Below are 63,841 nucleotides of genomic sequence, written 5' to 3' on the forward strand. Positions count from 1 at the left end.
GATGCGGAGAGTCCCTGTAATCCTAGATTCAGATCATTCAGACGATAAAAAACATCACCCAGATAGTAAAGAAAACTTTAAGCTCGTCTCTCAATTCTTCTGTATGTTGTAAAAGCGTTACATGGTCTCTGTTCATATCATTGCATAATACAGAAAATACACGAAAGTTCAGGGGCCTTTCTTTAACAAAGTTAACCATTTTCACTGTAGTGTCAAAATCATATTTCAAGCTGTCAGGCATTCCCTTGGCAGCAAGAGCCTCTCGGTGGATGCTGCAGTGTACCCAAGTGGCGTCGGGAGCAACTGCTTGCACGCGCGTTACCACTCCACTATGTCTCCCTGTCATGGCTTTTGCACCATCTGTACAGATACCAACACATCTTGACCACCAAAGTCCATTTGATGTCACAAAGCTGTCCAGTACTTTTAAAAATATCCTCTCCTGTTGTCCTGGTTTCCAGTGGTTTGCAGAAGAGGATGTCTTCCTTAATTGACCCCCCATAAACGTAACGGACATATACCAGCAGCTGTGCCAGGCCCGCCACATCTGCTGACTCATCCAGCTGTAATGCATATAATTCACTGGCTTGTATGCGAAGTTGTAATTGTTTCAAAACATCTGTCATCTCACTGATGCGTCGTGAAACAGTGTTGTTTGATGAAGTCATTGTCTGTATATTTTTGGGGGGCCTTTTCCCCCAGCATTTTCCCAGCCATATCCGCGGCAGCAGGAAGAATTAAGTCCTCCAGAATAGTATGGGGCTTTCCTGTCCTAGCCACTCGGTAGCTCACCATATACGACGCTTCTAGCCCCTTCTTATTAATGGTGTCTGTAGCGTTTATATATGTCTTACTACTCGAAAGTTGTCTTTATTCTCATTCAAAAAACTCCCGTGGCTTATTTTTAAAATTGTCATGTTGCATTTCCAAATGTCTGCGCAAGAGTGAAGGTTTCCCTCAAGAGAGTAACGGTTAATGTGATTGGATGTTAATTATTTGACTAGGCTATGTCACGCCCTGACCTAAGAGAGCCGTTGTTCTCTGTTTAGTTAGGTCAGGGTGTGATATGGGGTGGGCATTCTATGTGTTGTGTTCCTATGTTTTGGCCGGGTATGGTTTCCAATCAGAGGCAGCTGTCTATCATTGTCTCTGATTGGGAGCCATACTTAGGCAGCCTTTTCCCACCTGATTTGTGTGGGTAGTTGTTTTCTGTTTCGTGTATGTAACCTGACAGAACTGTTGGCTGTCGTTTTGTTTCTTTGTCAAAGTGTTTCATTTTCATTAAATATAATTATGAGCACTCAACACGCTGCGCCTTGGTCCCCTCTATACGACGCCCGTTACAGGCTACCTGTATTTGACATTATGCTATCATTTCGCTGAACACTAGATGGTTAAATTTAATTTTTGCCAGTGAAACGAGGCTACTCAGGCGAGAGAAAAACCTCACCCAAATGTATAGCCTCGTTGGAAAATATAAATGTACTGTTTGAAAATGTGAAGAAAATGATTATTATAAAAAAAAAATTATGTGAATCACATTTTTATTTGGCATACCCCTGATGGCAGTACCCCAGTTTGGGAATACCTGATCTACACTGATTGAAGTGGATTTAACAAGTGACATCAATAAGGGATCATAGCTTTCACCTGGTCAGACTATGTCATGGAAAGAGCAGGTGTTCCTAATGTTTTGTACACTCAGTGTGAACATGGGTGCCATGTTCTCAGAACATAATATATAAATTAATGGGAACATTTATGTGTCCAAAGAGAAATTAATTACACTTGTTCCTGAGTCAATCAAGGCCCTGATTGGTGAATCATTTATCCATTCATTGCTCTTTGTCTGTTGGCAATGTGCTTTTAACTTACATATTTGACATATATGATTACATTTCTACAGTAATTATTATTCAACATGTCCTCAACTTGGATTTGAACTCACAACCTCTTGGTTCATGCTACTCTGATCTTCCTCCCACCATGCCCGTGTCAGGTATAAGTTAATCTGACTATTCTCATCATTCATTTGATTTACTTACTTTAGCAATTGAAGGGCTTTCTGTATAGTTGTCTAATGTTAGTGGGGCATATTAACCTGTTTTAATGATACTCCTGAATCACTATGATCAATCAAATATTTTAGTGTACTTTTAACAGAGAATCCCTGTGGAATGCTTGACACCTTGTAAAACCATGCCCTGATGAATTGAGGCTGTTCTGAGGGCAAAAGGGGATGCAACTCAATATTAGGAAGGTGTTCCTAATGTTTTGTACACTCAGTGTATATTGCTAAGAATGTGAGTATGGTGACTCCCCTAGTGGATCTCTAACCCAGGCCACCAATACCAATGACCAACACCCTAACCACTGTGCCAATAAGGGATATCTCTAGGGCATGTGCTTATTGGCCCAGGATAGTTAGGCCCTGTCCAGCAGAAACCTTAATCCTCCTCCATCAGCACTTGTGTTGATCTGAAACAACTTGATAGGTGTAAGCAATAGGGTGCATGCACTTTGAAGTAAATCTCAGCTCTGTTAAAAGTACACTCAAAATGTATTTTTATTGACCATTGTGAATCAGAAGAATCATTAAAACAGGTTAACATGCCCCACCGACTATACAGAAAGCCCTTACATTTTTTAAAATAAGTAAATTATTAAATAAATGATGAGAGAATAGTAAAATTAGGCCAAACATGTACATTGAAAACACTATGTTAAAAGCACTTTGTGTGTGAGCACAAAGTTTCTTTGGGACCATCAGGCGACGCCCTGAAAACTGATACACAGAAATGTTCTTGGAACGTTCCCATGAAACATTAATATCGACCATTAATATCATCTAGAACATTAATATCTTACATTCTGAGAACATGGCAACCATGTTTTGTGTGTGTTTGATGCATCGTTGAATATTCTCCTAACCCACAGAAAACTGAACACAGGAAGGTTCTTGCAACTTTCTAATGAAATGTGTTTCGAACATTTATGTTGTATATTTTGAGAACATTGTAACCACGTTCTAGATAAGTTCAGCTTGACATTAAGCAAATGTTTTCCTGTCTTTAAACACCAAAACATGCTTAAAAGGCTCTCAGAAGATTTTTGCTAACATAGATAGAATGTTCCACTAATGGAACACTGAACACGCAAACATTAGGGGAACATTACGGGTAAGACTACAAAAACGTTCTCTCTCCCTAGAATTGTTAGCTGGGTTGGGAGAACGGAGAGAATCTCCTTAGTCACTGTCAGTGTGTTCAAACACTACTTTCACTCCGAGAGCTGGGAGGAGAAAGCAGGATAGGGAAAACATCAAACTCCTCAACATGACAGAGCAGGAGAGGAAACCATTGATTTTTCCTCCATTTGGCCATGAATCTGCTGGAGAAGAGGTGGCTGTGGGTGCTCAGACAGCTGATGATGTGATTTGTAACACTGGACCACTGGTGAGCAGCAAAGAGAATTGCTCGACTCTCAACACATGGCAAAGTGGCTGCTGCGACTCCTTCACCATCCAGACAAGATTAACTAACAGCAGGGGACCTACAGTATCGATAAGCTCCACAACAATCCTATAGAGTTTTTCCTCTGTCACAGCAATCTAGTAGCCACTGTTCAATTAACAGTGACTAGAGCGATGGGCAGACTGGGGGGGTTTACAAATAGTTAGTGTTTCCTGTTGTGACAAACATGTCAGAGATCAATAATAAGGACAGAAAAGTGTCCAAATATGTTTTTCAGAACCAAGTGAGTCATTTTGCTTCAGGTGAAAATGAATTCCCAGAGACATCATCCCAGATCCCAAACATTAAAATGCATGTATTGAACACACTCAGTTACATCCTTTGGGATAAATTCCTTTGAAAGGCATGGACATTGAGTATTGAAGACACACAGTGATAAAAATACACATGGGTATATGATTAATGATTCATGTACTAATTTGTTTAACTTTCCTAATGTTAATTTAACATTAATGAATCATGGTATGGAAAGTTGGGCATAAATACTGTATACTATATTAGGTTTATCTAGCAACTACATAAATACTGTAATGTATTTCTGACATCAACAGAACGACAAACACACAGTGCAGGCTTTCTAAGGACAGAATAAAAATAATCCTCCTTAGATCATTTGCAAAGCAATTACGCAAATATAAACATAACAGCTTACAAGATAAGATGCTATTAGTGCTATTTGTCATATGGGATAGCTGCCTACGACAATAGTTTAAAATCCTTGTAATAAAACTACAAATATAATCAAGACAGTTTCGTCATTCTGTCTATCACGGTATATCTAGCACTTAGCATAGAAGTCATGAAGATGCCACAATAAATGCATATCTATATCTATGGATGGACCTTTCCTATTTTATAGCATACAATATGAGTGCAATGTAATGAACACTATGTTTATGTTTAAGGTTTCACAGAGTATATCAACATTCTGACAATCCATGCAAAAAATATCAGTCTATTCAAGCAGCCAAGAAATACAGGACGGATAATGTACAATTGTATTGACCCTTGATAGTGCAGTACCATCATCACTAACTCAGGAGATCCTGTGAACAGAGTGGTTGGAACTTATGGATAAGAGTGCCCAGACATACAGAAACAAAATATACAGTTGTTTTCTCATCTTTAACAGATCACCTCTGAATAGAACACTTCCTATTGACTGACTGGATCACTGATGTCATTGACAGAGGTTATTTCACCAGAGCAACCATTGTGACCCACAACATCTACATTTGTCAGCAGGGACTGAACTGAGGTAACCAGATACCACAGATGTGTTAGCAATCAACACATGCTGTATCTGTGTTTCTGCCATCAACCATCTACAAATACAATTCATAACAAAAAAAGTATTAAAATAAAAAAGCGGCCTAAACAGCGAGTTCACAAATGACCTCTGACCTACAGGGATGGAGGAATGAGCCTTCCCTGCTTGTTCAGAGAGTAGGTTCATGCAGAGTTTATGACTACATTATCTCTCCTCATCCCCCCATCCCGTCCCATCCCCTGTTCAGTGGACACGGCCTGGAAGCCTCCAACTGGAGGAGACGGACTGGGCATCACTCATTCACTCGCCTCCTAGGTGCCTTTGTCAGGTGATTGCTGCCGGAAAAAGGAAAACAGATCAATACATCTCCCGTGGGCCTGACAGGTAATCTTTACCCAGGATGAAATATGAGTGGTACCAGCCCGCTGGATTCCTTAACTGTAACAGGGCAATTGACTGGGTGCACGTAACGCTCTCTCTCCCCACTTCCTGTCTGCATGGCCATTGGAAATTCATTTTGGAGGGGGGCTGGCTGAGACATCACATCATGGTGAACACGAATTACTATGGAGGAAGCCAGGTAAGGCATTCCCCCTGCAACTGACGAAACTTGATCTGAACATTCCTTCCTATCTGTCAATTCCTTTGGCACCAAAACACAGACTGACGGATAAGGCATTAGGGAAAGGGACCTCTCCAGGAAAGACCAAGCACTTGTTAAAACAGAGCCGATCTAGCAAAAGCTCTGACTCACAATATCCTTTAACATTAGCATGTTTTTGTATGACATGTAATATTCTTATCCAACAGTGCTGTGGTTCCTTGAGAAGCTGAGTAGCCTCTCTCGTGTTCAGGTACCCACTGATGTGTTCTCTTCAAGATGGAGCTGGCGGTCTGAGGGTGGAGGTTATTCCTGTCTGTCTGCAGACTGACAGATTCCTGTAGCAGGATGTCTTGGGAGAGGCATCCATTTAGATGAGTATACACACACAGCATTTATAAAACTTCACCTAGCGCCGACATGATCACATAAAGCCTTCTCAAAAGGATCACTGCAGATCTATATATCACACTAATTTATAAAACTGTGACTATTCCACAGAAGTGTTATCTGCACCTAATATTTATTAAATATTTGTTTCTAAAGCTTTGAAAAATAGCTATGTATTTACTGTGCACAATGACCAATGAAAATGATCCAAGATTATAATCATACTGCATTAGTGACATAGTTATCTAGCCGAATATAGTTAATAAAGAGCGGGTCCTATGTGACGAAACACCCCTCGGTTTCCTAAATCATACCACTGATAAATCAATGTATCACTTGATTCCTTTGCATAAAAATAAATTGTTCCACATAACTAACTACCTTGTCTCATCTCTAAAGAGCTTGCACAATGTTGGTTAGAGTAAGTGTGACTGGGCTCATGTGACTGGGCCGTGTGATATAAAACCACTGAGGGAGCGGAGTGTCAGTAGGGAAAGCTGTCCTCTCATTCTCTTACAGTTATTAATTATCACTGATCTCGCTGGCATCCAAGAGTAAACCCTCTGCTCTCTAATGCAGGGACTCCTGAGCCCTGTACTGGATGGTGAGTGTATGCTGTCATGATGCTACCGCACTGATCTCTCTGTGCCCCTGGCACTGCCCATTTATCTGCTGCGGGCGGGCGGCCAGGGAATGCCAGGTAATGTCAGGGCAGACGGTCACAGCCCAGCCTCACAGCTAGCTAGAGACTCCAGGGTTCCTCTTTGTGTGCCACTTAAAACACGGTGGAGATTACTGTTATCTACCCTCCTCTCCTATCCCTCTCCACCTGACTTTCAACACACTCTCAACACTAGCCCAGTCAGTCACAAAACAACCGCTTTCCACAAAAAAAGCGGGGTTTTGAAAACGGATTGTGCGACTTGCCTTGAACTTGAAAGTGTTATGAAATTTGAATAAAGAAGGTGAGCTGAAGAGAACAAAGAGGCCCCTCCGAGGAGCGCAGCCCCAGCCCCTCTCTGTTGTGCTAATGAGAGACGTTGTAGCCAGTGTTGCTTTTCAAATCCATGCTAATAGGAGACCTGTTCTTTGTGCCGCTCTCGCTTGGTGGTCACCTCTCTGAACCTTGTACCAGCATGAGGTAGCAGAACATTCTGATGCTCTCCTATCTGTCAGCTGCTACATACGCTGCAGAGCAGACCTGTTGGTCCCACTTCTCCCAGGCTTTCAGCAGAGCAGACCCCCAACCACTCAACCCTCCCTGACCATCATTTCAGTGTCCCTGCTGACAAATGCCAGGCATCTCAAAGAAGACATAATTGTTGGGCCTGAGTAATGGGCAGGTGGCCTGGAGACTGTGTATTGTAGAGACAGGAGGAGGTGCCTGGCTGGTGCTGCAGTCTGGAGTAGCAAGACGAGGAGGCTCTTCAAGGAAATGGCAGGCTACGGAGTGATTAACTGGGCTTGATTGCATTAACATTATTCACCCTTTAAATGCTAGATGGAAAGACTTGATCCAGCAGCACAATGCTGATTCAGAGAGCAATTCTCTCTCGCTCTCTCTCTCTCTCCCTCCCCCTCAGTCCTGCTCCTGCTCCCTCTGGGGGCTAGGTCTGAATAAAGTCCCAGGCTTGATGAAGTCCTGCTTGTCAGACGTGGAGGGCCCAGGGCCTGCAGACTCCATGCTCAGAGAGGTGGAGGAGGTGGAGGTGTCCTCTCCCAGGTCATCTTTATGGAAGGGGATGCATGCTGCAGAGTAGAAGGACACACAAATAAATCTTAACTTGTCTTTTGATTTTAGAACTCAAGGACGGTTCATCATTTTATCTACATGAATGCATTATCACTATAAATCTACAGTTATCATATGGCCTAATAGTTAATTATGTATTGTTCAAGCGATCTCAAACCTATTTGGCCTCATATGCCTAGTGGCCACGGTTGTTAGAAGGGCAATCTGATTCTCCTATGGCTAAAACTCTCCCTTTGAACATGATCTACTTCAGTGAGACATTGTGTAGCTGTTATGTAGTACCATTTTACTGAAAATCTTGACTCAAAACAACTTCATTCACACCATCTTCATCCTCCTCACTTTTTTAGCCATTCTGTCTCAATACGCTCAAAGAGTTGGAGGGAGGGGAAATATCTGAAACACTTCTCGGGGCAATTTACACTGAAGTAAAAAGAACTCTAAAACAATTGCACTTTCTAATATCTGCTCTCCTTTCCTACTTCCCGTTAATAAATCAATCTGTGTTGGTCTCTCCAGAAGTTAGTGGCAGTCACACAGACTTTTTGTGAGGCAGAGTAGGAGCAGAGGACACAGGAACTAGAAGTGACATTGTGGCTCTGAGTTGTCTCAAAGGATTAGGCATTACAGCATTCACTGGCATGTGCTTTTGCTCTTTCCCATTATATCTGCTTGTGCCTCTTTCCAGATGACTTCTTCCCCAAACTGATCCGGCGGGCTAGATAATTGATTAATATTTCTGGAGGGAATGATGACTAACTGTTGCTGTGGTTGAGCCCAAACACTTGGACATCTCAGGTTAAACACGGTCAAAGTTATGAATACAAATTATTTTTTTTTCTTTCTTACCTGATAATGCCTTGGGAGCAGATGACAGTGTATCCACTGAAAGATTGATAATGCGGAATAGAATAGTATTTAATTGTAACTTTTATCAGTAGTGATATTTCATCAATATTTTTTTTTCAGTATTGTTTCATTAATAAAAACAAATCAGTGACTTTCCATGAATAAATGTCTCAGTCCCCCTGAAATATACACTGTGAAATATGTTACCTAGATAACAACATCTAATATGACACATTCAACTGAGATACTGTGGTGGTCAATAAAAATGATACAAAGCAAAGATTTTGAGTCAATGTGAGAATTACATGCATTTGTTTTGTGCAATAATGGGTGGAGTGAATGGAACCATCTTGGCATCTTAACAACCTCTCATGTGAGGCTGTTCAAAAATAATCATTACAGCACTTCCTGGAGCCATTCCCTCCTCTCCCCTCCCCTGTTTATTAATCAGCTAATTACACATTGACAGTAATGGGTCTGCTGATTCCCACAGTTAAATGAACAGCACTGAATGGGCCTTTAATCATTAGCCTTTGTGTGTTTCTCCCATACACTCCAGGCTCCATCCATTTCACTGGACCACAGGAGGACATTCAAATCAAATCCCTCAGAAGAGGGCTGGAACACTTAAACACTACGAGCACCTGACTGATCAAACCAGCTACTCTGTAATAGTGCAGGGTGGTCCTGTAATGCAGAACTCAACATAGAAGAACCAGTAAAGGACGGCAGCTCAATGAAGAAAACAATCATCCATATGATCACATTTTGTTTTCTGTGATACATGTGAAGCAACAGGAAAATCAAGTCCCCCACCAAAACACTTTTAACCAAACTGTGAGGACTCATGCATATTCACCCCCACACAGCAGCCAGCGACTCCACCCTGAAACTTTGGTGGAGCGGTGCTAGTGGCAGCGGCAGGTGGGTTTTTGAAGGACACGACAGGGTAACTGAGGGGAGCAGAGTGGAGCGGTAGAGGGCGAAATAGTGCGCTGGGCTGCATTTCTGTCAGCAGAAGTGATGGCTGAGTGGTGGCGTTATTTGTCTTGTGCTGCCATACGGCCGTCGCACCAACCTGGGCATTAATGAGAGGGGGCCGGACCGGCGGGCAGGAACATGCAGGGTCTCAGACGCAGGTGATCTGTCACACAACAGCCCTGCTCCGGCTCCACCAAGGAGACACACAGAGATGGAGAGGCAGGGAGGTGGGCGCCACACAGGGAGGTTGGACCCACCATGGGCATCCACTTGGGTCCCATGATAGAATGTAAAGTTGCTAAGTTACATGCCAAGCAGCTGCCAAGGTTGAAGGAGGGTGATATACACAAATGTTGGTTGCCGGCAAATTATGTAATAAATGGTTTGAGTAAACCAATCATTTACACAGATGTAAAATGGATAGAAAACAATAAAACTTCAAATCAAACTGCGACGTACACAGTCAGGATACATGTACTAGCTTCTTTAAAAAAGTGCACTGTATGAGTGTGTGAGTTAGTGCTTATTATCAGCCCTCGTCCCTCATTTCAAATGAAGGGCACTGTGCAATCCAGTGGGGGAGGGGGAAATTTTAAAAATTAATTAGTCGGCATGTGAAACAAGCAGAGGGTATTAAAATCCATCAGGACCTTTATACTTACTGATTTATCCCTGCCAATGCATACAATGAATTCTCTTTTACTCTGAATGTAGATTAACCAAATGAAACGTGCCCAACATAGGTATATTTCTTGGAACAGTGTACATCGAAACCTTTTCTAAAATGTTATTTTTCAAAATGTATGTAGTAAAACGTCAATAAATCTCCCCCGCAATGATCTGCTTTCTTAAATCTAGAATTGAGGTTGAGATCTGAACATAGTATGCAGCTTAAAGGGACAGTGTCTACATAATGTGAAAATGACACTTTTTTACGTTCTGTAGAACGGATCCTAAGCAAATTACTCCCTGTGATGTCATCGGTCACACATTGAAACCAGGTATTTGCATTTTCCGTTCAGGTTTTGTTGGCGGGATGTGGTCTTCTATTGTTGGATTGATGGTAGTGAGAAGTGTACTGAAAGGCCAATTTGAGCCTGACAAGTGGAGTGGTCGTCCCAGACAAACAGATACCTGGGTTGATAAGTTCTTTCACAGACAGCTTCAACACTTGAGCTGGTAAATGCTAAACGTGTAAAGATGGAGGACACAGCAACAGCTGGGTACCATCGCAGCAATACCCCCAGGAACCCTGGGAGACACCTACAGCTACAGGCCATGTTCACTACTTATTACAGAGTTTAAAATCAACCTCAATACAAGAAACTCACTTCCCAAACTCTTCTACACTGGGGGAAAAAAGACCGACAAACTACACGTGTGTCTAAAGGAATTCTTGCAAATTCAAGGAAAAAAAACGCATTTGAATGATAAACTATGAAAGAAAATAAATGTGTATGAAGAATAGTTCATTCCAGCTATAATGAGAATACCTATTACTATTTCTACAAATAAACTGCAAATGCATGCTGGAGCCGATGTGTATCTCCTGGCTTCTGTGATATGACCAAGTAGAGGCATGGAATACTGTAGCAGGGCGCCAAAGTAAAGATTTATACAGAGCAGTAGGAGCCGCAGAAACTGCCATTGGATGACCATTCCCTGCATGATAAATCACTCTGGTAAGGGGGCATCAGACTCCAGGACCAGGAAAAACAACTTGGTACAGGGACATGGGGAGAGGAGGAAAATACTGTACATTTAAGGATTAAACTTCAAAAAGGTTGTGAATATGTTAATAACTTTCATTAGGCCTATTAAGAGTTTTATAAAATCTGCCTCTTAATAATAGTTCATATTTATTGAGAACGAGCAATCCGTTTTTTCATTCCGGATCGAGTTGCCTGTTTGCACCTAGTCTACTTCTTTATATTGAGTGGGAAATGTATGGTGGTTTTATTTGGCTTTTATGTTTACAATATTTTCTTCTGTTGAACATAAACCCCATGTTTCAGTTCCAGCAGCTGGATGTGATGTTAACTGAATATCTCTCCTGGGGGGATGTTGAGGGATCCCCATGCCTGCCTCTACATGGTGAATAACATGGAGAATATGAGGGGTCTTTAAGGGCCAGGGGTGAATCTTTTTGAATCTTTTTTTAGTTTTATGGGAAGTGGCTGAGCGCTGGAGAGGTGAAGGACGGAGTCGCTGGCCATTCCATCACTCAGTGCAATAAATGGATGCAATCTGTATCCCAGTAAAGCATTGGCTGGTTTTAAATTCCACCTCTTTTATCCAAATGAATGATGGACCCCGGTACAGTGCACTGTGCGGCAATATCAATATACATCAAAGGCCAGCGCCCCTCACTAAATCAGGAAACCACCGGCATTTGTTATTTAAATGACAAACAGCGGCTGCAGGAGCGGAGCAGGAAGAGGGGACTTTGGAGAAGAGGTGGACAAACCAATTCAAATTTCAATCCGGTAAAGACGCCAGGCCCGGAGCCATCAGTCTAATGAAAAAAGGCAGCTCTACGAGCCCAAACGGACGAGGGGGCTGCTGCAGGGTGCCACCTCCAATACGGTCTGCTTCCCATCACGCTTCCCTCAGACTCAGTCAGACCACTTCCACATGGGAGGACAGACAGGAGGCCCACAGAGCCCTGTTCTACCAACAAAACAGCACACACTAGTCAAGACTGAACTCTTCCCTCAGCTAATAAACAGTAAATATGTTGCTATCTCACAAATACTGGAGACACTATTTGTAAGAAACTCAAGAATTCACATGTATCCTATATTCCTATATTAATGGATGTGATTCACATGCATCCTATATTCCTATATTAATGGATGTGATTCACATGCATCCTATATTCCTATATTAATGGATGTGATTCACATGCATCCTATATTCCTATATTAATGGAAGTGATTCACATGCATCCTATATTCCTATATTAATGGATGTGATTCACATGCATCCTATATTCCTATATTAATGGAAGTGATTCACATGCATCCTATATTCCTATATTAATGGATGTGATTCACATGCATCCTATATTCCTATATTAATGGAAGTGATTCACATGCATCCTATATTCCTATATTAATGGATGTGATTCACATGCATCCTATATTCCTATATTAATGGATGTGATTCACGTATCCTATATTCCTATATTAATGGATGTGATTCACATGCACCCTATATTCCTATATTAACGGATGTGAAATCACATGCATCCTATATTCCTATATTAACGGATGTGATTCACATGCATCCTATATTCCTATATTAATGGATGTGATTCATATGCATCCTATATTACTATATTAATGGATGTGATTCACATGCATCCTATATTCCTATATTAACGGATGTGATTCACATGTATTCTATATTCCTATATTAATGGATGTGATTCACATGTATCCTATATTCCTATATTAATGGATGTGATTCACATGCATCCTATATTCCTATATTAACGGATGTGATTCACATGCATCCTATATTGGTGGTTATAAAGGATAATCTAAAGTAAAAGTTCAAAAATACATATTCTAAACATGTATATGAATATAAATGTGACAAGCATTGTACATTTTTGTTGGGTAGTACAAGTAGCACAATGTTTTGGTCTGTTGTTGTAAAAAGGACATATACTCTGTTAACTTGAAAGTGGTCTTGGGGATTAGTTATTGTATTGTCAGCAGGATGTGTAAATAAAGTAAGCGCCCCGATGAGAGGTTAGGTGAATGTTAAACAGGTCAAAGGTGCAGTAGTCATGGCGACAGGTACCTGATGTTGTGGTGACAGAGACAGCAGTGGTCTTCCTCCTCCTCTTGATGTCCCCTGTGCACAGCAGTCCCAGATGGACGTTAGTCTGCCTAGGTCAGAGACACAGAGCTGTAACATTAATCTCAGACAAAATTATTCAAACACCATCCTTTTCCAATTTCTATGGATCTGTATCCTGAAATGTGAGGACAAAATAAAATTAAAATACTTCGGTTGTTTCAAATCATTATTCATTTATCTTTTCTGTTTGAGTCTAAAAGAAAAATACGAGTGTTGAACCTTTCTGCTATGGCTTTTCCATGAGCAGTTAGAAGTTTCTAGAACACTGCTGCAAGGGAATATCCAACCCTGGACCCAAAAGGAGTTAAAAATACTACAAACTGTTTTTCTTTACTGGAGGGAATCACCAGAATTTTGTTCCATTTTGTTCAGAGTTTTGTTGAAACGTTAACAAAAAATATCAGCGGAGGAAGGAGGTGGTGATGGGGTTGTGCGTCTGTCGCTGCCGGGTCCAGTTAAACAAATTACCCCTGCTGTGGACCTCCTGTGTCATATGTCAGTAGCCTCCAAACGGGGAGGGCCCCCCACAGCCCCTCCTAGCCCTGATTACTGGGATGTAAAGTTAAGGTCAAGGTCCCCGCCATGGCTGGGGGGGAGGGACTGACGTTACCAAGAGCAGGCAATGTGATGAGTTGACTCAGTGTGTGTGTGTGTGTGTGTGTGTGTGTGTGTGTGTGTGTGTGTGTGTGTGTGTGCTCATATAGTGCCAGTGCATGATATCGCCCACGAAATGGTGTATCATCTCACACGTTTCACAACACTATATCCACTTTGACAACAGTGTTTATTGGTTGAAAGCACCTGTAAAGACGCATCTGTAAAAAGAAGAAATCTCTGCAGTGCAAAACAACAAAGGAAGACCTTAATACAGCAGACCCCTGTTAACCGTGGTGTCTCATCCTGAGCAGTCAGCTACATAAACCTCCCTGGTCAAACATGTGCTGAGATAGGATAGGGTCCTGTCATGGCAGCCTTTTAACAGCCTGCATGTTCCATCCATGACCTCAACACCCATTAATCACATGGCGGCAGTGCAGGAGAGGGTGCAGAAAGCTGTGTGTGGAACGCTTTGAGCCAAGTCTCTATGTTGTATAATCAATAGGTATAAAAATAAATGGCTTGACTGTTATTCCCTCCCTGCTACCCCACTCTAATAAAATCCCAGTAATGCATATTTCATTTACTTTTATACTTATTGATTACCTGTACTCCAGTTAGTAAATCACGCGCCTATCGATCCCTCAATCGTACCTCTGTCGGACAGCACATAACCAGCCATTTGTGCCCCTGATAAAGAGCTCAGACATTGAACTCCCCACAGTAAATCTTTGCAAACTAACTTTTTAATTCCAAAATCGATCCGTGCTTAAACGTCGCATTATTTCACGAGGCACGCCCGCGGTATTAAAAGTAATACCCTGATGCATTTGGTCTTTATGCATGGAAGTCCATCCTTCCATCGCTCCCCTCATTACACAGAGTCCTGATCGGGCAGGTGCTCTGGGGCCCAGGCTGCAGCCTGGCGGGAGAGATCCTGTGGAGGGAAGGCTGTCTGGCCCCTCCCCTCCAAGGCCCAGACTACAGGCTGAGGAGCAGGGACCACTCAGGGGCCACATGGAGCCCACAGAGACACTCAGCCACATGCTAATAAAATATTAGAATACCATTAGCTGGCTCATTAGGGAAGGCTAAACGGGACAACTCGTTTAAAAAATGGAACCAAAAGGCCTCTGGTAACAGGCTTGTTATGCATCGTTTGTAACTGTTTGAGTAGCTCGCTGCGGGATAACACAGCTACAATTTTACTCAAAGGTGTAATAAAAAGCTATTTTGGAAATTGGTTTGCAATAGAGTGGGTTTAAGATGTGTTAAAGAGAAGCAGTTTGACAGATTAAACACACAATACATGTGAGTGATCTTCCTGCGAGATTTATATGGCAACATTACAAACTGAGCAGCTAAAAAGTCAGGTGAAAAGTTATGTTTCCTTGCACATGGGAACGTTTAACATTTCAATGTAATGTAACGGTAAACTAGAAGAGTCCCATGGAAAGAAGGGAAAGTCATTGAATTAGGGATCACCAACTAAGAATAGCAGAGCTGTATCGAGCCATGGAAAAATAACCCAATATCCAACAAAGAAGACGAACAAGAACTAAATTCTCGCAAAGACACATCGAGGACATTCAAGAAAATGTCTGAGCGATACATTTTACATGTCACATGGGTCATACAACGAAAAAGACAAGCAGCGTGGTCCCTTAGGTAAAGAATAAAACAAAAGTGACACAAGGTCAATTGTAATTCAGGGAACCACAACCAAAAGCAGATGTATCAATTAAAAAGAACACCTCAAAAGAAGAGGAGCAGCGGTAACAAGTGTGTGAACAGGATCTCAAGATGAATAGAGGTATTCAAATGAATCAGAAAGGATTAAAGTCTCCTGGGAAGCCGATCAATAGCGCCAAATCAATAATCAATAGGCCACTCACACCAATATACTTACAGCTGACACCGAGATCTCACAATTAAAATGAAAACTGGGAGAGAAGTGGCGTAAGACTATGATTTATCTTGCGCCGTAAATGTCATTTAGAAATTTAAAAAAGTCAATAGATATAACCGAAGTGCGGCCGGCTCAGGTGGGAGGCAGTTATGCATTTTAACATGGCCACCATCCCAGAAGGTTAGAGCCAGATCCTACTGTTCACTGTGCCCGTTCACACGGCCACCATCCCAGAAGGTTAGAGCCAGATCCTACTGTTCACTGTGCCCGTTCACACGGCCACCATCCCAGAAGGTTAGAGCCAGATCCTACTGTTCACTGTGCCCGTTCACACGGCCACCATCCCAGAACGTTAGAGCCAGATCCTACTGTTCACTGTGCCCGTTCACACGGCCACCATCCCAGAACGTTAGAGCCAGATCCTACTGTTCACTGTGCCCGTTCACACGGCCACCATCCCAGAACGTTAGAGCCAGATCCTACTGTTCACTGTGCCCGTTCACACGGCCACCATCCCAGAACGTTAGAGCCAGATCCTACTGTTCACTGTGCCCGTTCACACGGCCACCATCCCAGAACGTTAGAGCCAGATCCTACTGTTCACTGTGCCCGTTCACACGGCCACCATCCCAGAACGTTAGAGCCAGATCCTACTGTTCACTGTGCCCGTTCACACGGCCACCATCCCAGAAGGTTAGAGCCAGATCCTACTGTTCACTGTGCCCGTTCACACGGCCACCATCCCAGAACGTTAGAGCCAGATCCTACTGTTCACTGTGCCCGTTCACACGGCCACCATCCCAGAACGTTAGAGCCAGATCCTACTGTTCACTGTGCCCGTTCACACGGCCACCATCCCAGAAGGTTAGAGCCAGATCCTACTGTTCACTGTGCCCGTTCACACGGCCACCATCCCAGAAGGTTAGAGCCAGATCCTACTGTTCACTGTGCCCGTTCACACGGCCACCATCCCAGAACGTTAGAGCCAGATCCTACTGTTCACTGTGCCCGTTCACACGGCCACCATCCCAGAACGTTAGAGCCAGATCCTACTGTTCACTGTGCCCGTTCACACGGCCACCATCCCAGAACGTTAGAGCCAGATCCTACTGTTCACTGTGCCCGTTCACACGGCCACCATCCCAGAAGGTTAGAGCCAGATCCTACTGTTCACTGTGCCCGTTCACACGGCCACCATCCCAGAACGTTAGAGCCAGATCCTACTGTTCACTGTGCCCGTTCACACGGCCACCATCCCAGAACGTTAGAGCCAGATCCTACTGTTCACTGTGCCCGTTCACACGGCCACCATCCCAGAAGGTTAGAGCCAGATCCTACTGTTCACTGTGCCCGTTCACACGGCCACCATCCCAGAAGGTTAGAGCCAGATCCTACTGTTCACTGTGCCCGTTCACACGGCCACCATCCCAGAACGTTAGAGCCAGATCCTACTGTTCACTGTGCCCGTTCACACGGCCACCATCCCAGAACGTTAGAGCCAGATCATACTGTTCAATGTGCCCGTTCACATGGCCATACTAGGACAAATAACACGGAGTCCTATACAGCCTTTAGCACTTCCTATCAAATCCCTGATGGTTGCCATCAACTCTACCAAAACAGGAGATGACAGGTTTTATTAACACAGTATTATTTCAACCTCTGCAAGATACAAGATGAATGTTTATACTTTCCTTACAGACCAAAACAAGGGTATTTTGAAATAAATAAAAGGCATAGATACATGAGAGCTCAGTGATAAGAATTGATCATTTGAATAAGTTCCTCAAAAATAAATGAAAATATAGTGAAGCCAATTATGCGAAGTGTAAACTTTGCGATGAGCAAGGTGTTATTTAATACAGTTTCTGAATCTGAGTATCGATGCTGTGTGTTAGAGAGACACAGCACTATTATCCCCACCCTGTCAGTACCATGCTGATGCCCTATATAAGAATATTGATGAAATGTATGTAAGTGAGTGCATGTGTGAGTGCGTGCGTTAGCACATACACTAGTAAGCGTGTGTCATGTACAGTGCCTTCAGAAAGTATTTACACCCCTTTACTTTTTCCACATTGTGTTGTTTTACAACCTGAATTGAAAATGGATTACATTTAGATTGTGTCAATGATCTACACACAATGCCCCATAATGTCAAAGTGGAATGTTGTTTGATGATATTTAAATAAATGTATTTAAAACATTTTAAAGCTTAAATGTTTTCAGTCAATAAGCATTCAAACACTTCGTTATGGCACGCCTAAATAAGTTCAGGAGTAAAAATATGCTTAACAAATCACATAATAAGATGCATGGACTCATTCTGAGTTCAATAATAGTGGTTACCATGATTTTTGAATAACTACCTCATCTCTGTACCCCACACATTGTGACGGCCCTGAATTTGTCTGAACCGTCTCTGCTTCTCCTTCCAATAGGACACTTCCCCTGTAATTCCCAATTAAATAGCTAGCATCAGCTGTGCAAAAGGGGGTTGGGATGGTGGTGTGAATGAGGATGTGTTCAACCCTCAGTTCCGAAGCTTCTTTACTCCGTTTGTTTTGTTGTATTTAAAAGTGTGCTTTGTAGCTCTGTCTCAAGTTTAACCAGGATCGGATCCACTCATTTCTTCCTTTGGACCACACATCTCATTTGGTCTCCGCTGTTTCGTGGTGGCCTTTCTCCGATGGAGATCTGTTGGCGGATTAGTTTGTCTGACAACTTTTTTTGCATAAGGTATTTCACTTGTTTGAGTGTGATTTATGGTCAGTTGTAGTTGAAGACTACTGAGATTTGATACTGTTTATGGATGCGTGGCAAAAAAAGTTTGATATTTTGATTGTATGATTGAGACTGGGTTTACGCTACACTTTTATGAACGGACAAACATTGCGTGACTAAAGTCACTTCAGTTCACTGAACTCCTTTACCGGGCTGGACTCTTTGAGGCCCGAGGTACGGGACTTTTCTTGAGGAACCAGAGCTCATTGTTTGTTATATTATTATGTGTGTGATCATTTATGTTGGTTATACAACCCATGCAAAATACGTTTTTTTTTTGTTATTTCCAATGTTTTAAGGGTTTATGAAAAGTGTATGTCCATACTGACTTTTACATGAGTCCTTTGTATTGGTGTAGACTTGACGGACCAGACAGGACTCATTCCCTCCCAAACAAAAAGGAGAAATCAATATTTTCTCTGGTAGGCACAACCTACCTGGCACCCCTACAAACAATAACTGCAAGTCAAAACCGTTACAACATACAGATAATTGTGAGGTCCCTCAATTGAGAAGTGAATTTCAAGCAAAGATTCAACCGAAAAGATGAGGGATGTTTTTCAATGCCTTGGAAAGAAGGGCACCGATTTGGAAAAAAGCAGACATTGAATATCCCTTTGAGCATGATGAAGTTATTAATTAGGCTTTGGATGGTGTATCAATACACCCAGTCACTACAAAAATACAGGTGTCCTTCCTAACTCAGTTGCCAGAGAGAAAGGAAACCACTCAGGGATTTCACCATGAGGCGAATAGTGATTTTAAAACGGTTAGTTTAATGATTGTGATATGAGAACTGAGGATGAATCAACAACATTGTAGTTACTCCATAATATAAAAAAATTGTCTGAGAAACTTTTTTTTCCTGAATACAAAGTGTTATGTTTGGGGCAAATCCAACACAATACATGACTGGGTACCACTCATATTTTCAAGCATGGTCGTGCAGCATCATGTTATGGGTATGCTTCTCATCGGCAAGGACTAGGGAGAATATTTAATTTTTTAATAAAATGAAACAGAATACAGCTAAGCACGTGCAAAATCCAAGAGGAAAACCGGGTTCAGTCTTCTTTCCAACAGACAGTGGGCAACGAATTCACCTTTCAGCAGGACAATGACCTAAAACACAAGGCCAAATATACACTGGAGTTGCTTGCCAAGACGACGGTGAATGTTCCTGAGTGGCCTAGTTAAGTTACCGTTTTGACATAAAAATCAGCTTGAACACCTATGGCAAGACTTGAAAATAGATTTCTAGCAATGATCAACAATGAGCTTTCAAGAATTTTCAAAGAATAATGGGCAAATATTGTACAACCCAGGTGTGCAAATCTCTTAGATTTACCCCAAAAGACTCACAGCTGTAATCGCTGCCAAAGGTGATTCTTATTATATTTTGTCTCAGAGGTGAACACTTATCTTATCATTTGTAATAAATGTTTAAAAAAAAATCCACTTAAACAGAGTATTTTGTGTTGCTCGTTGACCAAATATGGAAAAAGTAAAGGGGTGTGAATACTTTCTGAAGCTGACTGGAGTGTTTACGAACATATTCAATCTTTCCCTATCCCAGTCGGCTGTCCCCACTTGCTTCAAGATGTCCACAATTATTCCTGTACCCACGAAAGCAAAGGTAACTGAACTAAATGACAAATGCCCCATGGCACTCACTTCTGTCATGAAGTGCTTTGAGAGGCTAGTTAAGGATCATATCACCTCTACCTTACCTGACACCCTAGAGCCACTTCAATTTGCTTACTGCCCCAATAGATCCACAGATGATGCAATCGCCATTGCAACATCTGGACAAGAGGAATGCCTACGTCAAAATCCTGTTCATTGACTATAGCTCAGCCTTCAACACCATTGTACCCTCCAAGCTCATCATTAAGCTCGGGCCCCTGGGTCTGAACCCCACTCTGTGCAACTGGGTCCTGGACTTCCTGACGGGCCAACCCAAGGTAGTGGTAGGAAACAACACCTCCACTTCGCTGATCCTCAACACAGGGGCCCCAAAAGGGTGCGTGCTCAGCCCCCTCCTGTACTCCCTGTTCACCCATGACTGTGTGGCCACGCACGCCTCCAACTCAATCATCAAGTTTGCAGACGACAACAATAGTAGGCCTGATTGGCAACAATGACGAGACAGTCTACAGGGAGGAGGTGAGGGCCCTGGCGGAGAGGGGCCAGGGAAATAACCTCTCTCTCTACGTCAACAAAACGAAGGAGCTGATTGTGGACTTCGGGAAACAGCAGAGGGAGCACGCCCCTATCCACATAGATGGGACCACCGTGGAGAAGGTGGAAAGCTTCAAGTTCCTCAGCATACACATCACTGACAATCTGAAATGGTCAACCCACACAGACAATATGGTGAAGAAGGTGCAACAGTGCCTCTACAACCTCAGGAGGCTGAAGAAATTTGTCTTGGCCCCTAAGACCCTCTGAAACTTTTACAGATGCACAATTGAGAGCATCCTGTCAGGCTGTATCACCGACTGGTACGGCAACTGCACCGCCCACCACCGCAGGTCTCTCCAGAGGGTGGTGCGGTCTGCCCAACGCATTACTGGGGGTAGACTGCCTGTCCTCCAGGACACCTACACCACCCGATGTCACAGGAAGGCCAAAAAGATCATCAAGGACATCAACCGCCAGGGCCTGTTCACCCCGCTATCATCCAGAAGGCGAGGTCAGTACAGGTGCATCAAAACTGGGGCTGAGAGACTGAAAAACAAGGCCATCAGACTGTTAAATAGCCATCACTAGCCGGGTACAACCCGGCTACTCAACCCTGCACCTTAGAGGCTGCTGCCCTATAGACATGGAATCACTGGCCACTTTAAATAAATGGAACACTAGTCACTTTAATAATGTTTACATACTGCTTTACTCATCTCATACAGTTGAAGTCGGAAATTAACATACACCTTAACCAAATACATTTAAACTCAGTTTTTCACAATTCCTGACATTTAATCCTAGTAAAAATTCCCTGTTTTAGGATCACCACTTTCTATTTTAAGAATGTGAAATGTCAGAATAATAGTAGAGAGAATGATTTATTTCAGCTTTTATTTCTTTCATCACATTCTCAGTGGGTCAGAAGTTTACATAGACTCAATTAGTATTTGGTAGCATTGCCTTTAAATTGTTTAACCTGAGTCAAACGTTTTGGGTAGCCTTCCACAAGTTCCCACAATAAGTTGGGTGAATTTTGGCCCATTCCTCCTGGCAGAGCTGGTGTAACTGAGTCAGGTGTGAAGGCCTCTTTGCTCGCACACGCTTTTTCAGTTCTGCCCACAAATTTTCTATAGGATTGAGGTCAGGGCTTTGTGATGGCCACTCCAATACCTTGACTTTGTTGTCCTTAAGCCATTTTGCCACAACTTTGGAAGTATGCTTGGAGTCATTGTCCATTTGGAAGACCCATTTGCGACCAAGCTTTAACTTCCTGACTGATGTCTTAACCTGTTGGGTCTAGGGGGCAGCATTTGCACGTCTGGATAAAAAAAATGTACCCGATTTAATCTGGTTACTAATCCTACCCAGTAACTAGAATATGCATATACTTATTATATATGGATAGAAAACACTCTAAAGTTTCTAAAACTGTTTGAATGGTGTCTGTGAGTATAACAGAACTCATTTGGCAGGCAAAACCCTGAGACATTTTCTGACAGGAAGTGGATACCTGATGTGTTGTATTGACTTTAAACCTATCCCATTGAAAAACACAGGGGCTTAGGAATATTTTGGCACTTCCTATTGCTTCCACTAGATGTCACCAGCCTTTACAAAGTGTTTTGAGTCTTCTGGAGGGAGATCTGACCGAACAAGAGCCATGGAACGATGATGTCCCATTAGACACCTGGCGCGCGAGTTCATGTTGGGTACCCTCGTTCCAATACGTTATAAAAGAGTATGCATTCGTCCACCTTGAATATTATTCATGTTCTGGTTAAAAAAGGCCCTAATGATTTATGCTATACAACGTTTGACATGTTTGAATGAACGGAAATATATTTTTTCCCCTCGTTCATGACGAGAAGTCCGGCTGGCTTACATCATGTGCTAACGAGACGGAGATTTTTGGACATAAATGATGAGCTTTTTTGAACAAAACTACATTCGTTATGGAGCTGTGATACCTGGAAGTGACATCTGATGAAGAGAATCAAAGGTAATGGATTATTTACATAGTATTTTCGATTTTAGATCTCCCCAACATGACGTCTAGTCTGTATCGCAACGCGTATTTTTCTGGGCGCAGTGCTCAGATTATTGCAAAGTGTGATTTCCCAGTAAGGTTATTTTTAAATCTGGCAAGTTGATTGCGTTCAAGAGATGTAAATCTATAATTCTTTAAATGACAATATAATATTTTACCAATGTTTTCTAATTTTAATTATTTAATTTGTGACGCTGACTTGACTGCCGGTTATTGGAGGGAAACGATTTCCTCAACATCAATGCCATAGTAAAACGCTGTTTTTGGATATAAATATGAACTTGATAGAACTAAAAATGCATGCATTGTCTAACATAATGTCCTAGGAGTGTCATCTGATGGAGATTGTAAAAGGTTAGTGCATCATTTTAGCTGGTTTTATGGTTTTGGTGACCCTGTCTTTGACTTGACAAAACATTACACAAAAAAAGCACCCCCACAACATGATGCTGCCACCCCCGTGCTTCACGGTTGGGATGGTGTTCTTCGGCTTGCAAACCTCCCCCTTTTTCCTCCAAACATAACGATGGTCATTATGGCCAAACGGTTCTATTTTTGTTTCACCAGACCAGAGGACATTTCTTCAAAAAGTACGATCTTTGTCCCCATGTGCAGTTGCAAACCGCAGTCTGGCTTTTTTATGGCGGTTTTGGAGCAGTGGCTTCTTCCTTGCTGAGCGGCCTTTCAGGTTATGTCAATATAGGACTCATTTCACTGTGGATATAGATACTTTTGTACCGGTTTCCTCCAGCATCTTCACAAGGTCCTTTGCTACTGTTCTGGGATTGATTTGCACTTTTCGCACCAAAGTACGTTCATCTCTAGGAGACAGAACGCGTCTCCTTCCTGAGCGGTGTGACGGCTGCCTGGTCCCATGGTGTTTATACTTGCGTTCTATTGTTTGTACAGATGAACGTGGTACCTTCAGGCGTTTGGAAATTGTTCCCAAGGATGAACCGGACTTGTGGAGGTCTACAATTAGTTTTTCTGAGGTCTTGGCTGATTTCTTTTGATTTTCCCATCATGTCAAGCAAAGAAGCACTGAGTTTGAAGGTCGGCCTTGAAATACATCCACAGGTACACCTCCAAGACTCAAATTATGTCAATTAGCCTATCAGAAGCTTCTAAAGCCATGACATCATTTTCTGGAATTTTCCAAGCTGTTTAAAGGCACAGTCAACTTAGTGTATGTAAACTTCTGACCCACTGGAATTGTGATACAGTGAAATAATCTGTCTGTAAACAATTGTTGGAAAATTACTTGTGTCATGCACAAAGTAGATGTCCTAACCGACTTGCCAAAACTATAGTTTGTTAACAAGAAATTTGTGGAATGGTTGAAAAATGAGTTGTAATGACTCCAACCTAAGTGTATGTAAACTTCCGACTTCAACTGTGTGTGTGTGTGTGTGTGTGTGTATATATATACTGTATTTAGTCAATGCCACCCGACATTGCTCATCCTAATATTTATATATTTCTTAATTCCATTGTTTTACTTTTAGATTTGTGTATTGTTAGATACTACTGCACTGTTGGAGCTGGGAACCCAAGCATTTCAATACCCTTGCAATAACATTAAACTAAATATGTGGATGTGACCAATAAAATTTGATTTGAAGGCACTGTATGTGTTGGGTGACTTGTTTAGGGGTGTGACTGTGGAGGGGGGTGACCTCCAGTGACTGTCCAGGGTAAGTCTGGACAGTCACTAGAGGATGGATTTGAGCTGCTTGGGGAGATGGATTCAGGCTTGTGCCGTCCGACGGGACACATCTGAAGCACCACTCGTCAATCTCCCTCGTTCATTTGGGAGTATGATTTATACTTTTTGAAGTGAAGGGTCTTGAATCCCTCTATAAAGGAATTAAGAGGCTTCCCCTGAGACGGCATTCAAATGAGAGCATGGTAGGGATATGAGGGCTTTTTAATAGATAGAAATTAGTATTCACAATGCCTCAAACTGGAATCTGAAGGAACCTTTCAGGTGGAGAAGAAAGAGCCAGTTAAGAAAATAAATCTTAGAAGTTTAGCCTTTTCATTGCATTCGTGTTTTTGCCCATCAAGAAATGGTGGAGGGCTTTCTGAACTAGCCCAGGAGAGAGGGCTTGAAACAGAATAAAAAATGCTCTGTAAATAGGCACTCTGCAACTGGAAACAATGCAAGGAAGAGTCTCAGACTGAGGGCTGTTCAGCTCAACAATCCCCATGCCATGCAGATCCAGCAGTATAGGGGCTGACTTGGAGCTTGAGGCTTTGAGCAAAACTCTTTAAACTTCTGCAATTATTTATATTTTTTTTGCGTTTTCAGAAACACTGGAAACCAAAGATTCTACATGAATATATTCTATGTTCGAGAAAGACAACCTTGGAAAAATACATCAGTTATTATTCAGCGGAGTCTTATATCCCAGTGAGGAGTTGTCTGTTATATAGACCAGGGGTCAAGCGTGCCCCATAATACAGTACCTGACTGTGCTAGCTAATCTCACAGGAGGCTGTGATGGGGACGTGGCTAATATCACACAAGTCTTTCTACAGCCTTACCCATGTCCTCATCCTAACATGACCTTCTATGACACCACTCCTCTCATTCATTCTAAAGACCATGAAAGCCCACGCCAATAGCACCGAAGAACAACTTTAACATGTTAGCCCAGCTGCTTGATGTGATGTCATCTGTATGCCCACCCGAGTCTGGAGGTCACGATGTCACACTTTGACCAACTCCTCAGAGACAGGAGCTCAATGTTCTCACCCTCGCACATATTGAACATGTGTCTCTGAGGTACAAACTTTGATGTAGCATGCATTGGTTAAATCACGACTTGTGTTTAGTGACTGGTTCATTTAAGAGTTAACCATGGCTGTCAATATATTGAGCTTCAGAATGGAATGGGCTGCATGACTCCAATAGGCCCAGGAGAGGCGGAGTTTAACCATGGCAACAATAATGAGTGCTGTGTGCATCCCCTACCTGGTTTTGCAGATGGAAGAGGAGCATCTCCGATGGGAGCTGTCTGGCACCATGTCAATGGGATAAACAGGTAACGGACACAAAGGGTTGAACTGGAACACATTTCGAAGATGTTACGAGTTCACCCAGACGCATCAAAAATAGGGCTAGAAAGCTGAAATGTCTTATTCAATAATTCAACACATATACCTGGCTCCGGTCTCTTTTTCCAATGGAAGGCAGCCATTGATAGGGGTCCTGAGAGAAATGCTTCATTCTCTCCATAGACACTGACATATTGTTGTCCTGCAACACATCAAATGTGGTATTTTAGAACATATCACATAACTTATTAAATACATGCATTAAAAGCCTGGTATCCATTAATGTTTGTCAAGGAATGCGTTTCTAGTGTGCCACTCTGCCCTCACCTTGCTGGGAAGCCTCCTCCGGCCTTTCCTGATGCAGCGGGCAGCCACGCCAGGCAACCGGTTCAGACGGGCATGGTAACCTGCAACACGAAACCACACTGTTACCCAATCAGAACTGGAGTGACATTTCTGTTGTTTTCTGTTATTTCACAATGTAAATGGGCTCCCGAGTGGCATAGCGGTCTAAGGCACTGCATCTCAGTGCAAGAAACGTCACTACAGTCCCACAGGGTGGCGCACAATTGGCCCAGCGTCGTCCGGGTTTGGCTGGGGTAGGCCATCATTGTAATTAAAAATTTGTTCTTAACTGACTTGCCTAGATAAAAAAGGTTGTTAAATATTTATTTTTATGTATAGTATTTTGATCACCTCTCTGAGTGGGCCGTGCAGGCTGTAGGAAGGTGGGTGGAGCTGGGTCTGGTACTTCGAGGACAGGAGGAGTATCTGGGTCCCAGCTGGGCAGCAGGCTGGGAATGCCCATCCCCCCTGCTCCACACTCCCCCTCAAAGAACCAATCACTCTGCTCATCATCACCTACAGCACAGGCAGGAAGTCCAACACTGTTAGTCACAATGTATACATTGGGCAATTCCATAACTGCTCAATATGATTCTGCATGACATTTAAACAATGATACAAAAGTATTTTCACGGATGGGCTGCACCAATTTATAATTTAGTGCTGTACAATTAACCATGGAATGAAGTACTGACTGCATGAGGGCATCTTTCCTACTTGGCCTGCATCAATCCTCTCTCTATTTGTTGACAGCCTCTCCACCACCACAGCAGACCACCCTGGTCCCCAGACACTGCTCTCTCCACAGACCTGTCAGTCAGCGGGGCGCATGCCTCTCACAGTCAAGGTGTAGTGACAACTGTTAAATCAGGGGCCGCCTCGCCCCACCACGGCTAATGAGATTAGCAGAGGCTTCAGCGCTCATTAACACGACATGACAACGCCTTATTAGAGCCGCCTGGGTGCCCGGCAACCAGCCTATTGTATCAGAACCTCTTTCTGTCTAGTCTTAGCATTCTGTTACACTTACAAAGAGCACAGGCATAGCTCCATCCTTTGAACATTCAGGTAATGCTAGAATTAAAAGGCTTATTACATGCTTTTTGTTTTCATTTTGCACCATTATTATCTTTGCCATCTTATTTAATTTGCATATACATATGTAAATGACACAAACCACATTTTCATCCAGTTTGTATGCGAGGACAGTCATACCGTATACAACAAAATCACGATAGCTGTGATGGAAACAGGAAGTTTTGGTGTAATATTATAAATGCTGACAGAATTTGTTCCTTTGACATGGTGGGATATTTTTGTGTCTGTAAAATGTATTATGCGGGAAATGGCGGTGGAAACACATTTGTGCGCAAATACTCTGAACAAAAATATAAACGCAACATGCAACAATTTCGAAGATTTTACTGAGTTAAATAAGGAAAACAGACAATTGAAATAAATTCATTAGGCCCTAATCTATTGATTTCACATGACTGGGAATACAGATACCTTTTAAAAAGAACCAGTCAGTATCTAGTGTGTGTACCATTTGCCTCATGCAGTGCGACACATCTCCTTCTCATAGAGTTGATCAGGCTGTTAATTGTGGCCTGTGGAATGTTTTCCCACTCCTCTTCAATGGCTGTGCGAAGTTGCTGGATATTGGCGGGAACTGGAACAAGCTGTCGTACATGTCAATCCAGAGTATCCCAAAAATGCTCAATGGTTGACATGTCTGGTGAGTATGCAGGCCATGGAAGAACTGGGAAATTTTCAGCTTCCAGGAATAGTGTACAGATCCTTGCTGAAACATGAGGTGATGGCAGGTGATGAATGGCACGACAATGGGCCTCAGGATCTTGTCACGGTATCTCTGTGCATCCAAATTGACATAGATAAAACACAATTGTGTTCGTTGGCCGTAGCTTATGCCTGCCCATACAATAATCCCACCACCACTACGGGCACTCTGTTCACAATGTTGACATCAGCAAAATGCTCACCCACACGACACATCTGCCCGGTACAGTTGAAACCGGGATTCATCCGCAGAGAGCACACTTCTCCACCATGCCAGTGGCCATCGAAGGTGAGTATTTGCCCACTGGTCGGTTACGACGCCAAACTGCAGTCAGGTCAAGACCCCGGTGAGGAGGACAAACACGCAGATGAGCTTCCCTGAGATGGTTTCTGACAGTTTGTGCAGAAATTCTCCAGTTGTGCAAACCCACAGTTTCATCAGCTGTCCAGGTGGCTGGTCTCAGACAATCCTGCAGGTGAAGAAGCCGGATGTGGAGGTCCTGGGCTGGAGTGGTTACACTTAGTCTGCGGTTGTGAGGACGGTTGGACATACTGCCAAAAATATTTAAAACGACGAAGGCTTACGGTAGATAAATTAATATTAAATTCTCTGGCAACAGCTCTGCTGGACATTCCTGCAGTCAGCATGCCTATTGTGCTCTCCCTCAAAGCGAGACATCTGTGGCATTGTGTTGTGACAAAACTGCACATTTTAGAGTGGCCTTTATTGTCCCCAGCAGAAGGTGCACCTGTGTAATGATAATGCAGTTTAATCAGCTTCTTGATATGCCACACCTGTCAAGTGGATGGATTATCTTGGCAAAGGACACATGCTCACTAACAAGGATGTAAACAAATTTGTGCACAAAATTGGAGAGAAATAAGCTTTTTGTGCATTAAGGAACATTTCTGGGATTTTTTTTATTTCAGCTCATGAAACCAACACTTTTACATGTTGCGTTTATATTTTTGTTCAGTATAATAATCAACATATGGAACTAAACTTGGAGTCACACAATGATATGGCGTGGTTCTCCCACTACGATTCGGAAAACCATATAGTTTATTAGGCTACAGATTAAATAACTTATGATGAACTTCACAGGGGGATCTTGATGCTCCTTTCCAATAAATATTGACAGTCTTATTCTGATGACATGAGGATCGATGCTTGACTGCCATTTGACAAATAAAAATATTCTAGCTCTTATCCATAATAATCTCATCATGTAGACTAGCCTACCTCCACCACATCTGCGAGATGTTGGCTAGAGACCAGAGTAGGCACATTTGCTATTTAAGGCAACAGTTTGTGATAAAACTATCGGTAGAGTTTAAAATGCGATGGAAACATATTGAACTTTACATTTTTATTCAGTACATGAAAAGTAGATTGTGTGTGCACTACGTCATTACACACTCATTTTTATCTGCAATAAGTCAATTCATTGGAAACACACCACTGGTGAGAGAATGCACACATTTTATTTATGCAAATTCTACAATATCTGCATAAAAATCTGTTGCCAACTGGATGCAAACCTAGCTAGTGAGAAATAAATATTATGCTGAACATTAATACCTTGTCTTCCCTCATCGTTAGTGAAGAGGCCAGGATCACTGCTACATACGCTGCTAGTTTCACTGCAAACAGAGGAAGAATAATATAATTGTCAGTATGCATTTCATGTTGAACTTAGAAAGCAGTCTTTTTGTAGTGATAATACGGATGTGTAACAAGAAAAATAAATACATTGTGATGGATCATTTTAAAATGGGTGCATTCTAGGGTCAAAGAAGGTTGTGCATTTGAAAATAGAACAATGTGAAGCAAAAACGTGCAAGCCCACTCCAAAAATGTTAACATGCGACATTCAATAACAAAATAATGAATCAGTCCCGAGCTAGAGGTCAACATAAATATAAAATGACACAAAAAGAGGGGCGCTCTCCCCACTGGTCCCCATCCCCAACACAAAGGCATGGGGAAGGACTCTGGTCGAAGCCACTGAGTGACATGCACAATCTAATTGAATATCCTCCGCTGTCAGCTCCAATCTAATCTGTGCTGCGTTCTGGAGGATGACAGGAGTGCGGCAGATTCCCCTGCCTTCTCAGTCTGTGAGCAGGACCCGCGGACGTGCCTCCACACAACAACTGGCCAGCATCTGCTCTGAAGGCTGGTCCAGGCCAGGCTGCTCCATGGCTGGCCCTCTCCATGCCCCCAGGCGTCCCCGTGTCACCCCCCTCTGCCCCGGCCCATACCCCACCCTGGGCCTCTCTGCCTCTGTCACACCTCTGCCACCTTGGGCTGGGAGCTAAATAGACCCGCCAAGGTCACACAGGAGTCAGGACTATGGCCTCCATCGACTATTTGTTTAACACAAAAAAATATTTAAAAAAATATTGGTTTAATGAAGTGGACATTAATGGAGTACATTTTAGAACTGTGTTCTGTGAATTTTAAGAATGAATATGTCTGTACATATTTTGTTTTTTGTTGTATCACTTTTTTAGATTATTACATTCAAACTGCCATGGATGGTCACTGATTTTGTCTTAAATTCTCTCACAGCATGCCAAGTAGCAACTGTAACACAAACGTCCGAGCTCAGTCCTTTGAGGCCATTTGTCCATTGGGTCAGAGGAAGTCTGAGGGTCTTGTTTGCGTTGCATTTTGCTTTGTGGTGATCAGCATTGACCTTGGTGACGAGGGAGAGAGACTGGCGGGGTCAGATACACGCTGATATGGTTCTTTGCCATATTGCACAGGAGTGGCGGTGACGGCAGTCTCAGACTAGGCTGCTGCCAGATGGTCCAGCACCATCTCCCTTCACACACCCAAGAAGCAGATGTGAGAGGGACCAGGCCTCTCCAGGGAATGTGGAAGACGTCTGGCCTAGCCAAGAACTCCAGGATCATCCCTCCCTCCCCACCCCCTTCCCCAGACCCTGGTTCCCCAGGCCTCTACTCAGCTGTCCTCCACCTCTGGACACACGGCTGAGCATCTGGAGCAGGGCTCTCTGTTCGACAGCAGTAGAGGGCATATCTCCTCACCATGCATCCTCCTGGCTATAGGCAGCAGCCCCTATAATAAACACTAATAGCCCTTTCAGGACGATTGTTACTCATCCTATAGCCCTTCCAGTTATCTGTCTCGCTATTATATACAGTGCATTCGGAAAATATTCAGACCCCTTCCCTTTTTCCACATTTTGTTAAGTTACAGCCTTATTCTAAAATGTTTAAAAAAAAAGTTATTCCCCTCAATCTACACACAATACCACATAATGACAAAGCGAAAAGAGGCTAATTTATTACAAATAAAAAACAGATACCTTATTTACATAAGTATTCGGTTCCTTTGCTATGAGACTCAAAATTGAGCACAGAATTGTTTCCATTGATCATCCTTGAGATGTTTTTACAACCATGGACAGTGCATGTCAGAGCAAAAACCAAGCCATGAGATCAAAGGAATTGTCCATAGAGCTCCGAGACAGGATTGTGTCGAGGCACAGATCTGAGGAAGGGTACCAAAAGGTTTATGCAGCATTAAAGGTCCCCAAGAACACAGTGACCTCCATCATTCTTAAATGGAAGAAGTTTGGAACCACCAAGACTCTTCCTAGGGCTGGCCACCCGACCAAACTGAGCAATCGGGGAAGAGGGGCCATGATCAGGACGGTGAACAAGAACCCGATGGTAACTCTGACACAGCTCCAGAGTTCCTCTGTGGAGATTGGAAAACCTTCCAGAAGGACAACCATCTCTGCAGCCCTCCACCAATCAGGCCTTTATGGTAGAGTGGCCACTCCTCAGTAAAAGGCACATGACAGCCCGCTTGGAGTTTAGCAAAAGGCACCTAAAGACTCTCAAACCATGAGAAACAACATTCTCTGGTCTGAAACCAAATCACATTTTATTAGTCACATGCACCGAATACAACAGGTAGACCTTACAGTGAAATGCTTACTTACAAGCCCCTAACCAACAGTGCAGTTTCCAAAAAATATGGATAAGAATAAGAGAAGTATTAAAGAGCAGCAGTAATATATATACACACACACACAGTGGGGAGAACAAGTATTTGATAACCTGCAAAATCGGCAGTGTTTCCTACTTACGAAGCATAGAGGTCTGTAATTTTTATCATAGGTACACTTCAACTGTGAGAGACGGAATCTAAAACAAAAATCCAGAAAATCACGTATGATTTTTAAGTAATTCATTTGCATTTTATTGCATGACATAAGTATTTGATATATCAGAAAAGCAGAACTTAATATTTGGTACAGAAACCTTTGTTTGCAATTACAGAGATCATACGTTTCCTGTAGTTCTTGACCAGGTTTGCACACACTGCAGCAGGGATTTTGTCCCACTCCTCCATACAGACCTTCTCCAGATCCTTCAGGTTTCGCTGGGCAATACGGACTTTCAGCTCCCTCCAAAGATTTTCTATTGGGTTCAGGTCTGGAGACTGGCTAGGCCACTCCAGGACCTTGAGATGCTTCTTACGGAGCCACTCCTTAGTTGCCCTGGCTGTGTGTTTCGGGTCGTTGTCATGCTGGAAGACCCAGCCACGACCCATCTTCAATGCTCTTACTGAGGGAAGGAGGTTGTTGGCCAAGATCTCGCGATACATGGCCCCATCCATCCTCCCCTCAATACAGTGCAGTCGTCCTGTCCCCTTTGCAGAAAAGCATCCCCAAAGAATGATGTTTCCACCTCCATGCTTCACGGTTGGGATGGTGTTCTTGGGGTTGTACTCATCCTTCTTCTTCCTCCAAACACGGCGAGTGGAGTTTAGACCAAAAAGCTATATTTCTGTCTCATTAGACCACATGACCTTCTCCCATTCCTCCTCTGGATCATCCAGATGGTCATTGGCAAACTTCAGACGGGCCTGGGCATGCGCTGGCTTGAGCAGGGGGACCTTGCGTGAGCTGCAGGATTTTAATCCATGACGGTGTAGTGTGTTACTAATGGTTTTCTTTGAGACTGTGGTCCCAGCTCTCTTCAGGTCATTGACCAGGTCCTGCCATGTAGTTCCGGGCTGATCCCTCACCTTCCTCATGATCATTGATGCCCCACGAGATGAGATCTTGCATGGAGTCCCAGACCAAGGGTGATTGACCGTCACTTGAACTTCTTCCATTTTCTAATAATTGCGCCAACAGTTGTTGCCTTCTCACCAAGCTGCTTGCATATTGTCCTGTAGCCCATCCCAGCCTTGTGCAGGTCTACAATTTTATCCCTGATGTCCTTACACAGCTCTCTGGTCTTGGCCATTGTGGAGAGGTTGGAGTCTGTTTGATTGAGTGTGTGGACAGGTGTCTTTTATACAGGTAACGAGTTCAAACAGGTGCAGTTAATACAGGTAATGAGTGGAGAACAGGAGGGCTTCTTAAAGAAAAACTAACAGGTCTGTGAGAGCCAGAATTCTTACTGGTTGGTAGGTGATCAAATACGTATGTCATGCAATAAAATGCAAATGAATTACTTAAAAATCAAACAATGTGATTTTCTGGATTTTTGTTTTAGATTGCGTCTCTCACAGTTGAAGTGTACCTATGATAAAAATTACAGACCTCTACATGCTTTGTAAGTAGGAAAACCTGCAAAATCGGCAGTGTATCAAATACTTGTTCTCCCCACTGAGATATATATATATATATATATATATATACAGTGGGGTACCGGTACAGAGTCGATGTGTGCAGGCACCGGTTAGTTGAGGTAGTATGTACATGTAGGAGTTGCGGTCGGAGGCCGAGCAGTTACCATACCATGCAACCGGTCAGGATGCTCTCGATGGTGCAGCTGTAGAACCTTTTGAGGATCTGAGGACCCATGCCAAATCTTTTCAGTCTCCTGAAGGGGAATAGGTTTTGTCGTGCCTGCTTCACGACTGTCTTGGTGGGCTTGGCTCATGTTAGTTTGTTGGTGATGTTTGTTGTCCTGGCACCACACAAGCGTCACGTCCTTTGGCACTATCCCTACGATGAATCATGGTGGTGGCAGCATCATGCTGTGGGGATGTTTTTCAGTGGCAGGGACTAGGAGACTAGTCAGGATTGAGGGAAAGATGAATGGAGCGAAGTACAGAGAGATACTTGATGAAAACCTGCTCCAGAGCGCTCAGGACCTCAGACAAGGGCAAAGGTTCACCTGCCAACAGGACAACGACCCTAAGCACACAACCAAGACAACGCAGGAGTGGCTTCGGGACAAGTCTCTGAATATCCTTGAGTTGACTAGCCAGACCCTGGACTTGACCCTGATCGAACATCTCTGGAGAGACCTGAATATAGCTATGCAGCGATATGACAGAACTTGAGAGGAACTGCAGAGAAGAATAGAAGAAACCCCAAATACAGGTGTGCCAAGCTTGTGGTGTCATACCCAAGAAGACTTGAGGTTGTAATCGCTGCCAAAGTGCTGAGTAAAGGGTCTGAATACTTATGTACAGTGGGGGGAAAAAGTATTTGATCCCCTGCTGATTTTGTACGTTTGCCCACTGACAAAGAAAGGATCAGTCTATAATGTTAATGGTAGGTTAATTTGAACAGTGAGCGACAGAATAACAACAAAAATATCCATAAAAACGCATGTCAAAAATGTTAAAAATCGATTTGCATTTTAATCAGGGAAATAAGTATTTGACCCCCTCTCAATCAGAAAGATTTCTGGCTCCCAGGTGTCTTTTATATAGGTAACGAGCTGAGATTAGGAGCACACTCTTAAAGGGAGTGCTCTTATCCGCAGCTTGTTACCTGTAAAAAAGACACCTGTCCACAGAAGCAATCAATCAATCAGATTCCAAACTCTCCACCATGGCCAAGACCAAAGAGCTCTCCAAGGATGTCAGGGACAAGATTGTAGACCTACACAAGGCTGGAATGGGCTACAAGACCATCGCCAAGCAGCTTGGTGAGAAGGTGACAAAATGTGGTGCGATTATTCGCAAATGGAAGAAACACAAAAGAACTGTCAATATCCCTCGGCCTGGGGCTCCATGCAAGATCTCACCTCGTGGAGTTGCAATGATCATGAGAACGGTGAGGAATCAGCCCAGAACTACATGGGAGGATCTTGTCAATGATCTCAAGGCAGCTGGGACCATAGTCACCAAGAAAACAATTGGTAACACACTACGCCGTGAAGGACTGAAATCCTGCAGTGCCCGCAAGGTCCCCCTGCTCAAGAATACATATACATGCCCGTCTGAAGTTTGCCAATGAACATCTGAATGACTCAGAGGACAACTGGTGAAAGTGTTGTGGTCAGATGAGATCAATATGGAGCTCTTTGACATCAACTCAACTCGCCGTGTTTGGAGGAGGAGGAATGCTCCCTATGACCCCAAGAACACCATCTCCACCGTCAAACATGGAGGTGGAAACATTATGCTTTGGGGGTGTTTTTCTGCTAAGGGGACAGGACAATTTCACTGCATCAAAGGGACGATGGACGGGGCCATGTACCGTCAAATCTTGGGTGAAAACCTCCTTCCCTCAGCCAGGGCATTGAAAATGGGTCGTGGATGGGTATTCCAGCATGACAATGACCCAAAACACATGGCCAAGGCAACAAAGGAGTGGCTCAAGAAGAAGCACATTAAGGTCCTGGAGTGGCCTAGCCAGTCTCCAGACCTTAATCCCATAGAAAATCTGTGGAGGGAGCTGAAGGTTCGAGTTGCCAAACGTCAGCCTCGAAACCTTAATGACTTGGAGAAGATCTGCAAAGAGGAGTGGGACAAAATCCCTCCTGAGATGTGTGCAAACCTGGTGGCCAACTACAAGAAACATCTGACCTCTGTGATTGCCAACAAGGGTTTTGCCACCAAGTACTAAGTCATGTTTTGCAGAGGGGTCAAATACTTATTTCCCTCATTAAAATGCTAATCATTTTATGACATTTTTGACATGCGTTTTTCTGGATTTTTTGTTGTTGTTATTCTGTCTCTATTAAAATTATAGACAAATAATTTCTTTGTAAGTGGGCAAATGTACAAAATCAGCAGGGGATCAAATACTTTTTTCCCCCACTGTAAATGTGATATTTCAGTTTTTATATTTTATATAAATTTGCAAAAATGACAACTTTTTTTTCTTTGAGGGGGAAAAAACGATTTAATCAATTTTAGAATAAGGCTGTACCGAAACAAAATGTGGAAAAAGTCAAGGGGTCTGAATACTCCCCAAATGGTCTTAAGGAGAATATTTTGAGTACAGGTTACACATGTACAATAATTATCTTTCTCTATAATAGAGGAACATTTAGAAATATGCACCCTTATCAAAAATAAGTTATGGCTCACAGACGGCAGCGGTACAACAGTTTCTTCCATTTCTGAGTTAAAAAATGTGTTTGCTTCCTATAGGGGGATTTGGAGCAAAGTTTGAAAAAGATCACAGGTATAAACAATTAATTAGAGCCACACATTAACTATTTATCCGTATTAAAGGTGTAATGTGATGTCGCTGGGAGCAGCCCTGAGCCAATGTGAAACCGTTTCCATTAAGTACTGCCTAATTAATTCCATGAATAATTGAGGCTGCCATTTTTCTTGGGACCAGTAGAAACACCTTTCTTTCATCTCCTCCCATGACCTTTGTCAAGAAAAGTTGACAGACCTTTTAGTCAAACTTAGCTGTTTCAAATGCACTTGCGAGAACAAGGATCATTCCTGTGTTAGTATCAATTACAGGTAAAGCTCATCAAAACACTTGCCTGACGACTCAAACTTCATTTCTTCCACTGCTCAGTCTGAGATTGCCATCATTGAAGTTGTTTGTGGTGACGTCAAAATAAAGGGTGTTGTACAAAACAAAGTCATCAGCGATTGGATCATCTCTAACCAATCAGAGGATCAAAGCCAATTTCTAAATGCAGCTTTACCCACGTGTGTTCTGGCTCTGGCCCAACCCATCAGTTTATGGGACCAATCAGAATGGTTAGAATGTGTTTGCGTTCTAGAAATCGTTGGATAGGTACTCAAATCTAGACTCATTGCGGAGGAGAAACTAACGTCTGTGGGTGTGGTATAGCGTTTGCTTAGATCAAGGAGTTTGGGTATCCAAGCAATCAAAACACAGGCCTCCCATTTCTTCTTCCCAGAGAAATACTATCACGTACTTTGCATCAGGCACCATATCACTAAATAAGTCTTCACACTGACGTTCCCTTCAAACATGGTGGCACTCAATTAAGACAAGGACAGTTACGTGTTCTAAGACACGACAACTGCATTCCAGTGTGGAATAAAAGCTCCCTTCTGACAAACCTCTGTCAATTCTGGTTGAACTAATCAGTTCCCCACACGGCCCCATTGTCTGCAGACAAGCCATTGAGGTGAAGCAAAAACACAGTATCCAGATTAGGACTAATCATTAGGATATAATCCCTGGCTCCTGGGAGAGGCAAACCAGTTTGCGCAGAGATTACGGGTCGGCCGCCATTTATTGAGCCTGGGCTAATTCAGCAGAGGGGGGACAGAGACAGAGGGGGGCAAAGCGCAGATAACAATGGCTCTGTTGGCTCTTCAAACAAGCCGCCCCAGCCCAAATCCATGCCCTCTTCCATGGGCGTCTTGAATATAAGGTTATCCCACCCTCCCTGAGCTCCTGTAATTGGATTAGTCTCAGAGATTTATGAAAATGAACTTCAGCAAATGGAATACAGCTCTAAACCAAAACTCTTCATAGAGTTTTCAAAAAATCCAAATTAGAAAGTGAATGTGTGGAGTGTGACAAATGCACACACAATGGTTTGTGCTTTCCGGTGGAAAGGTTGTCCATGTTGAACACCACCAACACCACAGCTGTAGACAGAGGCTGTGTCCCTGTTTGCCTCCACCCACAGGTGAGGCCTGCTCTCTGGGCCAGACTGGGCACCAGGTGGCCATCCTGCCAGCAGGCCAACGCTGCTCTAATCAAGGATGTGGAGCCCAGCTGGAGTTGCCAACATCTGCTCCCAATGCACTTGGGCGGCTAAAGGCAGGCTCTGGTCTGTGCATATACTGCATGAGCTGTGACCTTAAGGCAAAGGACGTTTAAGAGATCAAACACAGAATATGAAGAGGTTAATGGAACGAACAGAGAGAGACTACTGAAACCTAAAAGGGTTCAAATACATTTTAAGAAGTAACTGAAGTCTAAAACATCAGATGGATGGAGCGTAGCTTTTCCTGGTGTCTAAATATGGCTGTTGTACCACTGTCAACCCCCCATCACTTGCTACCATTTTCCCATTTCCTTGGCCTCCAGCAGGACTTAACCCAGAGATTGTTTAGTCCTCAGTACAGAGCGGCAGTCTACTGAGCAGCAATCAGTAGCCTTCTGTTGTGTAAGTGAGAAATGATTGACAGTGTGCCACGGTGTTCCCATTTATTTCTTCTCCCGAGCTGTTTTCTGTCAGAACGGCTATTGATTTTTCCATAAAGTAAGAAAACAAGTACCGTTGAGGGGCCAGGGAGGTCAGGACAAATTAAACCAGAAGATGTAAAGCCCTCTGTCTCCCTATTATTGGTTACCACAGACTTCTTCTCCATGTTTTTTATATGGGCCAACAGATAATGAGATCATCAAGGGGAATACCCAGTGGAGGCAGGTGTCTAGCAGTGGGAGGGACATTGGGGAGAAGAGACCAACCAGCTTTACACACAGGCAGCACTATGCACTTCTTTGCGACGTCTATGGAACTAGCCTATTCCTCCATGGTCCAAGTTTCTATTTTTTTTTACTAGTGTAGTATACAGACACTAATGATTTCCACTCCGTTGAGGATAGCAGAGGTTAGGTTAGATTATTCACTGTGAATTTTTATGTCAAACTGGCTCAGCCCTAAAGTGTCCAGGCAGGACTGAATAGGCCTATTTAGTAAACCCATTATTGTAATTAATATGACAGCATGGTAATTGATTGGTTCCAATGTCACTTATAGGCAGTCACAGTAGTATATCTAATTTAGATGTTTTTTTTTAATGCACACAGTTGAACTCAGGACAGACATAGCTTCAAATATTAAGAATAAGATAGACATTTATTTTGAAACGAATCAATAGCTCACCAAGCGACTTATTTACTTGTGACAATTTCTCCCAGCAAAGTAATGAGCTGAGTGATGCCTTGCGGCCACAGTATCAGAGATCCCTCCCCACTTATCACCTCAGAGAGAGAGAGCAGATGAAGGGAATATCATTCATTTATGTCAATTCAATACTTGAAGGTGCAGAAGCATCTACGTGATGCACTTTTTGTTTTAGACGGGGCCACATTGAATATTGACAACTAGATGAAGACAGGCAGTATAGATCATTTTAAATGTCGCTGTGTTTAATTGCCTCTGTCAGATAGTAGTTATGCCCATGACTTTTATATTACGGGCCAAACTGCCTCAGTAACTTCACCGCCCAAAGGGTAAATGGAACGTGATATTTAGGGGTGATTTGTAGTTTGACTAGGTCTGTGTCAACAAAGGCCAGCAATAACATATTTTACAATTGTAGGCTATATTGTAAATATTGCAAAGGTTGCAAATATTATGTAATATTTAGGAAATGCCAAATGAAAACACAACGTAAAAAAAAATCATTATCCTAAAATATTATATCCTTTTAGATGTTATATTATTGTCCTGCCCAACTTGATATTTTCTCACACAACAAATAAAATTGATGTTTAGAACATTACCCTTCAGACATATTCTCATCAGAAGCCTCTCGTTGCTCCTTGGCCTCCAGGACCAATGGGATCTTATCCTTCCAGCACTCCTCTGCCCTGAGGCCCACTCCATCAGCCTCCCTGTCCACTCCCACCCAGCCTCCAGCGCCCTTCTTCAGCCTGGACAGACGCTGCTTTTTGGACGACCTGTGGTTTCCGCCCCGCTCGCCATCCACCCCTGACACCGTCAACTTCTGCTGCAGGCTGACCGTCACGTCAGAGGTCATGCGTTTGACCTTCCGCCTCCTCCTGAGTGGCCGTCCCGGGGTGTTCTCTGTGAAGGAGTCTGACTCAGGCCAGGAGTGCTGCTTGGTCTTGATGGCGTAGCTGTTGCTGGAGCAGGAGGGCCAGCGCTTGGCCATTACCATGTCGTCTGAGTCGCTGTAGTTGGCGGCGGAGGGGGCCGGAGCAGCATTCTCCCGGCAGTCCTTGGCTGCTTCGTCCAGGCTGGACTCGGAGGCCTCACTGAGGCAACGGCTGTGCTCCAAGGGGTGGAGGGAGGAGTCACAGCGGCGCTTACGTCCCCGGCGCCGTCGGATCTGCCTGCGCTGTTGCAGAGGACTCAGAACCATCTCCTCCCAGAGCTCCTCTAGCTTGGTCTGCTCTGAGGTCTGCTCCAGGGCTGACACCAGGTCGTGCACCAGCTCATCCATCATGCTGCTGGGGTACAGGGGGAGAGGAATACTGGTAAGCTGGAGCAGTACAGCTCCAGTATACAGTAGATGTGATTGGCACATGAATAGAATGAGTATGGTGTAAGTTGACACTAGCTTATGGTGCGTCTAGGATAAGAGGACTGCTGCTGCTGGTGTCAACTACAACACTCAGAATCCTCTGAGAAGCTACTGTTAAAGCATAATGCACATGACTATGAAGATGTTTTGTTCAACTAATTGAACAATGATTTGGACCCATTTTCAATTAACAACAATTGTGTTGGTCTTAATACAGCCTTCATAAACCCTTCATAGGGCCAAGGTAGATGCTTCACAACTTATTTATAGCATACTGTATAAAACAAACTTGCAGGTCTGGCATCTGGCACTTTGCCACAAGTATCACAAAGACATTTGCTTAGGTTTTCTATAAAATGCTTACTGATCGTTTAAAGTGGAACCTATGATTTTTTTCAGTTGAAGAAAAAAAAAAGTAATAACTATCCTTTTCTCTTCTAGTGCAGTTTGTTTTCTGTCAGGCAACCAACCGCCTCCCTCGATCCACTACCCAGGCATAGTAACAGCAGTGACTACATAACCTACAGAATGAATCTACTCACAACTCATTCCTTATTACAGCACAGCTAATTCTGAAACACTTTTGAATAGAACATGAAGACGAGTGAAAGAGAATTTGACCATTTGGCTATAATCAGGACTGAATATGACCAATTGGACAGGGAAAGAAGACTATTATGTAATATATATTGTGTGTAGCCTTCAGCACTTCGGCAGACTCCAAATAACTAGAAAGTTCATATCGTTCTTCAATATTATTGTTTCTTCTATCGTTCTAAAACTGACCATGATAATTAGATAACAATAGGCCTAGCCTGGGGAGCGAAATGTGCTAAGAAAACCACAAAGCAAAACATTATCGTTGCGAAACCTTGATATCTCTTACAACGGTATCGTGACACAATTGTTGTTACTGCACTTAAAATGAGAACGCTGTCTGAGATTACACGCTCCGTTTCTCAATGAAATTATATCCTTATGTTATGTAACGATGCTGTTGTTTCCACTCACCAGTCGCAGTTCCTGCTTGTTTTGTTTTTCACAGCTGTAAACATGAGACGTACTTCCGCCCCGCTGCCAAACGAATGAAGTAATTTCCGCCCTGCTGTCTTTTTTCGGTCTGTGCGCTCTATATCAAGGCGGTTGACTATTGATAACTGGTCGCGCTGTACAACTGCGGTGCTGCCCCGGGGTGATGAAATGAATACTTTTAAAAAACACTTATCGAAAACAGCCACCGATGTTTTCCTCATTTGTGTTGCTCAACTCGCTTCTGTCAATTGAATCTCAGAGGCCAGTATGTCTCCAGTTGAGCAACACAAATGAGGAAAACATCGGTGGCTGTATTCCTTAAAAGTATGAACTTAAGCAATTCGCGGGAGGACCGCAATTGTACAGGGCAGTTATGCATTTTTTTTATTTACATTTTACAAGTATCGACTCATGTTGCTAGCAAATCGCGCGACTAGTTATCAATACTAAACTCTGCCTCGATATAACGGAGTTGAGTGTACCACGGCTAGCGCTATCTGGGATCCTTGGGACGTCTCTATCCCATTTGAAGTTTAGATTTTAAACGATAAGGTCCCAAGGATCCCACAACCCAGATAGGATATTTATCCCATCCATAAAAAAAGCTACCTTAGTTGAGCTCTCTGCACTATGCTTAAAGGGGCAGTGCAGTTAACGTGATCTTTCACATTAAGAGGTCTAAATAACACTGAAACTGAAAATGATGATAATGCCCTTTTTGTGTTTGGAAAAAAACGCCTGGAATTTCAGCCTGTTCAGGTGGGATGGAACTTTTAGCCACATCATGGTGTCACAATGTGATCTGATTATAATAGACCAATGACTGTTCATCTGGGTAAGGGGGTGGGCTCTTGACCATCCTATCAGCCATTCAGAAGATATGTAAATATCTTCAAATTCGCTGCCTAACACCCACACAATCAGACTGAGCATTTCAAGGGCCAATGGAGGCTCAGGGAAATAAATTATAACAAATATATTTTGGAGTTAGTTTCTTTAAATACACACACAGAGAGATTTATTAGACATACCGTGATGATTGTATGGGGGCTTCAAGCACATAGGCTACCAGAATCTAGTTATAGACATCATACAACAAGGGAATAGAATTAATATCTTTATTTTGTGTGTGTTTTTTTTTAAGGAAACTTCCCAGAGGGCAATATCATGTCAGGTCAACTGTTTTCTTGACCAGGCAAGCAATATATGTGCCCATAATACAGCTAGTATGAAAAAAGTATTCCAAGTGGTTTGCAGAATAGTTCCCTCAAAGTGACAATGTTCCTTGTGTGTTGAGAAAGACCAATTCTAAATGTATTAGATAAGTTCATACTTTTTTTAAAACAATAGAAATAAGTGTTTTTAGACAATGTCTGACAAGTGCCAATAATGGAAGTTTTCCTCAAAGCGAATGTGTGGCTGAATGAAAAGTCATTTACCACTCCTTTCAACTCTCAAATGAAGCCAGGCTAAGTAAAATAAAACATTTAATTCTCTGAGAAAATTAGCACAAAAGCCATTTAATCTCTCTCATCTTACTCTTAATAACTGCACATTTCCCCTTGGGCCCATGGGAAAGGGCCTCTGTGCCGCTGCCACCTTATCGGTCCTCTCCATATGCCAGCATGCTGAGCGGCTCCCTCAGTACCCAGCCCCCGGCCTCCTCTCACCGGGCCTGTGGGAGAGCTGGGCTCCAGGGCCCGCCATTGTTCTGGCCTGGGAGGCAGTCCGGGGAGAGGCCTGAAAGCCGGAGAGGGGGAATAAAAAAAACTCAGCCACTGCTTCATTAAATGCCAGCCTTTCACAAGCAAACATATCAGAAACAGCCCCCTTTCAGAGGCGGTAATTAGCAATTTGGAAACCTTGCCCCCTCAGGATATACAGTTTCAATTTAGTCGGGTAGGACAGCTTTAGATTCTAAGGCACTTAATATTCATTGTTTCTCCCATCTTCCCAATTTCTCAACGTACATTGTCTAGCCTTTCACTGGTGATATTTTTTTATTTTTTTTTATCTGTCATGTAATTCTTCTTTTCAATGAGCCTTCTGCAAGAGAAGTACATTTTTCTAGATAATTTTCAAAGGGATTTGTCAAGAATGTGTGGGATATGATAGCAAAGTGCTTTTCAAGAAGCGCCAAGCTGGAAATCCTGCAGAGTTGTGCATGCTTGATTAAGTTGAGAAGTAAATAGTCTGTAAGAAAACTTGGGGCAACTCTGCCACAGAGGAGACTCTCAGCCTCCACAGGAAAGGGCATATGGGTCTTTGAATGTCAGGCCAACAAAAGCCTGAACAGACATGCAAGAAACTTGCATCACATGTTAAATATGACTGTGATGATCGATGGAGATTGTAAAAAAGGCCATCTTCAGACAGCTATTCTAGCACGGCCTAGGCATCCTTATGCTGTAGCACTTGCTGTTGCATCCGGCATGCACAACTCTACAGGATTTCCGGCTTGGCGCTTCTCGAAAAGCACTTTGCTATCATATCCCACACATTCTTTACAAATCCCTTAGAAAATTATTTATAAACAGTATAGCTGAAATGATTACCATTACTTTTTTGACCATCGTTTGGTGGTGCTATAATACTTATTTTGCTGCCTGGATGAGAGGGAAAATGTTTGCAAAGTGTTTAATAACCCAAGCCACACGCTTTACCTCAGGGGGCAAGAATAACACTTATCAGGGCCTCTCCGGATCCTTTGTTTCTTAATGCAACCCATTCCATTCATTTGCATTCTGCTTTGTCTAATAAAAATAATTGATTTTTGCCTCTTTCACATAAATGAAAAAGGAATGTGATTAAGAATTTTGTCCCCCCCCCCAAAAAAAAAATCTAAATTCCAAGATCCTCATCAAAAATGGAAAAATACATAACTCATTAAAGCCAAAAAGAAATAGCTTGAATTGTAAAAAGAGGGACAGGGAATGAAATAATGAATGGAGTCCGAGTGAGCTATCTTTCCCAGGCAGAGCGTCACTAGGGAAGCAAACTCCCAGCCAGCAGAAATGAGCTACCTATCTGTGAAAAGAGTGACTGCTCCATCCTATTTGATTTGGCTTCCCTATCATCTCTTAAGAAGATGTCAGCCTTGCTTCGTCTATTGCTCTGAGCCTTTATCAACCCATAGACGCTCCGCTGCAAAAAGGGGAGCCTCATTTCAATGCCTTTCAAGGAGCAACACTAAAGAATAAGTGTTATGTGATAAAAAGAGGGTTGTTAAATAGATCTGTCTATTTGTATGGTAATAATGATCGCTTAAGGACCTGGGGCTCCGTGACTTGTAGAACAAGGAAACAAATCTGTATTCAGGTGTTGGGTTAACATGGCTCTCAAAACGACCTTGTGAAACTTTTACACAGTAACAAATGAGTTGCATGCTACATTTTTTCATTATTTTCTCTGCACTAGTCAGACTGAAAGCAGCTTGGTATTGGAGCATCCTGTGGCCGCTCAACACAACTCACTGATTTGATATAAAATGGGGCCCTTGATACCAATGTTTCCCACAATCATATCATTGTTTGTTTTGGTCACATTCAGGGCTTGAAGGTTCCTGATTTCATTGACAAGGTCAGAACCATTTTCATCAAAGAAATACATCCTGATGTTTCCCATTCCTTCAAAATAAAGGAAACATTGTTGACCGTTATTGTTGATCAAGTCACTGCTAGCTCCAACCACCACTGTAAGACAAGAAACACCAACATAAACAACATGACAAAAGCCAATACACATCTCTCATTAGGATTCAAAGGATTCTGGTTTTCTGGCCCCAGATGGCCACATTATTAACAACACAGACCTCAGGAGCATTGTTTTTGTTGTCAAGGAAATGAAACAGTGGTGAGTGTGTTTGTTGTGTCTCTGTACCTGGAGACCTTATTGTAGCACATTGTTCCAGTTGTGTTGTTTCCTACAGTTAGTGATGTCAGCTTGTCCCAATGAAGGCAGGGTTGACATGTCAATTTGGCAGTGGGGCGGGCCAGGGTTCACCGCAGTCATTTGATCCCTTATCTCCCATTTTGATATCTCAGTCTTGTGTCAGTACAAACAACAACAGTCTGCCAGAGAGAGGCTGATGAACATGACTGATTATTCAGGCAGACCAGGGGATGAGTAGGGCTTCTCCACAGATACAACAATGACATGAGCACTTGATGGAAAAGCTCCCCTCTATCTTCAGAGTAGCTGGAGTGAGTCAATGTGTACTCTTTGTTGCCATCCTCCAATAGAAATGACATAATAAATAGAAATACACAAAGTTCAAGTCCATTTATTCAAAAATCAATACACCTTGTGACATTCTTCACTGAAAAGCAATGGGTTCTCTATATATTCTGTGTGGCCCTTACATTTCTCCAAAGAGTGAATTGGTAATGGAAGGGCTGGGGGTAAAATAACTAATTTCTCCATTAGCAGCCCCTGGTTGACCTGTGAGTATTCACAGCAGGCAGTCATGTTGGCCAACTCAGCTCTGCACCCCATGCCTGGCTCCATTATGGCCTTCCCCAGCCTGGTCACCCGCTTCCATTTATCTGGTGGGATAACTATAGAAATCTGTCAGGAGGCAGGGGGAGGTTTTTTCGCTCTGCTCCAGCCGAGCTGGCAGATTGAGAGCCTCCCGTAATGCACAAGTCTGTTTTTATTATTCTTGCTGGGGGAACACTATTTCATCAAGCGCATGATTCCACAGAAGAGAGGAGATAGCCCCAGCCGGCTATATTTCTTCCAATCAAACATTCCAAGGGGAAAAAATGAGTGGGTGCCATCAAATCACAGAATAATGCTGCCAGATTTTATGTAAAAAAGAAGGACTGATGGACAAATACAGGAAGGCAAGACAAGTTAAATGATGTGTGTTCAGGAGCTGAGATTGGAAAACTGACAGAGAAAAGCAGCCTCTTTGCTGGAATATAAATTGTTGTTCGCTGTAAAAAGGCTTTTATCTGGAGTGAATATGGGACGTAATACAAAGGTCAGGGTTAAGTCATTTTCTACGGCAAGTTAAGCGAATAATGAAGGCGAGCCCGCCTGGAGAAGGAGCAGTGCTACTGCCAGTTTGTCTTCATTTATTATGCCAAATCTCATGATTTTGGCGTTGCCACGGTGGGTGCTCTGGCGCGCACCAGTGGACGACATATCGCTTAATTTACACAAGGTAATGAAAGCAGGGAATGGGAGGACAAAACAATTTACCTGCTGACACAGGAAGAAGTGATTTGCGAACATGGGGGTGAACGGAAGAGCAGGCAGAGGGCCAAGGCAGAGGGGTGGAAGAGAAAGGGAGAGAGGGAGGGGGTGAGGAGGAGAGAGGCGTAGCGGGATGAAAGAGGGAGGGGGGGACAAAGAAAAAACAATAGAACGGGGTTGGGAGGATAAAGGAGATAGTTGGGTGTTAATAGTTGGAAAGAGAGAGGGGGTGTTGGTGGGGGGCTGGGCTCTTTTGATCACACCACTATTCTGATCAGTTCTGATCACAGGCATAATGATGATGGCTCTGGTAACTCCAGTTTAAACAAACACACACACACACACACACACACACACACACACACACACACACACACACACACACACACACACACACACACACACACACACACACACACACACACACACACACACACACACACACACACACACACACACACAAGCTGTAATTGACTTCAAACCTGATAGAGAGTCTGTTCTGAAAAGGCCCTTGTTTTACTCCTTCCCAATTTGAATCATTTAAACTACGCCACTTCAGTGGAGGGGGTGGGGAGGGTAACTATTATCATCATCACACTGGCAATACACAAGGTATTTCTACCCACAGACATCAGAAGTTTGTAAGACTGCCATCTCAAACTACTCTGTTTGACAACCACATCACGGTAGTTTAACACAATCACGTTATGTAAAGTTTGCCACACACATTTTGAATCTTGTGTGAATGTTGGCACAGTATTACAGATTGACATGTGTTCCCTATAAAATTAGCTGTTCACTTACAGAGGTGCTGAAACCTTCAGACTTGCCCTGATGTTTCGTAACATTCTCCTACAGAGTTTACAGACATACACCAAGCGTCCTAGAATTGCCAGATGGATGGCGACAAAGATCGAAATTGAATGAATTGTGACCATTCAGCTGATGTTCGTTCACTTGAGCAGACAAAAGTCTGACTTGTGACAATGCTTGAGGAGAAGCCCTGTAATTTTCCAATCACTACCTTTCAGGCCAGGCCACTCTTTAGGGCCATAAGATCAGATGAGATCCAGCATTTTCTTTTGGAAGAAGCCACAGTCTATTTGCCTGCACACTGTAACAAAAACAATCAGACAGAGAATCAGGCTTTTTCAGTCTCTCTGGAGAGGGACCATAGGGAGGGGAGGAGAAGAGGAGAAGAAGGGGTGAGAGATAGAGAGAGAGGCGTCTGAGTCTCGTCCCACTGGCCGCCCACAGTGGGTGGTTGTGGTGATGATAAACGGAGTGGCGGCACAGCACTGGGGCTCTGCTGGCACGGCGCGCTGCAGGACCAGACACTGAGAGGAAGTGTCACTCTCCGCAGGCCTGCTGGGTCAACCTGGAGTCTGCTGTGTCCTGTTGTTTGAGTCTTCACAACAAATCAAACACCATAACACCGCCTCCCTGAACACAGCTGGGGGCCCTCCGCTGTCTGGAAGAATGTGCTAACAAACTCTGGTGCTCATCCAGAATGAATTGAGCAGCACAGCACTGCTCACTGAATATCTGAATGAAACAACCATTCAACTGCTTACAGCTGGGAGCCCTTTTCTCCCTGGGAGGGTAACTGATCTTTGGGCCCTGGACCTGAGGGTGCTCCTCCCACAGGCTCCCCTCTCCTCCACCCTCCGTAGGCTCTCTTCTTTCCTCCACCCTCCCCTGCCCTGGCCCCCTCCGTAGGCTCTCCTCTCTTCCACCCTACCCTGGCCCCCTCCGTAGGCTGTCCTCCACCCTCCCCTGCCCTGGCCCCCTCCGTAGGCTCTCCTCCACCCTCCCCTCCGTAGGCTCACCTCCACCCTCCCCTCCGTAGGCTCACCTCCACCCTCCCCTCCGTAGGCTCACCTCCACCCTCCCCTCCGTAGGCTCTCCTCCACCCTCCCCTCCGTAGGCTCACCTCCACCCTCCCCTCCGTAGGCTCTCCTCCACCCTCCCCTCCGTAGGCTCTCCTCCACCCTCCCCTCCGTAGGCTCTCCTCCACCCTCCCCTCCGTAGGCTCTCCTCCACCCTCCCCTGCCCTGGCCCCCTCCGTAGGCTCTCCTCCACCCTCCCCTCCGTAGGCTCACCTCCACCCTCCCCTCCGTAGGCTCTCCTCCACCCTCCCCTCCGTAGGCTCACCTCCACCCTCCCCTCCGTAGGCTCTCCTCCACCCTCCCCTGCCCTGGCCCCCTCCGTAGGCTCACCTCCACCCTCCCCTCCGTAGGCTCACCTCCACCCTCCCCTGCCCTGGCCCCCTCCGTAGGCTCTCCTCCACCCTCCCCTCCGAGGCTCACCTCCACCCTCCCCTCCGTAGGCTCACCTCCACCCTCCCCTCCGTAGGCTCTCCTCCACCCTCCCCTCCGTAGGCTCACCTCCACCCTCCCCTGCCCTGGCCCCCTCCGTAGGCTCTCCTCCACCCTCCCCTCCGTAGGCTCACCTCCACCCTCCCCTCCGTAGGCTCACCTCCACCCTCCCCTCCGTAGGCTCACCTCCACCCTCCCCTGCCCTGGCCCCCTCCGTAGGCTCTCCTCCACCCTCCCCTCCGTAGGCTCTCCTCCACCCTCCCCTCCGTAGGCTCTCCTCCACCCTCCCCTCCGTAGGCTCACCTCCACCCTCCCCTCCGTAGGCTCACCTCCACCCTCCCCTCCGTAGGCTCACCTCCACCCTCCCCTCCGTAGGCTCACCTCCACCCTCCCCTCCGTAGGCTCTCCTCCACCCTCCCCTCCGTAGGCTCTCCTCCACCCTCCCCTGCCCTGGCCCCCTCCGTAGGCTCTCCTCCACCCTCCCCTCCGTAGGCTCACCTCCACCCTCCCCTCCGTAGGCTCACCTCCACCCTCCCCTGCCCTGGCCCCCTCCGTAGGCTCTCCTCCACCCTCCCCTCCGTAGGCTCTCCTCCACCCTCCCCTCCGTAGGCTCTCCTCCACCCTCCCCTCCGTAGGCTCACCTCCACCCTCCCCTCCGTAGGCTCACCTCCACCCTCCCCTCCGTAGGCTCACCTCCACCCTCCCCTCCGTAGGCTCACCTCCACCCTCCCCCTCCGTAGGCTCACCTCCACCCTCCCCTCCGTAGGCTCACCTCCACCCTCCCCTCCGTAGGCTCTCCTCCACCCTCCCCTGCCCTGGCCCCCTCCGTAGGCTCACCTCCACCCTCCCCTCCGTAGGCTCTCCTCCACCCTCCCCTGCCCTGGCCCCCTCCGTAGGCTCTCCTCCACCCTCCCCTGCCCTGGCCCCCTCCGAAGGCTCTCCTCAACTCTCCCCTCCCCTGGGCCCCCTCTGTAGGCTTTCCTCCACCCTCCCCTCCCCTGGGCCCCCTCCGTAGGCTCTCCTCTCCTCAACCTTCCCCTGGCCACGGCTCTCCTCCACTGGCTTATTTCCTCTCACAATGAGAGGTGACAGTGAACAGCGGAACTCGTCAGTGTGAATAACACACAGTCACGCTCTGCGAGACCCTATCTGGCGGCGTGCACACACACATGTGAGTGTCACAGGGGGCTGGAGGGCCTGGTGCAGAGCAGCACAGCGGCAGGCAGGCTGTCAGCCCCACTCCAACCCCTCCATTACAGCTTAACCAGGGACAAATTGAGCGATTTGACGTGTTACTGTATATCGTTTGACTCACTTTGTTGTCTTACAATGCTGTAGTGCAATTATAGACTAGTGTAAAAAATGAAATAACTTCTACTGGATGGAAGGGTGTCATCAATACAAAAGTGCAGTGTCTCAGCTCTATACCAAGGGCATGCCAGTCATCTTTGGTTTAAACTTTACAGAAATAGCTAAGCTCACATTACTGTAAATTCCCATAGTTGCATGCTCTCAGTCTCTTCAGTCTTCCTCTGTCCTTCTGTGACAGACAGCCAGGAGCTGCTATAAGACGACCACTGGTCTGGCTTAATTTAACCACTTTCCCTGTCCACTGCCACATCAGTATACAGTATTACATAACTGCTAATGGGCTAATAGCGCGCGCGAGAGAGAGAGAGAGAGAGTGAGAAAGAAAGAAAGAAAGATAGTTAGGGAAATGGAGCTCAGGTTCATCCAAACATTTAATAATTTATGCAATCTGGAGCGTTCACCTCTTACTGGGCTAATTATATAATTTAACTGGCCTGGATGAGTGGCCAATGCAGCCACTCTCTCTTACACTGTCACCACATGATTATGACTTACGCCAGCACAACCTAGCAACCTGGATGAAGTCAGCTTGCAATACATTTTAATGATCACTTAGATGATACGGACATTCACGCGGCTTCCAGCACATTAACAGGAAAATATGGATGCCATCAAAGTCAGACCAGAGACAGGAGGAGAGATGAGAGGAGATGTGGGGAGTAGGAGACAAACAGGGGAGATGTGACAGAAGCCCTGTTTATACCTGCCGTTAACATGAATCCTTTGTCCTGATGTTGTCCTGATCTTGACCTGATCTTATCTGTTTCACAATCAGAGCACATTTAATCTTTTAATCGTCCACACTTGTCTAAAAAGGTGAGCACAATCACAATGTGGACAAGATTAGGACAAAGGCTGCATGTGAGAACCAGGTATAAACAGGACTATAGGGACAGCTAGGCCAGCTGATACGAGGCAGATACATTTTCTTGCGTCTGTGGGATAGGTTTCTGTCTGTGGTCACTGCTCGGCCTGGTTGGGGAGTGACAGGGCTGGTGTGGCGTCAGTTCAGGCCTGTCAGAGAGGTAGACACTGGTTCAGGAACCAGAGCTGCTGTTGCTGTGGTGTGGTGCGACCTGTCCCATCCAGCAGCAATGGAAAAACAGCAGCTGACACTCTACTCCTGAGGCGCTGCTGGTGACCTCATTTAGAACATGGGCTTTTGGAGGAAGGGTGGAGAGGAGGTGGGGTACTGTATATGGTGGACAGGGAACGCTGGCTTTGGCTGTTACGTTCCAAACCTCAAAGCACTCGCACAAAGTTTCAAATAAGTGTCAAAGGTTGAAATAAAGAGAAATGTAATAATGAACAATGGTGATATAAAAATAGATTGGACATAATGAAAAGAGCTGCATGTCTTTTTAATAGCTGTAAAATGGCTAATTACCCCACTATGATTGATCATTGGAGAGGCACATTGGGACATTTGAGACCCCTGAGTTTTTCTACTGAAATAATTCAACATTTCCCATGTAATTAAGAGATGTTATATGACTTCGCTGACCTTAAATGACTGTGAAATAAGTCATGTAAAAACACAGATACATCAGAAAGGAATAGGCCTCTCAGATAGAAAGGGACTTGAGTGGTAGCTGGTCTCTCTCTCTCTCTCTCTCTCTCTCTCTCTCTCTCTCTCTCCCTTTCTCTCTCAGAGCCCTCTCTCTCTCAGAGCTCTGTAGCTGTTTTTGTGGCTATCCTATTTCATGACCTCGCCGTGGAGCGATTGAATGACAGAGATGACCTGTTTGGAAAGCACCAGTCTGACCACGCGCCACTTGATTTATGCATGTTTTTGTTTTCTTTCCTGGCTTTGTGGACTCTGTTGTTTTTCTGCTGTAACTTGACTAACTAAACCTGAGGAGGGTGATTCTTACCTGAGGGACTCAGGCCAGGGATCAGTCGGTTCCTGATTGAGAGTTAGCTCAGAGTCTTGTTGGCTTGTAGCTTTTCTGGACCAGGGGTTCACCACATAGTCACCCCATGAGCCTCGCATTGACTTAAAGGGGGTGAAACAATATATTTTTAAAATCTCTCCACCACCACAATTCCATTCTTTCCCAATATTAAATGAGATTGAAAGTTCCACTGCACACTTTCCCGGGGCTGTCAAATGAGCTGTCAGTCATGTGCCAGAACAGTCCGATGCTCATCTGCTCTAATACATCACAGCCTTTTATATGGACCAGGATCAGGGAGGCTCCCTCCCCTCACCAGCCCCCCCTGGGACCCAGCGTGATTGATAACAACATCCAGGCAGGGACTGATTCATACTGGTGCCCATTTGGAGAATGGGGTGAGGCAGAGACCACTTCCTCCTGTACTGGTGCCTACCACAGCCCCACTGGAGAACATGACATTAGCCTGTTAAATCCACAGCAGCAGCATGCTGAACCCCTGGAGCGTTCTGGAGAGAAACTCAACAAGGTTTTCATTCATAAAGTATGCTTTGACAGCCGTTGATAAATCGTATTCACCAGATGCTGATATGATTTTCCTTTTTTATGTTTAGTATAAGGTAATCATCTTAGAACACAGACACCATGACATGCCCACTTTAAAATCCAAAGGGGTGGCAGGTAGCCTAGTGGTTAGAGCATTGGACTAGTAACTGAAAGGTTGCAAGATCGAATCCCCGAGCTGACAAGGTAAGAATCTGTCGTTCTGCTCCTGAACAAAGCATTTAACCCACTGTTCCTAGGCCGTCATTGTAAATAAGAATTTGTTCTTAACTGACTTGCCCAGTTAAATAAAGGTAATAATAATAATATCCCTGTGTCCATGCTCCACTCTAAATGAAATGCAGACATCTAAACTATTCTTCCTGATTAGCTGCTCTCTTTCCTTTGGAGGTCCAATGCTAGGATTTGTATTGAGGGGAACCAGTTTTGAGTACAGAATTATTAGCATGTGGTGGTGCTGCCAAGCTAATGACCACTTGGCACATAGACAGCTATCCATCCCAATCTCAGGTCACACTAATCCAATTCATGCGACCTGCTTGGCATCAGAGAGACTCATCTGTCTTTACTGTTCATTAACAGACCTCCTCTTGGACTAAACACATTCACATTCCTCCTCTGGATTTCCTGAAAGGGAACACTCGCATATAACCCCAAATCTAATCTGAAGAGTCAATAGAAGGGATGGATACACAGCATCAGAGATTCTACATAAAGCTAAAAACCACATTCAGTTCACTAAAGGGATATGTTTTTCGGTAAAACTGAAACTCGTTTCTGGACTGTTACAGTACATGTTCCTTCAGACCAGTATAGGAAGATCTTCACTCAAACAAATCTAATCCCTCCGTGTGATAAGCAGCAGGAGCAGCAGCGGAGGGGTATGTCAGAGTGTCTGGAAGTGATAAGTACATCAGTTGCGGCTGTCGTGAGTAAAAGTGTGTGAAGCGATGTAATCATGGCAGTCACAGGGCTGAGGACCTAATCCTGGCCTAGCATCACTGGCAGCACAGCTATTGACCATGCTATGATAGGACGCTGTGGGTAAACAGACATGTCCTGATAATCACACACAGGCTACGCACGCGCACACACACGCACACACACACACACACACACACCAGCTAGTTCCATCATACATTACATCAATCCCTGAATCCAGATCCGGATGACAGGGAATTAATGCTTTTGACAGGAAATCATGCTCACTTTCTCTCTATATCTCTCTCCAACTGAGACGCTTGATCTAGTCCAACTGGTTCTCTTGATCTAGACACTGTCACACATCCAACTGTCTCTTTGAATATGCTCCATTCAAATAGCATGAAAAAGCTTTTCTGTAGATTTCCCCCATATCCTATTCAAAAACATATCAGAATACTTGTATTCACGTCAAATCCTATGCGTTTATTCCACACCATCTCAGTGTTGTCACAAGCTGAGTGGCTACATGGGATCCCCCCTCTCTTCTCTCTCAGGCTGTGACAGGGACTTTATGTCTGGGGGTGGAATGATAATAATGTTTCTAATCTTGTTACATTGCACACAGAATTGTGTTCCATGTTAATGAACTGGCCCCCTCCCGGCCCTGCCGATCTGCTTACTTTCAATTTGTGTACTGTCATCTCCCCGCGACGCTGCTGAAATTGATGCACCCTCTTCCTTTTAATTAAATCAAACCCAGTCGGGGGCTGGGCAGGTGGGTGGCCTGCGCCCGTACATACGTCAAAAAGACCTGCCTGACTTCACGCCAAACCTGAGTGCTGGTAAAACTCTGGTTTAGGTTTGGTAATCCATTAGCTAGTGTGTACTTCACTCTTCTCTCTAAGTGTGTTTTGCATGGCAGTGTCTTTGAGGCAGACAGGACATCCAGCATAATGTAGTTTACCCACTGATTCCATGAAAATGTATTGAAAACATAGACAGTTGACATCGTGTGCCCATGCTAACAAGTAAAGATTTAACACAAAAATGACCTTTCTTGGTCTTTCCCAATCAGCCAAAATAAGTAATACGATGTTGGTAGGGTAATGAAAATCTAGACTTTCTTTAATCTGGAATTATGTAGTCTACATCACAATACAATATAATAGTCATGGAATAATTGATGGCAGCTGAAACAATCCAGTTTCCCAATCTCAATTCACACATTTTGGAGTTCTATGGACACTGCTCCTGTACTACAAAATCTCTGCTAGAAAAATAGTCCCTCCAACCTGCCTTGTAGCTTGCACAGGTACAGAGGAATGTTGGAGCCAGCCAGAGCATAAAAAAGGGAAGCGTAAAATTCCCACAAATTATAGGGAGGATAATTGGATTCCGAGCTTTGTCCTGTACTGTGGGCTGTGGCGCTCCTGAAGCTGTGACATTATCAATGTAACATAACCTGAAGGCTGCGGTGCTGTGGCGCAGGGCCGCCTGGTATGGCCCGTCCTCCAGGTTCCACATCACTGCCTGCTTGGCTATTCATCCTGTGGACCCTGCAAATGAAATTATGGGAGGAAGAGCAAAGGACATTGTTTGGGAATTAATCCTATTTATGCCTAAACCCACTTCAAAATGTTATAGTGAGGTACTCTTAAGATGTAAGGCGCATTTACAATTAGACAAGGCACTGAGAGGATTGGAGCACACAGTATGGCTGTTTCTTGGTCAGTAGGGCCGACGTGAGAGATATAGCAGAGTGTCTGGAAATAATCCAACAGATGGATAAACACTGAACAAATAAAGACATTCAACATACTGATTTCACACTCAAACAATCTGAATGAAAGATTCTCACCAGGTGTCCAACAGACCAGGGTTTTCAGTCCTGGGGTCCTCCCTTGGTGCACATTTTGGTTTTTGCAGTAGCACTACATAGCTGATTCAAAGAATCAAAGGGGAGTTTGGGAAACCCTGTTGTAGGCAACCTTAATTTTGGACTGTATCTGCACCTGTTTGAACAGTTAGAAATGTATGTTTTGTCTTCTCCAAATCTAGGCCTACACCAAATTAAATAAAACATGTTGAAAATGTTTTTTCAAAGGATAGTCATCTCAAATATTTTGTCACTGTCATTTCCCACACACACACACCTCAGTTCTGTCAGAGCAAAATATTGCCCTCTACAATTATAAAAATGTTGTTTTTGTTTTTATATCTAGGCCTACCTTAAACTCCAATAATCTTCTTCCTTGATCAGAAAAGGTGTGAGAATTGTTGTCGGTATTTATGGAATATTTTTCATTCAATGGATTAAATTCATTAGATCTAGTCTACAGTAGAGGCACTTTGATGTGAAGGCATGCCAAAGTAATCAAATGACCGCGCAACACATCAACAAGCACGGGCTCGACACCGTGCTTCATTTTAGCGTCTGAAATAGAACACTGTTTTGAATGAAATAATATAAGAAAAAATATAGGCATAGATTTGATTTGTTTGGCCTAGGCATTTGATTTGTTTAGCCCATAGGCCTATGATTGTATTTTTATATAAAGTTTTCATATATACATTTGTTCAAACTTCTGTGATTCTAAGAATAACATTGTTGTTTTGGTGAAAATAAAACAGTCATTCTAAAAAAAGTTCCTCAGTCTTGATGGGCCTGTAGTTTACAAACGTTTTTATAACGCATCAGTTTTACCTGGCTGTCACTACGAAACAGCGCGTGCTGTTTATAGGAAATATCAATGCATGGACTTTCTTGCGTTCAAATGAAACACTGTCAAAAAAAGTAGAGCATAAACGGTCACAATTGTTCCAATTGTTGAAATAATATACCTAATTGTATTTAGGCCAGCTGTGAAAATCGGACAAAATATTACATTTTGAATAAAGGCTACCGAACGTAAGTAAATGTATGCTGTTTCGCCATTATTTTTGAATACATTTGGCCATGCAAATTATACAATTACAATAATATTACTATTACAGTAGGGCCTAATCATTTAAATATGAATGAAACATAAGAGCAATGTTAGGCTTATTGAGACTGCTGCAATTTTGAAATAAAGTTGCAGGATTTACCTGTCATTTAACAAAGAAAACCCCAATCTAACCTGTAATTATGTGATCAGAATGTATTAAATCCTAATCAGCCAATTTACGTCAAAACCCAATATACTGTTACAACAAAACGATTAAACTGAAGCCACAAATAGGCTACGGATTTTGACATGCCACTGCGTTATATGAAGTGAACCACACTGGAGCGTCTTCCGACCCTCTCGGAATTGCAGATAAACACTGCCCCCTGCTGATCAATACAAATACAAGGACGATTCAAAAATGCCTTTAAAAAAAACAACAGAAAATTGCACATTATTTTATTCAAACATAATTGCACACATTAATATATTTCCATACACAGCAGCTTTGAAAGCATTCAGTAAGAAAAAAACATAAATCGAGCCTATATACCCAGTATGATTTTCACTATAAATCTCATTGTTGTTTGTAACAATGATATGACTACAACATACATTTCTGCCTGTCCAAAAGAGTAAAACATTATTTGATGGGGCTTATATACTGACATATTACTATTACCTGTCCCACAAACATGGAGGTGTATAATGTAAAAGATAAGATGAGGTATAAGCCTATTGTCAGCAATGAGAGGTTTAATATCAGGTATCCTTGTATTTACAGTTCATTTTATTCCAAAACATTTATATATTCTATATATTTAAATAAAAATCATGTTAGACTATAAAAGAGGACAACAACATAAACACAGATATACTATATACACGTTCCAGGGAGGGCAGTGGCCATAATGGTCCTATAGCCTAATTACCTGATAGGTCCTTTACCCTCCCCATCAGGAGCAGCACAGACCCCAGCCAAAGCCAAGAGGCCACACCACAGAGCCTGTCTCTTCTCCCTGGTTACACGCCATCTCCCCCACCCACCGCAAACACACACACAAGATGCACAGGAAAGAGGATACTGACACATACACACACGCAGATGTACACACGCACATGTACAAACAAACAATAAAACACACACACACACACACACCAGAGGAGGCTGGTGGGAAGAGCTACAGGAGGACAGGCTCATTGTAAAGGCTAGAATGGAATCAATGGAATGGTATCAAACATATGGAAACCACACATTTAACTCAATTTATTCCATCCAGCCATTACAATGAACCCGTCCTCCTATAGCTCCTCCCACCAGCCTCCTCTGCACACACACACACACACACACACACACACACACACACACACACACACACACACACACACACACACACACACACACACACACACACACACACACACACACACTTGAACACTCAGTCAGACCCACAGCTACTGCTTCACCCTGCCATTATCCCCTCCTCTACCCCAAACACACAGTTTTAATTTCAAAGCTCTGATTAGCTGATGATTGCATGACAGCCGCCGACCAGGTTCCCTTTTCGCCTGGCTCCCAGACTGCAACTCAATCATGCCCAATTAGTGGGTCCCCAAACACTCTCTCTTATTAGAGGACTCATAATCGACTCATTGTGTCCTGATTTGGCAAATAAATCACTCTGGGGGCTTCTCTCTCTCTCTCGCTCTCTCTCTCTCTCATTCCCCCACCTCTCCCACTATGTCTTTCACTGTCCCCCCCCCCCCCCCCTCTTTACCTTGTCCAGGGGTACAGTGAACGTTTTCAAGCAAGCTTTTCATTGGAGCTGACAGTTTGAGCTACTCTGCTGGAATCCTTTTTTATTCCCCCAGAAGAATAAATAATCATTTAGCAGCGAAGGCAAGGCAGCCAGCATGCGGGTGTCCTTGTCCTACAAGGTTAAGAATCCATTCCGTCTGAGCAAGAAAGGAGTGAATTAAAATAAATGACGGCCAGATATTTATTGCGAGTTTGTAGATGAAGCTAAGTCACTCCAGTGGACCAGCGGGGGCTGGGCTGCCAATGGCTCTGCGTCACTGCATGACCTGTTAGCTCTTTTTGCATGGGACAAGGGAATAACACTCAATGTCACATTACGCCTTTCCTGCTTTTCTATATTTATTTATTTATATATATAAATGCATGTGTTGCTGCGGACGTTAGGGGGTAGACATCAAATGAGATAGTAAGGCAAATTAAATTATCTAGTGCTGGATGCTAAAAATATTTGTAATTTGATCGAAAGAGAAGATCGTGAGAAATGTAAGCTTGGTAGAAAGACAGCACTGGCGGCTGACATAGACAACGAGATATAGAATGAAGGGGACGGATGGGATCAAAGAGGACAAAGTTTCCTTGATATTGTCATTGAATGTGTAGACACCAAACTCAAAGACACTGCTTTCGTCCAGTATCTGTAATTGAACAAATAAGATAAATGTTCATTTTCAGGAACAAGGAGACAGGTTGGTTGGGAGGGGGTGTGGCCCCTTGACACTGTCCATTCATATAACATTCCAGAGACTCCCAGCAGACATTTATATACAGTATGTTAGCCCCAGATCTCAGCACAAGGGTATAACAGCATAATTAATGAAGTGGACTGAGATGAAGTAGCTTCGTCATAGTAAAAATACCTCCTGTGCCAAGGATTCAAATAAGGTTTTCAGTGTTTCCACACAGTGATCATGTGCTATGTTCATAGATAGTTGTGTTCTGTACGTCGCTGAGCTTCACAGGCTCTGTGGGGTGTACTGGGTTGAGCTCCAAGGGCTTGAGGAGCAGGCAGGAGGCCTATGAAGTGACAGACTTAGAGGGAACCGTCGGATTCTGATGTAGTGGACTCAGAACCCCATTTTACAGAGTGGTCAGCGGTCTCCTACTGTGATTCTGAGCCTGGCTATTGGGCTCAAACGGCTTCTGCCAGTACGGAGGATTTCAGCATGCTTAGTGGGCTCTCAGAGGGGTTTGTGAAGTAACCTCTGGATTGTACGTACCTGCTCAGAGACAGACAGTACAGTAGTCCCCAACAGGGTGTAGCTGGGGGGCTGTGCATTTTCTGATGTCCCTCGCATACCTTAACATCATGATTGTGTGAGCGGCCTTTACTGTCACAAGCCTCATGCTCTCTACTGTGTCCATATCGCACAGCAGAACACAGTCCTCATCATAGTCTTTACTTTAACCACTTGACCCTTTGGCATGTGTGTCTCCCTTAACTCTGAACCAACTAATTTCCCCTTAACTCTCCCTCTCTTTCACACTTTACCTAGTAGTGTGTGTGTGGACTGAGGCTGTGTATTTGTGTGTGGTGGTCATTAGTCTCTGTATAAAAGGTAAAAGGAAACGTCCTGGCCAGCTGGCGTGGTGTGGGGTGCAGCGTGGGGTGGTCTGCCACTGTGAGACTCCCACGGCAGAACCACTGAGGCCTGGTGCCCCCCGCCCACCGACGGGCCGCTGTGACCACCACAGGCGCTCAGCAGATGGAGCCTCCTGCTCTCCTCTCTCTCTCCTCTCTTCCACAGGAAGACAAGGAGATTTGGGCTAGGACTGGCCTAACTAACCTCCGTCACAGATGCCAGAAGAAGCCTGGGCCTCCAGTGGAGCCCTGCTGGGGAGATGCTGGGCTGCAGCAGGTGTGATCTCAGCCCCTCTCTCTCCCCCCTGTCAGCACCTCAGTGGTGGAGCCCACACTCTGCACTCTCTTCCTGCCCTCGCTCCTCCTCACTTAGACACCGTCTGTGCTGAGGTAACAGGACCACATCCTCCCCCTCACTAACCAAAGACATGTCCACTACAGTACATTTCACATCTCTTTAGATTCAGATATTCTGACAAACCAGGCTTTATCATTCACTAACACGATGAACGGGGGCGAACTGGGACCAGAAATCGGCTCTGGCATTTCTAACATCCTGGCAAATTTCTTCCCCGAGGCCCCCACTACGGTCAAATGTTTTTGCCAAAAAATTATTTTATCATTATCACTTTCGCCAAAAAAAAAAAAAAAAGTTAAACAGGTCCACTTTGCAAAAAATGGACCACCCCTTCTGGCATTTGCCAGATATGTCAGATGGCCAGTCCGCCCCGACGATGAAAGATGAGAGGTTACTGACAGATGACTGACTGACTCTGGCTGTGGACTGAATTGGATATAACACATGAAGCATGAGGTATGGCAAATAATATGAAGTACCAAGATCAAAGTACAATAACCAAAGTAGATGTTTTTGCCCCTTTGAGGGCAAACTGTCTGCCTGTTGACTCAAGTGTTTTCCACTGCTGGTGATGATAAGCTCTCCTTCTGACCTCGCCACCACCATGGGGCCCAGCCCACACTACCACTCTCCCTTCCATCAGCTCCTTCTTTATCGCCAGCAGCTACAAGACAAACAGGTTCTGCTGCAGGTCACACTGCTGCAGCCAGTGTTCTCGGTGATGGAGAGGGTTTACATGGGGGTGCCGCTGCACCACGCGGCTGAGCCCCCCACCTTGACCTGTCCCTGTCTACAAGGCCTCAGTGAACGCCCCCCCTCCCCCCCCCCGGTCCCCCAGCCTCTCTGACCGCCACTGAGTTATTATCATAATTTCCCAGAGAGGCATTGCGGGGCCTCCACAATGAGAGTGTCGCCCGTGTTTTACAGAATGTTTTGTGTTTTATTGCCTTTAAGTCACTCGTAGGCCAGTAGAGAGGGCCCACAATGATAAGAAAACCACTCATGTGAAAAATGAAGGGCCTCATGTCCTGGACTGAGAGGAGAAGAGAGGAAATAATAAAATCCATGGCAAATGTGGACCCTGACTGTAATTCATGTTCACACCTCCCCTCCAACCCAAACCAATTCCCCAAAATTGTAGGAGAATGAGGAAATGAGCATAATTAATTCAGCCAATCTCTGCGCTACAAAAAGAACAGCAGCTTTTTTCTCGTTTGGTTTGTACTTGAAAAAAAACTCCCATAAAACGCCACCCGCCCCTCTCATTCCCCCTCCCGACTCCCAAGCCCTTGACAACATGACACCTGTAAAATGCCCAGGGGCATTCCAAGCTGCCACCGTCCCAGTCATTTCATGTCCAAGCCCACCTGGGGTAAACAAAAAAGGACCAAGAGCGATAGAATATTAACAAAAGAGGGGGGGAAAAAAGCACTGTCGAAACTGAAAACACCAACTCACACAACTTTGGACTCTTAAATATAAAGCCTTTGTCTCTAATGTGGTCAGCAGAGCCCCTCCCCCACAGGCCCCTGTGGCTCCACAGGATAAAGGTGCAGCATATCTCATGGAAAATAAAACATCTGTTTAATCTATTACTTTCAAACGCAAATCCCCTTTTGATCAAAGAATGATATTGATCTGCCTGCCTCTGTCTATGACAGGGATTTCTCTTTCAAACTTGAAATATCATCCAGTCTTTGTGGCAAATTAATACAGGGGCTAAACAGCTCTCCTTTTTCAAGTAATTTTCAAAGTGCACTGAAACCATTTGAATATGGTTGCATTTGCATTTATTGCAACCATATAAAATACAAATTCAGCTTGCCCACGTAAACAGAACGTATGTAGTGTGGTGGACATTTGCCCTAGAGTTAAAACACTGCTAATGTTTCATCCTACATAGAGAAGCCTCCAAAGCTTAATAATGAACAGACTCAGGGTCTGATGATGTATTTACTGCATCTCTGGAATAATCAAACCAACATCAGAGATGCTGGACATCCAGGCTTGGTTCATGGCACCTGACTCAGCTTGTAAAGCCCTGATCAGGCCAGTGACTGACTGAAGACCTGTGACAGGCCAGGCGCCTGGCCCCTGGTGGAACGAGCAGGTCAGGTCTTAATATCCCGTGAGCTTTGGCGTGTCTGTCCTCACCCGTCACTCTGTGTGTGACGGGCCCTGGCTGAAGGCCCCGGCTATCTTCACATCTCCCCATTTTCTTAACACTTTAATTACACATCAACATATTGCTTTTGGGCCATATGGAAGGCAGATATTGAGACCAGATAAGATGTATAAACTTCTGTCAACACCACAGCATATTAGGGGGAGTTGGAAGCATAGTACCTCTATTCCTTCTTCCAATTAGCGCCCTGTATCAAAATACATTAAGACAAGCCCATCAACCCCGAGCAGGAAAATACATTTTTTAGGAGGCCTTGGCCCGGTTTTATTAAAATTGTATTACTTCCCCTGTTTGTTTCTTTGCCACAAAATGAAAAGTCATTTCTACACAGGGATTCAATAAAAACTCAGATAAAGGACCCAGTAAACTCGACGGCCTGAGAACTGGTCCTAGTCCGCTGGCTCAGATTGGACTCTCAAGGTTCTACAGTTGGACTACAAGTATGAGAAAACATCCATAAAAAATAACCAGTAATAATTCACACGAGAATAAATAAATGCCGGATGAGAACTTAACTTTTACATAACTGATGTATATTTACATTTTATATGGGACCCTGACAAAGAGTTCAAACAAACAGTTATTTATTCCAATCAGCTGAATAAGGACATCATATTCCACATTAAATACAGTGTATTTTTTTCCTGTACAAATGAGGTCAGAAGATCCCACTACAAAATCATTCCCAAAGATGACCTCAACCCAAATGAGACCTAATCCTCCTAAAATAGCTCCCTACGTTTTATCAGAGGCACACAAAGAAGTCTCTGCTCACCTCTCCGTGACACGGTGTTCTTCTGGAGCTAAATACATCTACACTGCAAGGAGCTCTAGGAGCAAGGGCCGTCTCTCTTCGTACAAATAACGTATGTGTTACAGTTGGTTTGACGTGATTCAATTCAGTGCGCCCAGCTACCGAGAGGTCATTCTAAGCCTTGCTGCATCAGGATATAAGAGAGAGGAAGAGAGATGGAGAAAGAGAGGGAGGGGGAGCACGAGAGCGAGAAAGAGGAGAGTATGAGGGACAGAGAGAGGTCACTTTGAGGAGCTGGATGCAGGCACATGCCAAACAGCGTCTCCTCTCCCTCTCTAATCCCCACTATGATCCACTGGTGTTCCAGCCAATCGTCTGAGACAGGCCACAACCCGTGATCACTGGGCCTTAATCTGGGTCCTCCGCCCGTAAGCCGTCCACCTCAAACGCCAGCGGCCCGGAGCCAGCAGAGGACTG

The 63,841-nt window shown here is 44.1% G+C and overlaps 1 protein-coding gene across 4 annotated transcripts; it reads right to left on the minus strand.

The window, feature by feature from the left end:
• Nucleotides 1-3,803: 3,803 nt before the first annotated feature.
• LOC106611050 (G patch domain-containing protein 2-like) lies at nt 3,804-41,588 on the minus strand. Of its 4 annotated transcripts, none has more exons than XM_014210880.3 (9): nt 41,451-41,588; nt 39,676-40,365; nt 29,559-29,620; nt 26,528-26,692; nt 26,159-26,238; nt 25,938-26,033; nt 25,749-25,840; nt 13,188-13,276; nt 3,804-7,543 (listed from the first exon to the last, which is right to left on the minus strand). In XM_014210880.3, exons 1-9 carry the CDS (start codon nt 41,492-41,494, stop codon nt 7,374-7,376), a joined length of 1,488 nt encoding a protein of 495 aa, XP_014066355.2. In that variant the 5' UTR covers nt 41,495-41,588; the 3' UTR covers nt 3,804-7,373. The 4 variants fall into 4 exon arrangements, with proteins under 4 accessions (XP_014066355.2, XP_014066356.2, XP_045579428.1 ...); XM_014210881.3 differs by having other exon boundaries at nt 39,676-40,362; nt 41,451-41,570; XM_045723472.2 differs by lacking the exons at nt 3,804-7,543; nt 13,188-13,276 and adding an exon at nt 19,294-19,659.
• Between the last annotated feature and the right edge of the window lie 22,253 nt (nt 41,589-63,841).

Source organism: Salmo salar, chromosome 09, assembly GCF_965601325.2.
Source record: "Salmo salar chromosome 09, fSalSal1, whole genome shotgun sequence".
In the NCBI taxonomy this organism is placed as follows: domain Eukaryota; kingdom Metazoa; phylum Chordata; class Actinopteri; order Salmoniformes; family Salmonidae; genus Salmo; species Salmo salar.

What these genes read in the sequence shown, in the direction of transcription:
- LOC106611050 (XM_014210880.3), bottom strand. Translation starts at nt 41,494, where the DNA reads ATGTTTACAGCTGTGAAAAACAAAACAAGCAGGAACTGCGACTG. An exon ending in ACAAGCAGGAACTGCGACTG is followed by an intron (nt 40,366 to 41,450) that starts GTGAGTGGAAAC and finishes CCTGTACCCCAG; the next exon opens with CAGCATGATGGATGAGCTGG. An exon ending in GATGAGAATATGTCTGAAGG is followed by an intron (nt 29,621 to 39,675) that starts GTAATGTTCTAA and finishes CTCTGTTTGCAG; the next exon opens with TGAAACTAGCAGCGTATGTA.